This window comes from Tenebrio molitor, chromosome 1, assembly GCF_963966145.1.
Source record: "Tenebrio molitor chromosome 1, icTenMoli1.1, whole genome shotgun sequence".
NCBI classification, from domain to species: domain Eukaryota; kingdom Metazoa; phylum Arthropoda; class Insecta; order Coleoptera; family Tenebrionidae; genus Tenebrio; species Tenebrio molitor.
In genome coordinates this window covers 7,985,188-8,037,351 of record NC_091046.1, presented here as the reverse complement: position 1 = coordinate 8,037,351, position 52,164 = coordinate 7,985,188, and the positions used below count along the sequence as shown (strand labels likewise).

Genomic DNA, 52,164 nt, shown 5'->3' with positions numbered 1-52,164 from the left:
TAAATTGGACGGTCACTTCCACAAAAGAGGTTGACATGGGTTGTTTGTGGTACCCTCTAGGGATTTAAGAATTACTGGAAAAGTTCCCAACAGATATTTGTTGGCTGTTTACCAACAATGAGGTATTTATTTATGATACTGTAGTTGTAAATTTTTCGCTGTTAATGTTAAAATTGGAATAATTCAAAAACTAATAATTTTCTTTTGATGCGAATTTCATAAACTAATGTCTTTGTATTAATTGTAAATTATGACCATGTACAATTTTTTTTATCGATTTTTTTAATTTTATGGATCTGAATGAAGTGATAAGGGAAAATTGATTGCACACATTTAAAGCCTTATTTCAAGGGAATGTAACCCTAAAGTTTTGTAATTTTTGCTAATTTTTTAATAAGGTTTATCGTGCGAGCGGTAAAACGTGACTCACCCTGTAAAGAGATATATCTGACGAAGCGAAGCTTCAATCCGTGGATTCTCCTAGATTTTTTTTGTAAGAGTAGTTTTATAAAAGTCACAGTCAGTGAAAGCTGTTACGTACATACATATTGCGAATTCCATAGCACATACCTAGTTTAAATTTATTTTAGGTTCACTGATGTAAGTGTGAGATTTACCTGTTCGTTAGATTTTTGTACACTTTGTTGTGTCTCTATTAATTAATATGATTTTTTAACCTACGGTTGTTATCTCAAAAACTCTGGTGCAATATCGTAATTGTCCAACTCGACAACTTTCTGATAAACTCAGCGTGTATTAATGATACATGATGTGGATGCACAACAGCGCCGGGAAAGCAACAGCCTTAGATGGGTGGCAGAAGATAACAGCCGATGGTAAAACCTCCGCGATTTTACCGCCCACGCGAATCGTTAATGAAATTTGTTCGCACCTACATACTTTACAGCTACGATTTTTGTAACCCTCGTTAAATTTATCGACGCCCGCGTAATTTGATAAAATTCTATTTATTGGTTTTCCTTCAAATTATCTTCTATCTGCAGCGAAGGGTTTTAAATTTCAGGCCAAGGACACACCGTCAATAATCCACGAGATGCACCGGCTTTAAATCGTCCTTTTGCCATTACATAGCCGGAAATTTCTCACAAGGAAAGAATTTGAAGTATTTCATCTCGAATTCTTTAAAGAAAAACTTAACAAGTTTATTAAGCCAATATTTAGTTGAAAATGTTCAATTTCCACCAGCTTATGGTGCTTCCGTTTAGCGTAATTTGTACACACGCCATATACGAAGATTTTCGTGTGTTAGTGCCCTTGCATTTAACAGAATCTCGTTAAAAATTATCGGCGGATTTAAAATTCTTCGTTGTCGTAAACTCTCTGGAAATATTTGCAGCATCTCAGTTTGGGATCTTCATTTAATGAAGTCCAAAATAGGCAGCGAAATACAATATAACCCATTCGACGAAGCAATTTAACTGTCGACGTCCCGGCCAAGCTTCATCCCGATATCGATAAAGTATTCATAAAATGTGAATAAATAAAAAATTACTTGTGAATCCTGTAAGCTATAAACATAGGAATTGCATGAATTTGAAATGCCTCATCTTGCCACGGAACGAAATAACCTTTTTATTTGGTTTTATTACGTATCAAAAAAGACGTGTTAAAATATCATCGGATCGGAAGACTTTTCAATTAAAAGGAAAAAAAATCAGTCCTCAGAAGGAAAAGACGTTATTTATATTTATGTTCGGTAAGATTGATGTCTCTGCAAAGGGAATAGAAACCGGTCACGTACGACAAAATAATGAGGCAGACCAAAAATACTCTCAACGTTTTCCTTTAATGGTTGTTTAGTTATTGTAATATTCCGATAGTGAAGCTGCTAACAGACTGTGCTGTTACTATCGGCAAATCCTTGAACGGACAATTGCATGTAATTACATTTTCCTGGGGAGAAAAGAGCATAGACTAGCAAATAATTCCAAATTAGTTCCGGTTAAATGACAATGTAATTAAAATAATATTTGAACTAAGTTTTGAATAGTGAGTCTCCCATATCTAAACTTTTGGCACATAATAGATCAATAGATGAAACCAGTTGATTCATGCTCAAACTGAGCGAAGCAGTTTGACTAAGCTGTTTTTGATAGTTAACTATCATTGTCGATGTGCCTGTAAGAATTTCTGATAATTATTAAAAATAATCTACGTTGAGGTATTAATATCTTATGAATAATTGGAGTTCCTTAGCAAGGAATAATCAAAAACAAGCTTTAGACTGCTGTCAGTAGGTGCTGCATTAAAAAAACGTGATTTTAAAAATAGTTATTTATATATCAAGGTCAAAAAGTGGATCTTTTCCGTCCGAGTCTGTGTTTTCTGGCCGAGGCGTAGGCGAGGTTTGAAAACAGGCGAGAACAAAAGGCACATAAATTTTTTAGACGATCGCACGAACTACAAAGCTAAAGACATAATTAGAAAAATTACAAAATTATTTTATATCTACCTTTTTCAAATAGATAAATTTATTAATATCATAAAATATCATTTTATTAAAACTAAATGCAATGGTACTTATTATCTACAATATCTTTAATTATAGGATGTAGCTTTTCTTATTCTGGGCTAATAGACAGACAAAAATGTGCCAAATGGATTAAAAAAATGGATATGTAATATAATTTCCACAATAACATCAAGAAAGGGCATTAGGTACATTACTATAAGAAAAAATGTGCATTTTATAAACCTTTTAGGTTTTCACGAATATATCGTAAATATGTTTTGTTCTTTCCATCTAGTTCTTGTCAATTCAAAGAAAAATTATCATTATTCCATCCTGACTCGTTAGTTTAGTTGAAAAATTTTACGCTCTAACCTACATTTGATATATACTTATCGATTTCAGTAGCGTAGTGCGTTCGTATTGGCTTGAACAATTCTGTTTATTCCTTGGCAATATTTGCACTCAATTAACTATAGAATCTAGACCTGCACTATTCTTCAGGAGGTTAAGCCGATTTAATTCCCCATAAATAAGAATGAAATCAATGAGCCACGCAGAGCTCCCAGAGGGATCAGGTCTGTTCATAGAGATTTGTCTGAGCAGTTCAATATTTCGGTTCTAATCATTTTCTCTGAGCATCAAGCGTAGTTAATAGACTAAATTCGCACCAAGCGTATGTCACCTAGTATTAATTAGCGATTTTACACCTTAACAACTTGGTACCGGCCGTACTTTACAATCCCCTGTATACTTTCATTCCATAAATAGTCATAAACGTGAAGCTTGATTGGAACATTTCTCACGTTCAACTTGACCCATCAATGTACTTTATTAAAATGGAAATAAAGAAACTACTGCAAAATAACCAACGTCAAATTTATAACTCCCTATGACCTGGCTTTAATCTAAACTCACTGAGGCATATACAAACTCGCAGTAAATAAGGTCCAGTTAAAAGAAAATCTATATTGCAAATTCAATAGTGTTGCGAAAGGATACGAGGGTTGCTCGTCGTTTACTGCCCCCGAGGTAAAAGTTTTATCCAAAAAGTTTGACTTTTCTAAAAATAGAGAGACTTGAGGTGCGAAAAGAAATGAGATGTTTCCGTAAAAGGGACGTAAGAAACTCATAAAGATGTGAGGGAAGTATTTAAAGTTAGTGCCATTTGTTGTGACTGGATCGAGAAGCAAAGGAAAGAGATTTTGTAAGAACAGTAATGCACTTCCGTATTGTGACGATTCTTCAAAAATATTCAGGTGCAATAAATGACGAACCACCCCCGTATGTTGGGATTCATTTAATAAATTATAATTAATCGCGAATGTGTAGGAAGCTGTTATTATTTTCCACTTATCATGTGCAGCATACTTTTATGAGCTCTTGAATAAAATCAAATTACAAAGTTAAATTAAAATGAAAATTACAGGTTGGAGCTTTAAAAATTGTTAATTAAAGTACGAACACGGCGCAACATGTAACGTCCAATGGATTTTAAGTAAGATTGTTTTTTATTATCCGGCTACATAAAAGAGGTAATTGATTGCTCATTAGAAGAATGTGTAATTATGCCAAAATAAAATAATTAAGGACTGTGACCTAGTGCGAAAACTCCTACATTAAAATCAATGAAACGTTGTCCAGTTAAAAAAGTAAGTTGAGAGAAGAGCTAATGTCGCAAGAAATAAAATTTAAAATTAAAAAAAAAAACAAATATGTAGTAACATAACTTCTAGCTAAACTGGGACAAAAAGCTCTTGATGATAAAAAATTTGATGGTATCGAGTGTTCACTTACATTTCCGGTCAAAGTTGGCGTTGAAAAGTCGATTGTGAACGCACCACTCGTGTAAAAACGTAAGATTTAAACAGCTGATCCGTGATCCGTAATTCGTAGTGCGTTCACAATCGACTCTCAACGCCAACTTTGCCCGGAAATTTAAATGAACACCCGATATTTACGCAGTTCATTTTCTAATTATTTCCTAATTCAGTAAAATAAATAGGTCCATGAAATTGTTTGTTATTTAGCCTTCATGAACAGTATTATTTATATGGCATACATGTTTTGTTAATTGAAGGCGTTAATTAATTTACATTAAAACAGTGATTTGCTTTTGACAGCTTGACCCCTTTTTGATGAAATTTTTTTCGCTATAGTAATTTTAAAAATGCGTCTTTAGAATTTGGCGCTGTTTGCAACCTAAGCAAAATATAGAAATAGAATCAATATTGGCAATAATTTAATTCTACAGGGTGTTTTTTAAATGCTACTTCAAAAAAAGACTGGTAATAGGTGAGGATGAGTAGAACTCATATACATAAAAATTATCTAATAAAGGTCTTTTCGTTTTCGATATAAAAATAAATTAAATTTTGGTTAAAATTGTCAGTACGCTGCTGAATTAAAAGTAATTAAAAACGTAATTGGTTGTTGTATTTTTATTCATAACATTGTCGGGTTGCTATGGTTTAACTTATTGTTTACTATTGTTGTTTTAGATTTAAAAAAATGGTTTTCTGGACTCTTTGGAATCTCCATATGACCCAGTTTTTTTTTTGTACTAGCATTTAAAAAACACCCTGTATGTTTGAGATTATACAGAACCTAGATTTGAGAAGTTGTTTTATCGTGGTTCTCAGTAATCTGTACTTACTGTTCCATGTATCGTAAGTTGTCTTTTACTATTTCTTCATCAAAATACTCTCGACTCCTCTGTGACTCTACCACGACCCCAACGGAGGTCGTCCACTTTGAGAGACACTGCATTGAAGTAAGAAAATGATGGTAAAAATATAATTTAAAAATCAATAAACTACATACGGAGCACTCTGAAGGAAGAGCAACATGTGGAGAATGTAATAACGTATCGATTTTTGTAGGGAAGAATAATAAAATCGTGTACAATAAAGAATTAATAACGTCGACGACGCTAAATGGAAAAACGTAATCCGGAATATGAAAATGTCTTCATTATCCTTCCGAATGAGCCCTCGATAGCTAACAAAGCGTGAAATCTGTAATAAAAATGTATTTGATGTGGGGCGGATGATGACCTATATTCAATAACCAATTAAATACCGCTGGAACAAGAATTAGGTTGCCCGGAAATGTCTCTGGGAGAGGGAAACTGAAAGTGGATGGGGCACGCGCCCGTGACACGACGTTAACCTACTTTCAGGGCTGCAACAGGGATGTCTGTATTTCCATTTGCGCATTATTAGATACACAAGCCCCCATTTCATTGGATACTTTTGATCGCGCCCAACTCGATAACCCTCGACGATCGAAATGCACCGCTATTCATTCGTGGACCGCCGGCGGTCCAACAAATTCAAATGTCGCACCAGAGAAGTGTCGGTGGGGCGAAACACCCCACATTCCGACGGTCCATTAAGATTTCAATCGCTCACTTAACAATTCTTTGTGAAACGAGAAAAAGGAAACTCATTCCCATTTCGTTATTACAACTGGAACGACTGAAAGATGAGGGCAGGCAGTCGAAAAATTGGAAGCGATTAAAGCTAATGACAGTCGGGACGATCAAACGCGACACTTGCACGGCATTTGGCTCGACGTTTGTTTGGATTATGCACCTGTTGATGGCGTCGACAAAAAGACAAGGACCGAGGAGATAAATCTTTCCGGCTCATAACGCGCCTCGCTAAAAATGCTTCGTAATTTGGCGGATGGTTTGTTTAAACAATCGCGACGTGATTTATCCTGCGTGAGGTCGTCCCGGAAGGAGCGCCGGGTCAGCAGGAGAGATTAAGTGCGGAGTCGGGGCGAAAGGACTCCGGTAGGAAGGGACGCAGCACCAATTAGGAACTGGTAAAAATGACTATGAGGTAGACAAGCAGAAGGCGTCGTTTCGTACCCACGCACACCGTAACCATGGGCACAAATCCGATTAAAACAACAAGATCCGACTGAAGGATCCGACTCTTTAATCTGTTGTGAAAAGGAAATTAATTTTTTATTGATATTTTTGCATTATTTGTTCTCAGGTGCTAAGACGCTTGAACTTTTTCCATTTGAGATTTTAATTAAGCAGGAATCGGAATTTCCCCGACGGCTCGGAACTGTCGTGAAAATGCAATAAAGAACGCATCACCCTGGAAACTGTGGCTCTTGTTCTGTCGATAAGAATCTGATAATTGTCTCGTCTAGGTGGAGTAGTTGCGAGGAATTATTCAGGAAGACATTTCAGCTATCCGGTTTTCATTCTTCCAGTGAAAATGATTTCCTGATTTCCTATTAAGAAAATCCAACGGTTACAAAATGATGCATCTTGTGCGGATTAATTATATTTTGGTCGTTTTAGCAAAATTAATTCTGCTCGTAGTGACTCGATACCGGATCTGAATATCTAATAAGGAGTTTAAAAGCTTGCGGCGGTAAACATGTAAATAAGTCGTTGCAAAACACCTATTAATTTGTTTGTCGATGTAGCAATAGCGTAACGAGAAAAAGAAAGCGATGCCCAACTAGCAAATTACAAAACTTTTATTCATTAAACAGTGAAAATACAAATTGAAGTTTCTTTCGCTTTAATTCGTCCTCCGTCTTGGCAACGTGCTCATATTTTTTCAGCAACTAGTCTCGTTTCTCTGACGTCCTCTAACGTCATTATGTTTGTAAACTTTTAATTGCAACTGGGAATAACTAATTTTAGTAATTGACAATGTTGCCTGTTTAATAATCTCCTTACCTAAACAGGACTAATCCCTGTTTTCCTCAAACTAAAGCGTTTCCAGTCGTGAGAGTTTATTCTTGGAACAAACAAGTTTTTAGGAATCGTTAAGTGGGAAATGGGCAATTTTCGCCTTGTTTGGAGGTTAGAATTTTGCTAATTAAAGGAAATCATCGAGAATGTTATTAAATCTTTGTGAAATAATGTTTTGCGCTTTCATGAAAATCGACTAATTAAACGAAAGTAAATTAAATTAAGAAATTTAGCAAATAAAATTGGTTGCGGATTTTAGAAACTTGTGACTGCTTTAAAAAATAATCAATTTTGTCTTACAATGATTACCGGAAATAGTTATTTACGAAATGAGTGCGAGAAGACATTTTTATTATTATTTGAGGCACGAGCGACGAAGGAGCGAGTGCTTCATTTGCGTGAATGTGCCGAATACGTCTTCTCGCATCGAAGTTCGTACAATATTTCTTGAAACGAACATTACATCTGATTTGTCGTATACCCTTTGTGAATAAGATGGCGCTTGTCCATACGATTGCCAAAGTGTCAATCGAATTAATAGCGATTTATTTTCACTCTTTCGAAATTATTTTCAGAATGCTGAAAAAGCATTCGCACAAATGCGCGAACGTCGATTTCGCGCACTAGTGCTTCAAAATGGCCTGGAACCGCATAGTAGTGCGTGAATATCGATTTCGCGCACTACTATGCGGTCGCGAAATGTCATTTTAAAGGTATGTTCTGAGTTCTAAAAATATATCCCACAGAAGAGTTAAATTAAGCTGTGAAAATATTTTATCACTCTGGAACATTTAGAAAATAAAAATATAAAGATATTTGCTGCGATTAATAATTTATTCCGCTAACTAGTCATAAAATATAATAAGTAAAAAAGAAAATAATAATTAATCCGTCATTTACATTTTTATCGTTAGACACCCCCAATTTGCTCTAAAATCCAAGGTACTTGACTGGACACTTTGGTAAATACACCAGGATAGCCCTTCACAGTGCAAGGTTTCACAGACCAGGACACTATACCAACTTGAACTCCATTGACAACGAGAGGACCCCCAGAATCACCCTAGAACATTATAGAATGTCACAAATCGCACCACCAACCCGACAAGAATATTACATTGCACTGTCCTTTACCACCCTGTGGTACTCCAGCACACACGTGATACTTTCTACTTGTGGGGCCAGTTTGGGCGTGTATCCTTTCGCACTCATCATCCGAAAACACAGTGATGTTGACTATTTGAAGGTGAGTCATGACCGTACCTCCGCTCTACGGGTCCCAAATGAGAAATAAATTATCGTTCTGCTAAAGTAACTTACATAGGGTAGACCCCATCCTCCAAGTTCCGCTGGCGAGTTTTCGGGGGTCGAGTTGAAGGCAACTGGTAATTTAATGGGCCGTGCATTTGTGCCAAAAATTATCGGTGATTGAAGCTTTAATAACAATCGGGATTATTTAATTTCTTCGTTGATGTTCACTAAATACTCGTACCTTTAATACTGCCACATCGTTGATGTATCCGTTTCCAGGAGTGTAATCTTTGTTGTATATAACTGAGGACACTTTGAGCACGTTTGGAGCGTTGGAGTCGGAGCTGATTGTGGTAACGTCGTATTGAACACTCAGAAATGAGGCTGGACTAGAAAGACATTTATTGTTGGATGTTCGTGTGAAATTAATGTTCTTGTAACTTACTAGGAAACGACGCAGTGAGCTGCAGTTAAAATGTATCTTTCGTTCAAAATTGATCCACCACAATTATGACTGTTGAGAAATCTGACAGAAACCTGAAAGCGGAGCAAGCGTTAAATTAATATGTGCCAGTTTGTCTTATTGAGGATGTATTTCTTTGTACTTACGATCGAAGGAAAGTCTCCATCTTGAGCGTCTGTACCATTAACGATGCGTCCACCGATCGGTGATCCTGAATGCCGTGACAAATTCAAAAAAAATATTGCTTCAAATAAAAGAAAGAAATCTTTACCTAGAGCAGTTGCGGCAAGGAGCAGTATTGTCACTATTTGTGTGAACATCTTGGCTGAATTCTAAGTTGATACTGTGTCCAGGTTTTGAAAATGCTCCTTTATATAGGAGGGCATCGTTTTCAAAATAATAGTATGAATCGAAAGTATAAACAAATTATTTCCAAACACATTAAGAAGAGAAAAATAAGATAATAAGATTACATTTTTCTGATTTTTGAAATTGATTTTTATCAGTGACAAGATAGTAAAATTCATAGTGTTATCACAAGAGTGTACGCAGATGTTTTTTTATAAAAATTATATTTTTTTAATTATAAATTATTAGTAAAAAATAAATCTATTATATATAATTAATCAACTTAAGCACATAACATTTTTGGTTTACAATACAAAAATTTCTGATAATATTGCGGAATCTGGAAAAGTGCCCCGAATGCTTGCAGCGTTTCCACGTTGAATAGCAAGGGAAATGCTCTCGAAAAGGATTTTTTTCTAATTCAGTTACGAAGAATAACCATTGTGATATGTCATTTTAGTTGTCAAACGTGCTTCATTTAATAACTACTCAAAAAAGTGACATTATATCATCACTAGTGTTAAAAAGTGACATTATATTATCACTAGTGTTAAAAAGTAACATTATATTATCACTAGTATTAAAAAGTGACATTAGTATTATTATCCCGGAAAATTATTAGAAAAAATCTTGTATGAAACACGTAGCAAAATGGCTATTTTTTTGCACACGACATGTTAGACCACTCGTTGACACTCGTGGTCCAATTGTCATGTCTAGTGCAAAAAAGACGCTCATTTTGCAACTCGTTGCATAAATAGCTATTTATAAATTGTTATATTTTATTGCAACATTTTTTGCAATTTTTGTTATACTGGAAATATTTTTCTTTCCACCTAGAGTTGTCAAAAATATTTCCGGAAATATTTTATGTATCCGTGGTAATAACAACAAACGTAGCTTTCTCATTGGATAGTAGATTCATGAAACCGATTTCCAACAAAATATATTGTGTCTGAAGAGTTCTCTGCAATTTTTTCTAAACAAAAATGACTGAAATTCAACTCGAGCATCTAAGTCTAATAAAATTTCTTCCAATAAAGGGTATTGAGCCAAAAGTCATCAACTCATCAAAGATTGATCGTCGTGTATGGAAATGAAGCCCCATCTTGATTCCAAATTGAATTTTAGTTTGAACGTTTTCGTTGGTATCAGAAACAACTGTTTGGAATGTTTTATCTGGTCATGAAGAAAGTGTTGGATTCCAAGGCTTCTCACGCCAGAACAAAAACTTGTCAGGAAAGAAATTTCCCAAGAAAATTTGATATCTTTACAAGCTCCTGATAGCTTGTTTTCGCAAATTGTTACCGGGAGGTATCAGTGGGACCCTCCTACTAAACAAGAATCAATGCAGTGGGTTCACCGCTTCCCCAAAAAAGCAAAAACAGTCTTCGGCCGGAAAACACATGGCAACCATTTTTTGGGAGTAGGAAGGAACTCTGCTTATTGAATATATGGTCAAAGGTGCTACAATCAATGGAGAGGTTTATTTGAAGACAATTCAGGGTTTAAAAGAGCCATTGAAATCGAAACGGCCTTCATTGCGGCGCCAAAAGAATCTGCTTTCCCTGACAATTGCAAAGTTCATAAAGCATGCTTCAGGCTGTAATTCAGGCATGAGGTTTTATTGAACTGCGTCATCCATCTTACAGCCCCGACTTAGCACCCTGCGCCTTGTTTTTATTGCAGAAAATTTACCACCGATAAATGAGCTGAAGACAGCTGTTGATGCTTATTTTGCGGAGCTTCCGAAAGATTTTTTTCTTGAACGGATGAGGTAACTCGAGACAGTCACATTTGTAAAATCTCCTTGTTATTATAATTTTTTTTAGACTTCCTACAAAAAAACAACTTCTGTAATTTAATTTTAATTTTAACGTAACGTAAGTAACTCATTTGTCGTAGAGAACCACATCGTGAATTAGGTCAAAGTTTTCTAATGTCACACCAGTTCTAAGGTATTTGATGCTTAGTGCACATTCACAAGATCAGAATTACTAAAAAAAGTATGTGTTCCCATTTGAAAAAAAATATTTTGACAAATAGGCAACATCCATGTTTGTTGTAAAAACTTTTGCTCATAACCTAAATAAAGAGGAAGTGTCATGCTCATGATTAATCTTATTCGCCAAGCTTCTGGTATTTTGGGTTGCATATAACGATATTTTCATCGGAAGTCTCTTGTTACTAACCCTATATTTAATATACAGGATTATTCACGAGAGAATCCCGATGAAAATATCGTTATATGCAACCCAAAATACAAGAAACCCCTAGAACTTGATATTTTGTTTAATTCGAAATAAGTTGGCAATCTAAGTAGCTTGGCGAATAAGATTAATCATGACATTTTCTCTTAATTGAGGTTACGAGCAAAAGCAAAACTGACATTACAGATAATACTGATATAACAGACAATAAGGGTCAGTAATCGTTGATTTAAATATTACATTTTATAAATTTAGGAAGCTAGAAACTATTGGAAATTGTAGTTTCGGTTGCATACCTATAACGAAATTTCCATCGGAAGTCTCCTGTATTATTGAAGAAATATTTTCAATGTATAGAATATACCAATAGTAAATACCCTCTGGTGATTTAATGTCATTGATGTAGTTTTGTTCTTGGATTGAAATTCTCTGCTAACTACAGTACTGAACAGTACTTGAAAGAATTCAACAACTGCTAAAATTGTAAATTTCTTATCCTATTAAAAGCTGTGTAAGAGCTATGTTGGTTTTAGAAAACAGCATTGATCAAATTGTCAAAAATCTCAAAACACGAATCAAATCAACTGAAAATAATTCAACTGATGAACTGATGATTTTACAGTAATGAACTTAATTGAAAACGAAACAGATGTGCTACACCTTGCGTAGTAAACTTACAATTTATTTTTCATTTCATATCGTTCACGTTAATCATTCTGTAAACGAACGCAACAAAATTTCATTTTTTCAGGGTAAAAATATATTTTAAAATGTTTTGCCAAAGTTTTTATTTACATGTTTCTCTTTTGTAGGTGTACCGCCAACGAAATTCAACCCGAAAAGGTCAGTTCTGTGTATTTAAAAACCAAGCTTTGTTTTTTCTTTTTTCGTTTTATTATTAAATGTCACAAAAATACAAAAACATGATATTAATAAAACATGGTAAATAAATTCAAAGAGTAAACAACCGTCACTGTGCTATATTCTTCCAAATCCACTCTACATGCCTGGAAACTTTAGTAAATACACCTGGATACCCTTCCACAGTGCAAGGCTTCACAGACCACGAAACTATCCCAACTTGCACTCCATTTACCATCAAAGGACCACCAGAGTCACCCTGTCGGAAAATCTGTTCCGTTTAAAACATAATCACATTTTTTAAAATCTTACGCTGCATTGTCCTTTTCCACCTTCTGGTACTCCAGCACAGACATGGTACTTTCTGTCGGTAGGACCCGTTACCGCGTGAATCCTTTCGCAATCGTCATCAGAATATACTTCAATATAAACCTTTTGCAGGTCGTGCATAAGAATACCACCTGTCTAAAATCAAAAACATTTAGCACATTTCTGTAATTCAAAATAGAAACAGCTCACGTAATCAACTCCCCAACCTGAGAGTAGAGCAGGAGCGTGTTCAGGAGTGGCGTTAAATGCAGGTGGCAGTTTTGTTGGTTGTGCATCAGGTCCAAAAATAATTGGATCTTGAAGCTGAAAAATTCGCAATGAATCTATCACAAATTGATTCATTTTATTTAATTACTTCCAAAATAGCGACGTCATTTTTGTAACCGTTTCCAGGAACGTAGTCCTCGTGTGCTGTAATTTTCGATACTGCGATTACGTTTGGAGCATCATCAGTAAAAGTAATGTGAGTAAGACCATATTGCACCGTGAAGTAAGACAGATCACTGGAACAAAACAGAAATGAGTTTTTCGGATTGTGTTATGTCTTTTAACTGACTACTGAACGCAGTGAGCAGCTGTTAGGATATGTCTTTCATCCAGGATTGATCCTCCGCAGCTGTGACTGTTAGCCACTCTCACAGAAACCTAAAAAAAGCATTTTTTGTTTTAATAAATATATATTAATAATACAATCCTTTATACTAACAATGTAGGGTATTTCTCCTTCCTCAGCATTCGTACCGTTTACTATACGACCACCAATTGGTGTTCCTAATTGATAATGATAAGCATTTTAGTAACAATAGGGAAAAGGTAATATGCTTTACCTAGAGTGCTAGCAGCGAGGAAAATGATTGTAGTTACTTGTACGAACATCTTGGGAAATTAAAAATTGTATTGTACTGAGATTTTTTAAATGTTGGTTTATATACTCGTAGGTAGGTACATAAGGATAGTCAATGAACTTTACAAAATGCATCGTAAGATTGTTGATGTAAAAATCAAAACACTTTATTTCCAAATAAACGTCAGTCTCAAGATGATTATCGTATTAATCAATGTTTGTTTTTCATCTTAGTAAGAAGATGACGCTGGAAAATCAGATAATGAGATTAAAAATTCTTGTATCAGACAGTTTGATGAATCATAATGTTTATGTTCAACAATATTAAAGCAATTATTATTTACTTTATTATCATCCTGTAGCGGAAGGTGGTTAAGATATTATCTTTTAGGATCTAATCTGATATTAGTTAATTAGTAAAATTGCCATGAAGACTCACACAGGCACAAGTAATCTTCTAAAAACTGTAGTCGTGCTACTCGTAGTTCATTTTACAGTTGTTGGGAAATAACCTATTAAGATAGTAATTTACGCAACAAGTGCATAAATGGGAATAAATTGGAATGGGGAGTTTGGCCGCAGAAGCCGCAGACGAGTGTGGCAATTGCATGAGTGAAAGGACACTTTCCATGCAGTATTTTTTCTACAACTTGAAAAACATCAAAACATATTTAAAATTCATTGTTTCAATAAACAGATACTTTAATGAAGACAAATTCCCTCATGTTATGAAAACAGTTGATATTGACCAATAGTGTGCCGAATATCGCGAAAAAATCTAGTCATGGTCAGAAAATGCGTCTTCCGCCGACAAAAATCTCCCTTCCGGTGAAAAACAACGTTGACGTTGTTTTTGTTGGTAACACAAATTAATGAACAAAATGTCAGAAAATTATTTTGACGTTTTCCGAAATGGATTTAAAAAATCGTTTTGGAAACGACTCCAGCAGTGATATTGACTACAGTGTGAAAACAATTTGGAATACAACAGGTACAGTCGCGAGCAATAAATTCTGGTCGTCAAGGTCATTCTCTGACGCAATAAAAAAAATGCTCCATTGTAAAACAGTCGTAAATATCATAACCTATCACCATGTTGTATGACATTAATTGTCATTTTTTCTCAATTTTTTGACACTTTGTTGACGTGGGCATAATCAGGCAGGGAAATTTTTAAAATTTTTGACAATCTAACCAAATTTTGAAATGACATTGACGACCAAAATTTATTGCTCGCGACAGTAAATTGTTGCAGGAAAAGTGCCACGATGAATATAAACTAACCTTTAATCCGTTTTGTGATGTTGTTCCGAATGTTTGTTTGAATTGTTCATTCGGGAATTTGTCTAGACAAATATAACTCGACTTCCCATTTTTTTCGGAAAATTTTGATTTTAATAGACTCAAAGTTTGTTGCTTTAGGCAAAACCACTCGATCCTAACGGGTCGAAGCCTTGTAATATTGTTTCTGAATAAACGAAAATTAAGAAATCTAAAAGACGAAAAGATTTATACAAGATGTCCCAGAACTGCTTCTCCAGAGAAAAAAGGGTGTATTTGGGTAAATGTGACAATCTGAATTTTAAAGAAAAAATGTCCTATCTCAAGCGATAATCCAGAAAAAACCTCCTAAACTTGACCAATCAGAGTTGAGCACCGTCAAGGTAGGATGACCACAATTTTGCGTTGCCGGGATTTCGAAGTACAATGTCAACAAAATTTCGCATCAGAAAACGTCAAAATTCCAAGTAAACTTTTCACTGTGGATTGTTACGATATCAATAATTATTTTTACTGTCTAGCAACGTGTTCGATTTTTTAGTAATACTTGAGGACGTGTTTCTGGGATTGGTGAAACTGAGAACTTTATAAGCTACAGGAGCTACAGGAAAATTTATTTTAGTCATCTTGAAGTGTTTTGCTGTCGGCACATGCTTGTTTTCTATGGGGAGGCAGTTCCGGGATAGGCTGTATAAATGAAAACTGGTCAAGGGAGGAAGGAGAAATACAGAAAACAATAAGAACCGCAGCAGGGTAAGAACAAATGAAGGGAAAGACAGAAAACTGATCGTTGATAATAATTAATAAGGAATGGAAATGGGACCCCTGTAAAAATGTCTCTTCTTGCAGTCCCTTTTATTCTTCTTAGAAATCTAATTTTAGTAGGTACGATGTTACTTTTATTATATACTTGTAGATACAGTCGCGGACAAAAAAAGTAGGACAATGTTTTTTCGCTAATGTAAATTTGCTTGCCTTTTGTATGGTTACTATGAAAATATTTATTTATTTACTATAGTAACCCTGGTTTACTCAACTCAATTTACTATAGTAAATCTGGTTTACTCAACTCAATTTTGGCTAAATTTTTTTATAAGATTTGTCCTACTTTTTTTTGTCCGCGACTGTATATACATGTACTGGGTGACTTTTAATGATTTAAATCATTTTTGTTCAGTTGGCAACACATTTACGATTTTATGTTTGTACACTGAACTCTCAAATTGGCAGTTCAACGGTCAAAATAAATCAATTTGTCATTATTTATTTCTCGAATCCTAACCTAGAAAGCTAATCAATAGGCAACTCTTTGACAAATGACTACGCGTACCAATTATTCGGGTAGGCCAATCCACTAAATTTGTCTCAATGATTAAAAGTCACCTGGTATAGGGTATATTTGTGTTTTTATTTCCTTTAGTAACTGTTTTCTTTCTTCCTCAGCAACGTGCTTCTTAGAGAGTTCTATAGCCTACCAGGTTTTCCGATTTTTTGGTTTATTTCCTTATCCATTTTACCAAACTCTTCCTAAGTAACTGTAGTTTATAACCTGTTCTAATACTTCTCCTTGTATAGGAATTCCGTGTTTTCTTTCTTTCGTGGATATTATCATAATTTTGCTTTTTTCAACGTTTACTTTTATGTTTACTTTCCGCAGTTCTTATTGGTATACTTATAGGTTTTGATAAACACATGTTTACGATTTTTAGTAAAAGTGAAAAAGGCAAAGCTTTCGTTCACACGAATTGCGTGTTCGTCCACGAAGCGGAGCTGAGTACACGATGCAATTCAAGTGAACGAAAGTGGCCTTACTTTCGAGTGCTGTATTTGGTTTTGTTCGATATCTCCTTAGAAATTGAATCTGTAACTTTGTATTCAAAATTCTAAATAAAAATAAACCACATTTTTAGACGGATCTGTTGCTATGGAAAAAATAAAATACAAAATATACAAAGTTCTGTAACGTCGATAGAGTGGTTGTGTGCAAGTTGTGGAAGTGTGAATTATATGTTCCTGATAATGTCCTGAAAGAGGCAAATGCCGCGAGGTACCAAATGTTGCCTAAGAAATCAAAATTACGTTATCAGAAAGAATTGGAAAAAATTACGAGTGAATGAAAGACAGTGAGCGAAAATGAAATCTTCACCCACTGGTAACTATGGACTCACTTTCTAGGGAGGTAGGTATCGAACAAATGATTTTTTCATTTAAAATATGTAATAATAAAACATGTTTAGAGAAAAATATTTATTTTTTTTTAATTTCTTTGATAAGTAGGTACAAATAATTTTTTAATAAGTTTTCAAATGTTCTAAAATAAATAAAAAAAATCACTGTCGTAAAAATATTTCTTTAAATTAACGTGCCAATAAATAACCCTTTGGTCTTATGCAGCCACCTGGCGTTGGATCCATCCCAACTGAGTAGAAACTTTAGTAAACACCCCTGGAAAGCCCTGCACCGTGCAAGGTTTCACAGACCACGAAACAATCCCCACTTGAACCCCATCTACCACCAACGGACCACCAGAGTCACCCTGTCAAACAAACAATTTCAACTCACCGCTTTACACTTATTCAAAATTCTTACACTGCATTGCCCTTTGCCCCCTTCTGGTATTCCAGCACAGACGTGGTAATTGCTGTAGGTGGGTCCCGTACCTGCGTGAATCCTTTCACAATCCGCATCAGAAAATACGACAATATCGACAGTTTGCAGATCTTCCATGACAGCCCCTCCAGTCTAAAATTGACAACACCATTTTGCTCCTGTTTATAGAGTAATGCAGAGACTCACGTATGGGTATCCCCATCCCGAGAGAGTTGCTGGAGCATTTTCTGGAGTGGCAGCAGAGAGACTTGGTAGTTTTACCGGTTGCACGTGTACTCCAAAAGGAATGTCCGACTTGAGCTAGAACAATTCATGTTTACACCCTGAAAACTTATTTTGTTCTGAGTACTTCTACAACTGCAACGTCGTTAAGGTACCCATTTCCAGGAACGTAACCTTCATGAACTGTAATTTTGGAAACCTCGATCACATTTGGAGCATTAAGGGCGGAACTTATGCGTGTCACACCGTATTGGACGCTGTAGTAAATCACGTCACTGAAACAGTTTCAAAATGAGTTTTCCAAATAAATTACAATTTGTATTATTTCAACTGACTATTGGACGCAGTGAGCTGCAGTTAGAATGTGTCTGGAATCCAGAATAGATCCTCCGCAAGTGTGTCTGTCTTGCAATCGTAGAGAGACCTGCAACCGTTTATTGGAAATATAAATTGACTCAACTACAAAGCGTCCTTACAATGTATGGAATTTCTCCTTCTCGAGCATCTGTACCATTGACTATGCGTTCACTGATTGGGGAACCTGTCCAAATTGTCTAAATTAAATTATCAAATTGACCCAAAAACATCGTACCTGAGACACTGAGGACAAGGCACACTACGACGACCGCTTCGGTGAACATTTTCGCTTTATTTGATACATTTTTGAGGATTTGGACCAACTTTTATACAAAAATTGAGCAACGAATTTAATCCAAAAAGTTCTTACTATAAATAAGGATTTGTTTAGTCTGAGATAGTTATCGCGTGACAATCATTTTTTACGCTGACACGCACTTTTCATTCACAAAGAAAATATGATCAATAATAAGATTATTTTTGTTTATCACTAACCTACCGCACTTTATTGAATACATTAAAACTTCGTAATCTGTCAAAGTGCGTAATCGTGAACGCGAAAATATTCAAACGAGGCGAGAAAAACAATAATATTATTTTCCCCGTTTTTCTCAGCTACCCCATAACGTTTTTAATCGGACAAAAAATTGCTGGATCAGCTGTGTTTGTTATAATTTATTGTACCATAATTATTATTAACAAATAATCTCTGTTAACTCTATCATAAATTAAATATTTTTATGGTCTTAGATTTTCTAGTACGGATGCTGTGGTTTAATATGAACACGTGGCTAGCATCGAAAACAGAAGTGAAATTAAAATCTTTTGTTCTGGAGTATCATTTTAGAACCAGTACGAAATGAGATATGCGCATTTATTTTTTATTATTTTCACAGCAAAAATGATACTCCGTATTTACAATTACCTTGCTGCAAAACATCCACTTCCTTTGAGAGCTTCTATGTGTCTAAAAAAATTATAAGTGTGACAGGACAGAAAAGACATGACCATTTTTTTTTCTTTGATGAGAATTTTTTTAAACACTTGTTTTTTATTTTACGAACTATACAACGTCTGATAAGAATTGACTGATTCGTCGACCTCATCGAGTTCAATAAATATTTTTGACGTCATCCAACTGATGCAATCACAATACTTTTCCACAACATGATTATTTTTTCTAAATTCTTACCAAAAAAATCGCACAATAAAATGTAATGAACATTTATTCATTTATTGTTTCAGAAAGGGAACCGACGAGTAAAGATATATGTATTTTTTTTCAGCTAAGTATTTTATTTACTTATAATAAAGCAGTGACGACTGATTGTTCAGTATTATAAAATTATTTTCCCGTCGAATCCACAAAACAAATCTTGCTCGTGATATTCTTACAAAAGTTCAAATGGAATTATTCTGGTTTGTGCTTTTCAGCTTCATTTCATCCAGTTTTGCAACGAGTGACGTAAGAATCGTTAACGGTACGAGTGCTGAAATCGGCGAATTTCCTTTCGTGGTGAGCAAACATGTCCGGATCTATAACAGACGTCTTAGTGCGCTTTTGCAGGTGTCGTTAGAGAACAAGGGCAGACACTTTTGCGGAGGAACTGTATTGAACAAGAAATACATTTTAACAGCGGCTCATTGCGTATGCGACGTGAGGTAATGTTGTTTGCCAATTTGGCCGTGTCACCCTTGCAGTGAAATTGTGTTTTGCAGTTTGGTTGACTTAACGGTTCATTTAACCCACTACTTGGACAATCCCCAAGAGAAAATTCCGATAAAATCGATAATTTGTAACGAAAATTACAGCGACATGGAGCACATAAACGACGTAGCGATCCTGGAGGCAAGTTTCTTTCGGGCAATTATTGAATTTTGCGTCGCGAATTGCCTCGAGAAATCATAAATATTTATTAAGAAGGAGGTATCTCGTAAATAATGAAATGGGGAAGGGTTGGGGATTAAGTATCAGCGAGGAATCAGAAACGACAATTGGGGCCGTTGTAAATTCACCTGAAAGCAAGCTTTTTGCCGTTCTTAAATATTTATAAATATTCTGGAACGGCATCTGTTCCACTTTGTTGCTGATTAGCTAAATGTTACAGTGGACATCTCATCCTCCATTAATCTCCACTTCACAGTTTTTCTTTAATTATTTTAGATGGAAGGTCAAGTGCCTGATCATCTGTACCATCCCGTGAAGCTGGTTTCGCAAAATTTTGCTTGCGAGACTGACCTCAACGGTACTTTGGTGGGGTGGGGCTTGACGGTAAGTCAAAAATGTACCAACAAAATCAATTTTTTTTTTTTTAATTGATCGACAGGAAGACGGCTTCGTGCCAAACGTGTTGCGTAAAGTGGACGTCGTCGTGTACAGCGACTCCGATTGCAGCGTAAGCCACTTCGGCATGTACGATATGGAAAAGAACATGTGCGCTGGATGGCCTGAGAATGGCAAGGGATCGTGCCAAGTAAATTATTGAAAAATATACGACCGTTGGGGATATTCAAAAATAATCGTGCTGCGATTGTAGGGCGACTCTGGCGGGCCACTTCTAATTGAAGGATTTCAGGCGGGAATTATTTCATTTGGGATTAGTTCTAATTGTGGAATTTCAAGCAGGGAGCAACCCAAAGTTCTAGCCAGAATTTCCAAGTACGTCGACTGGATCCGAGACAATAGCGAATATGAAGAAGATGTGCAAACCGACGACGGGTCCGATGTCACGTTGCACGGTCTTTCTTTTTGTGTTTTGTTATTGGCGTGTTTTTGCTAATTCTGTGAAAAAATTTGAACAAATCGCGAACGGAAATTTGCGGATAATAAAGTAATTGTTGCGGAATTAAATGAATTAATGGATTTACACCTAATAATAAAATGTATCGTTGATTATTACAGTGTCACTTATATTGCACCAGATAAGAGATTAATTTTTATCAGTCAGCAATGGAGTTCGCAGACTTGTCTAGTTTAGCACCAGGTCATAACAAGAGAAAAGTCAGAATGGTATGTTCTGAGTGTTTTTGTTTGTTAGATGTTATTATAACTTTGTAAATAAAGTTGTTGCAATTGGACATCTTGTTACAGATACAGTGTGTTTTGTTATATACTAGACCAAAACGAGATGATAACAAATGGATTAAAAGAAACATACAATTTAATGCTCCAATTTTTCATAAAAAGCCAGAAATGCTTAAATATTGTGTCGACTTTCACTTGTTAAAAAAAATAAAAAATCACATTGTAGCTATTTATGTAATAAGTACCGTGCGATCGAAAATAAAAAAAATCTAGATGGCCATGATTAATACACTTTAGTTGGCAGCACGTAAAAATTTAATTCAAATGTCATCAGATGTTATTAATTACAATAGTAACTGTCATTCCGGACTTTCTAGGACTTCCCAACAACTTGATTATTTTGTTTTTCCATACCTGAAAAATAACGTGTTCAAAAACAGGCCTGGCACAATTCCCGAATTAATGCAAGTACATAATTCATTTGAAAACATCAAGCGAAGAGAGTAGGTAGCAGTATGTTTGGAAGCTGAAGGCAGACATTTCGAACATTTACTCTAGTTCGTAAATACGATTGGAGCTCCTCAGGATTCTTTTACAACCGACAGATCACACATAATTCACACCTTTATGAAAATCAAGATTTCAACGTTCTCAAAATCACTAACTTAACTTTTAAGACTGACATCTGATAATTGAAATTTTAACGAATTGCCAACTGAAATTTTTGGTCACAGCCAACTCTAATTTTTTTTTTCGATCTCATGGTATACAGGCTGATTCACGTAGCCCGTGCATTAGAAACTTTTTGATTTCCCAAAATCATATTAATATGAAAATTGGCAGTTGACTATAACCGACTACTCCAAGTTCAAATGAAATATTTTCAAAATGGCGGCACTTCCGGAAATACCGGAAATCGGTGCCATCTTTGTTTTTTTAAATAGAAAGGCCCCATTTTGACTTCACATTTCGATTCTACGTTAACTTTTGAGTTTAGTACGTCTTTTGGTCAATACTTATCTGTCATCGTTTTTGACCTATGTCATCTTTTTTGCAAAAAAGTGAGGTTGCAGGGCTTCATTAAAAAATTTATAATTTCTGAACCATCAGAAATAAATAATTTATTTTTACTTTACTGACTTGCCAAAGATTTGGCCGCTTTTTTGCGCTATCAACGACATTTTTTTAATGTTTCATACTCCAACTGCAATTTTTTAAAAGTGATAATCAAAAAATGTTGAAAACTACCAACTACCATTTCTGATACTAGATATAAATGTAAAATTAAATTTTAAATTAAATTTAATGCCACTTTTATTAACATTATGTATGCCTATTTGCAGCCGTTTAGGCGTAATTTCAATTTTTTGAATAAAATATTTTTTATAATCAATTGTTTTATTTGAATTTTTATTCAAAAATAGCATTGCAATAAATATTAGATAACAACAAAACAATAAAAAATAAGCAAATTAACAAAAAAATATTTTAATGTAAATGAATTCATTGAAAATATTTTTTTGTTAATTTGCTTATTTTTTATTATTTCGTTGTTATTTACTGTTTATTGCATGTGATTTTTGAATAAAAATTCAAATAAAACAATATTTTACTCAAAAAATCGAAATTACGCTAAAACGGCTGGGAATAGGCATACACAATGTTAATAAAAAGTAGGCTTAGAATTAAATTTTACATTTATATCTAGTGTCATAAATGGTGGTTGCCATTTAAAAAAATGCAGTTTTTGACATTTTTTTATTAGCAATTTTGAAAAATTTCAGTGGGCGTATAAAATATTTAAAAAAATTCACTAATGGCGGAAAAGATCGGCCAGGTCTTTAGCAATTCAACTAAAAAAAATCTATTATTTATTTCAGATGGTTCAAGAGTTATAAATTTGTTAATGAAGCCTTGCAACCTCGCTTTTTTGCAAAAAATATGACATAGGTCAAAAACGATGACAGATAAGTGTTGACAAAAAGACGCTTTAAACTCAAAATTTAACGTAGAATCGAAATGTGAAGTCAAAATGAGGGCGAAAGCCATTTAAGCGTCAATTTCCGGTATTTCTGGAAGTGCCACCATTTTGAAAATATTTCATTTGAACTTGGAGTAATCGATTATAGTCAACTACCAATTTTCATATTAATATGATTTGGGGAAATCAGAAAGTTTCTAATGAACGGGCTACGTGAATCAGCCTGTATAATGGCAATGCTTATGAAACGAGCTTGGTTTATATAACCGAGGACGCATAGCGTCCGAGGCGATAATGTACCGATCATAATATGTGGTCAGATGGACAAGATCAAAAAGAAGACATTGGAGAGATCGCGGAGAAAGGGAGATAAAAAATTAGCGAAGAAAGTTGAAACACAGAAACCAGACACAAAACGACTCCCAGGATGACCACATAGACGTTGGTAGAGGTGTTGGATTTGGTCTGTGACCTTGGAAATATCTGCGCGAAGGGGGAGCGATAAACCAGTGAAAAATATACATATATGTAAATGAAAACTAAAAGCATCGACTACTTTCAAATTCAAATATGTACATACAAATAGAAATAGACGAGAAAGAGACGAAACTGACGTAACGAATGACGATGTTTTCCGGTCGGTTTGTAGCGCCTACCGAGACCGATATTCATCGTTTGCGCAGATATGACTCATAGCCCATGAAAAAATGCAAGACCTCTACGATAGTTGGACGACATCATCGCAGGAAAACAGCCCATTGGACCGAGGCATTGGAACAAACAGGGCTAAGTCCTAACGTAGGTACGTGTGATTTACTCGTAACAAAAACGGACCAGAATTAGCTTTGCAATTTCCAAAAATTGATTGATGTGCATCTGTTAGTTTTTGAAACAAACGTGAAAATAATCACGTAATGCATACAAATGAACAAAAACTGTAGTTATAAGTTATAACCTAGAAAAGTTAACGTGCTATGAGAAATTCCACGGCCTGTACTTTCCCGTTTTTATTTAATCACACCGTCTTATATGCCCAGAGACTAAAGTGAGCCTTTTAATCCCGAGGGTGAAGTTTATTGCTCGAGACAAAGTCACCTGAGGGATTAAAAGACTCACTTTAATCTTGCGGTATACACCCTATTTTTTGTACTTCTCAATAATTTGATCGTCTAAAGTTTAGAATTTGCAAAAATTTCAGCGTGGCAATCCAGCTGTTCGTAGTTTCTGATGGTTACAAATATATTCAGTAACTTGGCAATTTATACATATACATATGGTGGCCATGTTTAAATAAAATAAGACAAGTTTTAAAATGTTTGCTCCTGGAAGATTTATTTTATTGTGTTATTGTGAGAAGGTAATGATATTTTTATGTAGATAGAAGTTGAAGACAAGATGTTAGCACTTTCTGGAAACTTATATGGCTCTTGCGGTCAACCTTCCTTACCGCTGCAATGAAATAACATACCGGAATATCAAAAATTATCTTGGTCAAAGGTGGTCATGGATTGGAAAATGTCAACCTATTTCGTGTGACGATTTCTTCGGTACGAACAATTGGCCTCAGCATAAAGTTAATTTTCTAGAATATCAAGCAAATTATACCAAAACTTGTCAAAAATTTACTTTGTTATAAAAAAAAAAATAAAATGAAAATTCTCATGGTTACAAAAAAAAATAGACTATAAGTCGTGCCAAAACCAAAACCACCCACATTGTATTCTACCCAGAAAATCAACCGGCAACGTTGTGTACTTAGATTTGATTGGTCTAGCACTCAGCATCCTAGTAATATCAAAATTGCCATTATACTTGGGCCAACCAACAGATATACTCGTAGTAATAAAAAAAAGGGGATGTGGCCTAGTTGCGTAGAACGATATACGCCGAAGCCTGTTTCACAATGAAGCAGGTTCTTTACCATTTGTCTTGAAACAAAACTATTTTGTAATACAAATCGAAAAATGCCAAGGAAAACAAACAAACAAACACGTGGTCAAACTCCCGAAGCGAGGTTAAAACGAATGAGATGCCGGATGCCGTCAAGTTATTTTTGTGGATGTACATCAGGCTTTCGAAAATCTGCGCACGTTTTGAGTAAGCCAATTGGAAGCTGCTATTTAAAATACGCGGGCACTAGGGGTTGGTTGGCCCAAGTATAGTACATTTAGTGTAATTTTGTTTTCACCAACTTAATTCAACAGGTTTTGGGATGGTCTGTAGTTAATCACAGAAAAGGACTCGTTTAGTAAACATTGGGGGGCAAAAAACTTTTGCGAATTTTACAAAATGTTATAGAGGAAAGTTTCATAAATTAGCGAGTTCTTCCACTGATTAAAATTAACACACGTATTTCAGATACACCTGTACTCTCGTGTCAAAAATGGATTACTCCCTAGGATTTAGGGATATTCGTTACTAGGTTGCCATAAATTTGGTTAGGTTGGAGGCTATGTGGTTTCTGGTGACAAACAAAAGACAAATCAAAAATGTAAGACAGCAAATTAATTGTAACAGTTGCAAATGAATAATTTCTCGCTAAGTGATAGATGATTTTTCGTTTCACAATCAATTTTGGTTACTGGCGGCATATTTATTTATTATTTGGATTTAATCTCTCAATTCAAAGTAACCAACCAACACACAACATGAAAAACGTTATTTCCCTAAAAGTTCGAATTCTAGGGAGTAATCCATTTTTGACACGAGAATATAATATTTTATAGTTGATTTTTTTTTTTTAGGGGAACTTTAGGTGACACTTTAGTACAGTTGCACTTAACCAAATTTGGCTTAATTTGCTCTAGAAATAAAGAAAATAGAAAATAAATTCTTTGTAAAATAATAATTGGGAATGTTTATCATCACTTTCACCGCTGGATTCGCGCATTTTATGCAAATAATTGTAAAAAAACTTTAAATGTGTACACTTCAACATAATAACAGCTTTTGACTTTTAGATATTCACCAAAATTACACAATGAGAGTAAAACTAATTCATATTCTGATGTTTCCTTAATTACACAGGTTTCCGAAATTAAATTAATGAAAAATTGTTTAAGTTTTGAAAAGTTATTTTGATTTGGATACCTACATAAATAAAGCGAAAACAAGAATCATCCTCACTATTTTTACACGTAGGATTACAACACTTGTTGCGCTCACGCGTGTAAACTTCCCGCTTAAAAAAAAAAGTAGTGCTTTATACACAAGTTACTAATTTTTTTCAAAATTCCCCGTTTTAACAAAAATGTAAAATCTTTTAATAATCTTGTAAATCTGTGTAAGAAGTCTTTTTGAATCCATCAGTTTGTACTAATTCTGTTGCTACAAGGTGTGTTGAAATATAGCAGGCCCGGCAACACCAACTATCCAAACTCCAAAGTTGTTTACTGCATTATTTTTTTCAGATCTTGCCTTGTTATACATACAACTTATTTTGTTCCCTGAATCGGCGTGGCCCCAAACACCTAACTTGCTAGTTTTTCATAGCTTTCGTAACAGATATTTCCTAGACATCTATGTTTTGAAAACATCACCTTACAGCCTTACTTCATCACTCAGTATCATATCTCCCGAGCGGGATTTTGAAACAACAGTCGCATTAACTGATCTCTTACGACACTTATTTGTTTATTTAAGATTTTTTTTAACAAATTCGTATTCTAGAACTATTATTTTTCAGACAAGGTATAACTTCTAACTTACAAAACTGGCTTAAGAAATTTCATTGCGTTGTGATTCAGTCAATTGAATTCCACTTCATAAAAATAAGTTTATTTCGGTAATAAAAATGTTAGGCTTTATTACACTTTCTCAGTACGCTGAAACCCTTGTATTGCGGAACCGAAGTCAGCAAACGTTTTGTGAATAATAGCAGAAATAACGTAAGGGAGTGTTCGTAGGTACAGCTGCGGAATTAAAATTTCGGGCACTATTTTTCTGTCACTTCAACAAAATCTCTGTAAAGCATCTTCTACTGTCATCATGACTGACATTCAAAAATTAAACCATTTAAACTTTTCTGTGTCAGTCACCCAATCGCTTTGATATGTTGCCTACCCGTTATTATGCCACAAATGACAATTTTTGAATGCCAAAAAGACAAAAACATGACAAGAGTAAAAAATAAGGTTATTAACGTAAAGGTTGTTTTAGAGTTTATATCATGACATTGACAATAGTGCCCGAAATTTTAATTCCGCAACTGTACCTACTAGTTTTTTCTTTTTAGAGGAAATAAAAATCCACACATTTTTTTCCAGTTTATTTCAGAATTTATAAATATACATAATATAGTTAATAAATATTTTGATACAAATCTATAATTTCGGTTAGTTTAGATGGACTACCGACTATTTTCAGCCAGATAAATTTCTAGATCGTTAACAATTTTGCAGCGATTACTATCGCCTTTGAACAGTCCAAAACTTTTCAAAGGTTTCGTGAAATGCAGGACCTCAAGATAATTCCCAAATCCAGCTTATTCTTCATTTCATCATTGTTTCTTGAACATCCAGCTTTTCTAGCGAATTTTTACACAAGTAGGTAAAAGATTCTCATCATCAGTAGGTAGAGTTGCCGACACGGAATTTTAGACGTCAAATTGATGTCACTTCAAAAAATGTCAATGTAAGCCACGCTTTATTGTCATTATGATTGACGTTTGAAACTATTTGACATTTGAAAGTTTATTTTTGGCATGTCAGTAGGTATGATACAAATTTCAAAAATCGAAAGTGAGGTTAGTTGCACATACATACATTTTTATGTCAATCGAATGACAAATCGTCCAAGATTCTGTGTCCGCAATAGTAGGCCTAACCTATTTGTCAAATACAAAATGATCAAAAATAAAACAAATCAGAAAAGGCGTTGCAAATTATATGTCATGTCGTAGCGGAATTCTATGCAAATAAGCGTTCAATGCATGGGCGTAGATAATTTGTGGTCTCAAGCGCTACTTTATAATAAATAATACCTCATGAATTTTAGACGTTCGAATTACAATTGTGCATTTTATTATTATTATCTGATAATGGAGAAAATGTATAAAATAAACAAGAGCAACATTTTACATTTGTAAGAATGGGTAATTTATCAGCTTTATTCCCCAACCCGACTCCACTGGTAAGCAGATTTTTCGTGGAAATGTCAAATAAACGTTAATTTCAAAGCAACGGTGTTGTTAACCTTGAAAAAAAGTTTTCGATTTCGGCAGTTTACGGATGTCTACTGTAATTGTAAGCAACAATTATCCCAGAATATGTGGTAAAATGGGTTTTACCCCCTCTACGGTTTTACCATTGAAGATAAAACGTTAATTATACAGGTGTCCCAAAAATGGCGTACAAACTGCTTACTACCTTATCGAGGATGTTTTAATATACATGAAAAAAATATGGAAAAAATGTTTCCGACAAAAAAATCAATCCCTCCGCCACCGGCGGCACGGCAATTTTGCCGGAGTGCATACACTATTACGGATATTACTATCAAGTAATAGTGCAGTGCTTATCAACTTAATTACCGGCGTCTCGCCTCCTCATTTTGACTTTGTTGTGTATTATGTTCTGTGTCAATGTTAAGGAATTTCCTCACGATATGACATGAGTATAATATAATATAATATATATGTATATATATATAGTATAATATAGCCTAAGGGAGTCCGTTTCGGTCGCGGGTTCAATTCCGACCCAGGGCGAAATTAAAAAAAAAAAAAAGGCTACAGTCGGAACGTTATAGATATGGATTGGGGACTTGTCGTTAAGTTGGCACTACCAGCAAAAGTAACTAGGCGCGTCAATAAGGTTACTGGAATTTATGACAGATCTCACTAATGTACAGTTCAATCATAAGTTTTAAGCGACCTTGAGTTTGACAATCCATATCCAAAACATTTCGAGTATGTAAACAAAGATATATTCGTACATCAATACCTTGAAATGTTACCGTAGTGGATTTAAAATAATTTTTTCGATTTCCAAAGCTTCTAAATTTTCTATTATGCAAGATTAGATATTGGTAGTGAGTGATCTTGTACTTTGTGATATACAGGGGGATTCATCTTTTACCGCCGGTGGCAAAATGACCCTTAAGAATTGAGAAAAATTTATAAAATTTACAGAGTTCATTTGTCGAAAAATTTACTTTGACCAGATATTTATAAAAAACGCTAAAATTAATTTAACATGGTAAAATTAACATAAATTAACATGTGAAAATACCTGAGTGTGCATATGCTACAAGGTTGAATAAATTAAACAATTAATACCTAATTGAGAAAATGGCAAAATTTGACGAAATTAACTTATAAATTTCATTTTTTGATATTATGTGCCTTATGGATAATAAATTCGGTCTGCAAAATATGAAAGTGAAATCATAATTTTTAAGGTCAATTTTGCCACCGGCGGTAAAAGATGAATCATCCTCTATATGTACGATGAGAGGTAGCTGCCATGACAATTTCATACATATATTTCAAAATAATTGACATGTTAAGTGCCACTTTCAAAGACCGCCAAATCAGCAAATAAGTCCAATAGAATTTTTTTAACATTTTTCTGACGTTTACGGTAATCTCTTCTACACCGTAGTGCACCGTTAGTACGCCATTTTTGGGATTTTTGTATATCAATTAATAGATTTTTTGAGAGGTAGGCAACCAATAAAACGACTATGCATAGCAAGTACACATTTGCGTATCAGGAATCTGACGAACTTTTCGATTAAACAAAAGATGAGGTAGCACTCTTGCTTTGTTTTCTTTTTGACCACTCACTACAAGACTTTTTTTTCTTTTACGTTTAATAAATTTACCCCAAAATTATTGTCACTTTACCACCAGCACCACCACCACCTCTTTCCACTTAAAAAACTTCCACTGTAATGTGCAGACACTGCGCTAATAAAAACAAAATGAAGATGACAAGAGTTTTACAAGTTTTGTATTTTCATTTCTTGTTTTTTGAATTTTGTCGTTCGGTAGAGCCCGAACTTTTCCTATTCTTTCTTCTATTACCCAGTATATCAAATACGAAATAAATTACATTATCTATTTGCATCTCATCCATCTTCAGAGAACAGTGCCGAAATACGTCATCTGTCATGGGAAATTCATCGTCTGTAGGTAATAACGTCCTATTGGTCCCACGTAGTCGTACAATTATTTGCCCTACCAAGCGAATCCAATTATTACTTATTAGCTTATGTTAACGGAACTTGCGAACTGTGTGTGGTAATGCCATCGTCTATAAATAAAGCCGTGTTTCGACGTAAATTCTGACACATCTATAAATAACAAATATTTATTTAAATAATTATTCGGCAGTTTTTAATAAGCAAATTGTGGCACGTTTGAAATAATTACATTATAAGTTTATACATTTGTCGGCCACCTACTCCAAATGGAAGTAGTTAATCCAATTTTTGTGCACGTTTGGATGCGCCCAACGCATTCATCAATCATCGGATTACAAAATAAAAGTAATGAAAACGTAACGCTACAATAAAAACGCTGAAAATTGTGAACACGGTAGAAATCCGTTCAATGCAGATTTAGTCTTATTTTACAGTATATTGCGCAGCACTCTGGGGAAAAAAGGCATTATATAAACACAACCGAATAATACACCATCCGCAGGTTACACAGAACTAAAAATTTGCATTAGATTCTGGGATTAAAACATTAAAATTACGTCTGGTCTGTCAGAGACTAATTATTGTTTATTGTAACAAAAATATATTACAAAATCCGTTAATTTCCCCAAGTTTCCCCTAATACATTCTCAAATTTTTAAATGGGTGACTGAAACAATCTCGGTTCATTTCTATTCTAACGTTATCATTTCCATAAAACAATTGTAACTAATATATGTGATTATAGGGGTCAAAAAAGCATTCGTTCACTAGTACAGCAGAGTAGAACAATTGAAAATAAAAAATTACAACAAAACTGTTTCCTGGATTGAATATTGCTCGTGATTCAGTTATTCTGAAAAGAACTGTACATTTATATTACAAAAACCTGTCTGTGTGCATTTTTGTTTTAGTTTCTCCAATAAATATAATACACAGAGATTTTCCAAATTCGTTATATAATTATAATTCATTACAGAAAAATGAACCGTCCAAAAACGTATATACATCGAATTATTTAAAGTAAAATGTACAGAAATTTTAAGGTCTTAAGTGTAGTTATTTTGGTCAGCTTCTACTTAAGCTGAAAAACGTGCATAGCACATACATTGCTTATGTCGTCAGTCAGTCTTTTACAAGAAAATGTTTATTCCAACCCTTAATAATTAATGATGTCAACTGAACGATTCGCTCTTGGGACTAATCTACTAAATGCTATAGTTCGATATGTTCCACAATCAACCCTCTTGCAGAAAATTATACAGTTAATAGTTTTGACTTTGGAGCTTTAGATCCGCTTCAAAACTATAGTCGCTTCCCATTTGCAACTGAGATGAGCACAGCACTCACATAATGACGTCATTGTTCACTTTGTAAAGGGCCGCGCATCCAATGCGTAAACAATGTGAGTAAACAAGTCTCACTAAAGCACACGGTCTGGAAGCGGTGCAGATGATGTGAGAAAACTCACTTAACTTAAAGGAACGCGTCATTAAATGAGTTATGACGTCACAACTGAAAATTTACTGAGTTTTTGTGTAAATGGGAAGCAACTTATATCTACAACTCACTTCCATTAAAAATATTACTGATTCAAATACTAGATATTTGATTTCGGGCTTACACTTGCTCAGAAAAGGAAAAACACGACCTCACACTCGTCCAGCGCTGTGAATTATAAACGCTGTGTCGAGCGTGGATTTCTCGATAAGAATCATTTTCGAATGAACGAATTTTTTAAATATTGAAATTCAACATACAACAAATATGAATTTTTATTTTATTAATCTTATGATGCATTATTTTCTTTATAATTTTTTACAACTATTTTTGCACAACTTTTAGCAGTGACACCCTTAGACAGTATATACCAAGAACATTGTTTAAAAATTTACGACGAAATATAAAAATACAATTTGCGTAAAACGTAAAAACACTTCATAATTAATAGTTTATCAAACTAGTAACTACCACCGCTGCGTGCTTACTTTACGGGAACGACCCTTGCCTCGATGTCAAACACAGCACGCGATCGAATAAATAACATAAATATAAGGCTTCACATTCGACACGAGATGTTTTAATAGATACAAAATATGCATTTATAACGAACGTGTACGGTTAATGCTATTCACTTCTCTGTAACAATGGTAGTTGCAACCTAGAATAGAAAAAATATACTTGTACAATCTGACATAAAATTAACGCTACGGGGGGAAACCCTCTGGCTGAACCTAAAACCTTAGTACCGAAAACACGTTAAATACGAACAAAATCTGTACAACGCCGATACTAAAGTTCAAAATTCGAGACTCGGTATAAGCCAACGACCTGTACAAAGGTGTTCGCTAATTACAGGTACCATAAACAAGACTTATACAGCTTCACAAAATACTGTGATTAAGAATATTCCATTTCCTCGACTTCGCTTTCAGGAACGGCCGCGTACATCTTGCGCAGTTTTTCGTAGTGTTTTTGATCCTGAAACGACAAAAATTAAAATACCGCGTACGTCACACGAGCGTGTGGAGTACCTTCTCAGGCACAGACGGTCTAATTTTTGCGATGGCTCTCTTGAAGTGTTCCATGTTGACTACCAACGCCTTCTGAGTGTCGCCACACAACATGAACTCCTTTAGGGCGACGATTCCCGCTTCTTTGACGAGAGCCGCCAAGTCCGCCCCTGTGTAGCCTTGGCACTGCTCCGACGTGGCGATGATGTCGAGATCGACGTCGGAGGCTAAGCGGGGCCTAGTTCCGTTCTGGAAAATCGAATTTTCTTTTCGTTTCCACGAGAACAAAACGGCGATTTTACCTTGGTGATCGCCCGCAGAATCTCAATCCTGTCGCTTGCTGTCGGCAGTCCGACGAATAAAATTTTGTCAAAACGTCCGGGTCTCAACACGGCCGGATCTATTATGTCAGGTCTGTTACTCGCTGCCAGAAGGTAGACGCCTTGTCTTTCCTGGACTCCGTCCATTTCGGTCAGCATCTGGTTGACCACGCGCATCGTGGCTCCACCCTGACACCAAACAAAATAACCTGACGTTGAAAAAGCAACAGTTTCTAGTAAAAACAGTTTCTAGTAAGAGCCATCATTATCCGCTCATTGAATGATATACTATTATCTCAAAAGGTGATTTTTAGAGTTGTGACTATTGCAGCTGTTGAACAAAAAAAAAAAAACTGCGTTGCGCTTATCTGAGATAAAACTGTATTTTTAACGCAAAATTATTATTCCAAACAAAATAACTAACAACCGGGTTCATCTGGTTTTTTCGATTGTGTAAATGAGATCAATAAATAAATAACTCCGAGGTGCAAATTTATTTAACAAACATAAGTGTATACCTCTCTACTGTCAGACCTCTTGGGGCACAGGGCGTCCAACTCGTCGAAAAATATGACACAAGGGGCAGAATTCCTCGCCCTTTCGAAACAAACACGAACAGCCCTTTCACTCTCGCCAACGTACTACAAATTGCAAAATTACAAATCAATCGAAAAATTGCAAGTACGTCGGTACCATATTCAGTAATTCTGGTCCTTTAACCGAAATAAAATTAATTCCAGCTTCGTTGGCCATAGCTTTGGCGATTAGGGTTTTGCCGCAACCTGGCGGGCCACAAAGAAGCACACCGGTCGGTGTCGTTAAACCTAACTCTTTGAAATGATGGATATGCCTTATTGGTGCCTACAAGAAGTCAACCGTCATCACAGATTTATCACGGAAAAATTGCATTTACCAATATGGCCATTTGTAATTCCTCTCTGACTGAAGTGAGCGACCCCACATCGTCCCAACTGACGTCAGGCACAGAGGCAAAACCTTCCCTCTTAGCTGAGGGTTGGACGCACTTTAAAGCCTGTTTGAAGTCATCCATTAAGATACACAACGACGACAGTTCTTCGCCTGTCAGAGGCGACCGATCGTGAAGCCACATCATCAAGTCTTTCAGCGGACTGCTTTGTTTTATTACGTCGACTGGCATAGGCTCCTCGCTGATTGGCTCAGAGTAAGTTTTCTCCTCCTTGGGTAAGTGCCCGTTGACGGCCCCTTCGCTAGCGGGAGCTTCAACAGGAGCTTTTATTTCTTCGTCGATAACAACTATTGGAGTCTCTTTGGGGGACACCCCCGTCACGTCAATTTTCTCATCGTCTACGATAATTTCCGGATCGCTTTTATTGACTTCAGCAGCTTCTTTGGCCTCTTCTTGTTTGCGTTTTTCCTCGAGCGCCTTTTGGGCCGCCACCAATTGTGCCAACTTGTGCTGCTCCTTGAGCTTATTCAACATTCTGCAAATTTTGCATAAAACATCATTTTTAAAACTTATTCCACCACGTTTACCTGTTCACGGCGGCCATTGCAGCTTCCCTCGTCAGCGACATCAAATCCGCCCCAACGAACCCTGGAGTGTGCTTCGCCAAAGTCTCGTAGTCAAATTCTTCGCTCAACTTTAACTTCGACGTCAAAACTTTCAAAATTTGAACTCTCGCTTCGACGTTGGGTATTCCAAGGCAAATTTCCCGATCAAATCGACCTGCCCTCCTCAAAGCTGGGTCGATGGCGTCGGGGCGATTCGTAGCACCAATAACTAACACCCTGTCACCACATTCGTTCTGGCTTAAATCTGCAAAATTTTATTTTGTAAAGAACAAAAGACGAGTAAATATCGACAGTACCATCAAGGCAACTGAGCAATTGAGCAACAATACGTCTCTCCATCTCTTTCTGTACGTTTTGTCTGTTTGGTGTGATGGCGTCGATTTCATCAATGAATAAAATACAAGGCGTGGAGCACACCGCCCTTTCGAACAACTCGCGGATCCTCTCCTCGCTCTCCCCCGAGACCCCGGCTACCAGTTCTGGCGCCGCCACTTTCAACAGAGGTACTCCAATTTCCTTCAATAAAAATTGTTAGTGACTGAGTCGTCCAAAAATACGACCCAATACCCCTGCGATAGCATTGGCGAGTAAAGTTTTTCCGCAACCGGGAGGACCGTGCAGAAGAAATCCCCTAGGTGGTGAAATACCAATCTGACGGTACACCTCCGGATGGCGCACGTGTATCAACAATTTACACACATCCTCGAGAATCTTATCCATACCTCCGATATCTTTGAACGACACCGACGGCTCCTGCAGCGTCGCCAGCGACTTCTTCTTCTTCGGCGTGCTCTGGTACGGGAGACCCGCGACGTCGCTTTTCCGTTTCTTACCGAAATACTGATAGCGGTCCTTGTTACTCTCAGCCACTTTTTTACTGGCGGTGCTATTCTGGTAAGTCGCGACGGGTTGAGGTTCTTTATTTTGAGACGTCGACGGTCCATTACTGGATTTGTCGTTGTTGTACGTTTGTACCGTCGCCTCTGAATCATCGCTGCTGATGTCAATCAGTTCATTTTCATCAATTTGTTTAGGTAATTGCGGTCTACTGTACAAATTTACCAATTGGTTGTTTAATGAATTGTTGTGCTAAAAGAAATTTACTTCAAGGCAGGCTGACTCCAATGGTCTACTTACAAAAGTGGCTCCCTCTTCAGGGACGCTCTCGTCGGTGTCTTCTTCGTCCTCGCTGGTGGTGTTGTCTTGTTCCTCCAAACCGTAGCTTTGCAACACGATGGAATACGCTTTCTTGACAGAAGCTCTGAAAGCGTTGCGCTTGAGACGGCCGTATTCGCGGTAACTCCTCTGGAGGTCATCTGACATTACATTGATGTCGACAAAAGTCTTGTCCACATTGGACTCCAAGTACTGCAATGCAACAACACATACCGCATTATTTTACAGTTTTGTCTTGGTTTGACAGATTTCGTGACAAATGACAATTTTGACAACTACAATGAAGTCTCAGCACACTTGATTGTTGCAAGTGTGTCGACCAAACGATGACTACTGCAAACAGCATTACCTTTTGTACCCGGGGCACAATCGTCGGGTCTGACATGTAGGGCAACCTGTCCATCTTCAGCCGCTGATCCACACTATTTGCACCCACACTAGTACGATTATTTCTGTAGTTTACCTCATTCAAGGGGATTATTTCAACTCCACTCTTATTGTTGATTTTTCCCATCATACACGCAAATGGTTCATTCCATTATAATTATGGAACTTGTGTGTTTGTTGTGCGCCACCAACACTATTAAATCGTCATCCTCTTCTCTATAGGAATATACACAACAAGAGGGGTTATTGATGGAATTCAAAGTGCAACACACGGCAGAGGAATATGTCTACTTATCATCACTTCCGTTATTGTCGTTTATAGGATGGGGGAATATTTATAAATAATTCTAGAATATTTTTTGCACCACGCGGTACGCTATCGTTCTACACACCATTAAATAGTACCACCACAAACCACATAAACAGTAAAATCATTGCTTTGGTCTTTTTGATTTTTATTTAGTTCGAACGTTGACCGCCGGTGGCGCTGTAAAATGGCGCGAATTATAATCTTGGCGCGTAAGAAGTTTTTCAAAGGAAAGTTCTGAAGTATTTGCTCTTCTTATCTTTTTGTGTTTACACAAACAACAGCATTCTTAATATTTATATTGATAATAAATATTAGAACAAATCAAAAGTTGCAAAATCATTGCGACACTAGAATATGTATTTAATTCAAAGTTAAACAAAAAATTAATTTCAAGAAAATAATATTTATTTCTTCGGATATTTATTTTTATGATCAGTACTTAAATTTGTACTTAATACTTATGCACTTGCACTTACAATTAAAAATAATCATCTTAGTATTCGGTGCGTTCAGTTTTTAATTTAAATTAAGGTTGCAATTATCTAAGAAATATTTCACCTACAACACAAGCGTTGTGTTAAGTGAATGGAAAGATCATTTCTTATAGCCTTATAGACAATCTATTTTTTACCATATTAGTTTGATTTTTTTCACATTTACCGATCTACAAGGAAAAAGATGTTTGGGTGTTTGACGATTCATTCGTAAGTTCATCTACAGCGTGTTATTGAAACGGTGATAGAACTCATCAAAACAAATTACTTTTCTATTTTCCATTTTTTCGAAAACTCAAATTTAAACTTACATTTATTTTCACCGTATTCCGTGTCATCAAGTCGTTTATAGATGGCACGGTGGAAAAACAGCGGCTTCGTACGAAAAAGGTTAACGCAAAAAAAGTAAATACGGCAAAAACCCAGGCGGATAGGTCTTGCAAAAACTTACTGACACAATTTAGTCACGTCCTTCACCTGCATGCGGCCGTGTTTACAATTTTTTGGAAAGTGAATTTCCCGTAATTATCGTCAAAAATGGTGCAGTACGCTAATCCGGAGTTAACAGACATGGTGCTGATCTACGGGGAAGCTTTATCGAATGCTGGTGCAGCCAAGCGTTTGTACATGGAGAGATTTCCCGGTCGCCAAGTTCCCTGTCCACGTTCCACGTACCTTTGTGAATGCTGTCCAGCATTTAAGGGATTATGGTACTTTTAGTCCTGTCAACCGAAATCGAGGCCGTTCAAGATCTCGGCGTGTCTTGGACTTGGAGCGTTGGAGCCTGAAATTCTGCAAGCTGTTGAGGAAGAATCGAATGTTAGTTGCCGACGACTTGCATTACGAATGGGTGTTTCCAGTTTCACAATTTGGAGAACGCTGCACGAACAAGGATTACGGATTACATCCTTATCATCTTCAACGCATCCAACACTTAAAACCAGAAGATCCACCACGTCGAATTGCATTTTGTCGATTAACGTGTGGGCAGGTATAATTGGGAATCGTTTGATCGGGCCACATGTCTTACCTCCACATTTAAATGGTGAAGGATATTTAAATTTTTTACAAAATGAGCTGAGTGACCTTTTGGATGACGTGCCGTTACAAGTTCGGAGGGATATGTGGTACTTACATGACAGAGCGCCCGCTCACAGTGCACGAGCTGGTAAAAATTGGTTGAACGCTAATTTAGAAAATCGGTGGATAGGTCGTAATGGACCAGTTTTATGGCCAGCTCGTTCACCGGACTTAAACCCTGGTGACTTTTTTTATGGGACCATTTAAAACAGATTGTGCATGAGACTCCAGTTGACACCGAGGCAATTCGATAAAATTCTGACATGTTGATGAGAACTCAAGCTATGGCTCGAAGGGCACAAGCGTGCATCGATAACGGGGGGCGTCATTTCGAACATTTAATTTGAAGGTTAGTGCCCTTGATCAAGTGTGGTGCGTAACTTGAATGTCACTCTCACTTACTAGGAATAAAGAATTAGTTTTTGCTTGACTATCTAAGTTTTTATCTTCTTTCGCTTTTAATGTACGCAGGGAGACATTGGCGGGTACTAGAATTTACGATCAAACTAATTAAAATTTTATCTGGGTTTAGAAAGATTTTTCGAAAAAATGGTAAATAGAAAAGTACCTACACAATTTGTTTTGATGAGTTCTGTCACCGTTTAAATTTTCTTAACGCATTTCAATAACATACTGTATGTACATGTATATTTAAAATTATCTTTGCGAATCTGAAGGTTTAGTAATGTTTTTTTTGTAAGTGATTATTTCACACATGCAACAAAAAAGACATGTTTAACGGCCGTCTAAACTCTAAAGCATGCCTATGTAAAGAAGAGAATAGTAGATCTTAGACTGAGTTTAAGCAATACAGCTTTGTTATTATTACAAAAACAAAAATTATGCCACAGCAATTGAAGATCTTCCAATCTCTCCTTTTATTTTTTTCTTTAATAATTAGCCTAAAAAATTAGTTATTCAAAACCAATCATTCTTTGCTTTAACAGTAAATTACCAATATTGTTGATATTAAAGTAATCATTATAAATTATTAACAATCTTAACCTTTCTACAGTCCAGCGGTCCTAATTGAAATAATTTATGAACTGAAATATGTAATATATTCTCACCTATTGCCACAAACACAAATATGAACTACATATTATAATTCCACCTGTTGGTTTTCTAAAAAAACGTGTTTCTTGATTTTCTCTTTGAAAAGACTCGCAATTTGGCCCATTTCTAGATAGGTCGTTCTTTGTTCTAATTCTTGCAGTTTCTGGTTTTATTTTTCCAGTTCATTTTTCATCAATAGGTTTTGTTTTTCCAGTTCATTCTTCATCAATATCAATTTCAGTTCTGTCTGGCTTAGTTTCTTCATTTTCCTGATGAATCGGAAAAAAATCCTCGGGATTGTTTCCTGTAACAAAGTAACGTGCAATCGAAAAAAAAAAAAACAAAATCGAGTTACCTGGATTGTGCTATTCTGATGTTTTGATTGGTTCAAACCACCATTTTCCCCTACTCTAATTTTTTTTTTTATTCGATCGCTCGGTAGTTATTTAATATTTACGCTATAAAGAAAAACTTTATGGAAGTGAATAAAAATAATGAAAACAAAAGCTAAAGGGCAAGCCTGATAATTCTGACCATAATTTTTATGCTCAAACAGGGTATGTTTTTTTGCTGTACATACTTGCTATGAAAAAAAAACTATCCCTCCGCCACCCGGCGGCACGGCAATTTTGCCGGAGTACATACACTATTACGGATATTACTATCAAGTAATAATGTAGTGCTTATTAACATAATTACCGGCGTCTCGCCTCCACATTTTGACTTTGTTGTGTTTTATTATGTTCTGTGTCAATGTTAAGGAACTTCCTCACGATGTGACATGAGTATAATAATATACCTTTTTGAATTTCAACTACCAATGTGTTATCTAAATCCAGAATTTTTAAATTTTTAAAAAGAGATTGGGGTACTATTCCCGTTGCTGAAATTACAAGTGGTAAAATCGAAATTTTTTCTAAACACCAAAGATTTCTCATAGCAACGGACAGCTCTAAATATTTATTAATTTTTGTGTTATATGTCTGTGTTATATTATGTGAATTTGGAACAGCTATATCTAAAAGATATGCTTGCTTTTGTTGTTTATTTAATTATTATTAGTATTGCATTAACTAAAGAAATTTTTTTATTTACAATAAATAAGAGACATGATTAATACTAGAAAAAACAGTTGTAGCTGAATATTATACACCATTAAAAATAAAACAACCATCTGAACTCCAACAATTTAAAAATAGTTACAAATCTTTTACTCAAGATAAAAAACTAAATATACCAAAAAATATCAGTGAAGTAACTCAAATGAGAAATCGTAATTTTGCCATTGAATATCTCAATTCGACGGTAAATAAAAAACTAACAAAAACAGATTTTTGCAAATCTAAAAGTATTTCCAGAAATTCCCTAAATATGGGACTAAATTCAGTTGGAATTAAGATTGCATGTAAAACGAGAACAAATGAGAACAAACGGGAACAATCCGGAACAAAAGAGAACAAATGGAACAATTGGGAACAAAAGAGAGAAAAAATAAAATAAAAAAAATATTCGATAATGTAGACAATATAATTCATGTATCACGTGATCATGAATGATCCAATGAAAACGCGTAAAATTCCTTAGTTGCATGGCTATCACAGCGATTATAAAAAACAAAAAAATTATTTTCTTATTTACTTTCGTCGTTACGATTTTTGATTGAAATAAATTTGTCAATTTGACACATAAATGAATAATTTTGTATTTCATTCATTATATTGTCTCATCGAATGTAACACGTGGTATGATTAATCATCGATGATATTAAATTCGTGAAATTGAAGCAGGACATTTCACTCGTCCTTCGGACTCGTGAAATCTCCAGCACAATTTCACTCATAATATCATCGATAATAATCATACCACTTTTGTTATATTATAGCTGAACATAAAGCAGTCATAAATGGACAAACTGGTTTCATACATTCCCAACGATGAGAAAGAAAAATGGAAAAAAGATTTAAAACCTATTATGAATTACTGAAATAGACAAATTAGAAGATGGAGCAAAAATAGTTGGTTTCAGACAAGAAGTTGTAGATAAATATATTGCAAGAAAAACAGCTAATTTATTCATTGAACAATTAATTATGACTGACTGTGAACCAGAGTCCGCTAATAATAAAATAGATGAATTGGAATATAAATTAGATAACTACAATAATTACGATCCTAAGAAACTGACAGAATTAAGAAACAAAACAGTAGTAATACCATCAAACATCGATGATGTAAAGAAAAGAACTGTGAAAATATTTGAAAGACATACTAAAAATATGAGAGCAATAAATGAAGACTCAAAAATTGTAAATTAAATGGAAAGTACGGTATCAAGAATTTAAAGATATTCAATGAAGAATATCCAAAATTTCGAAAAAACTTATTCAACAATGTCCATGAAGTAATGTGTCCAAATGTTAATGTATCTGTAGAATTGGGTAAAAGGTGTCGTTTATCATCTTTCCAACTTAGAGACTTTTTCTTTACTTCTTCAGTAAAAATATCATGTTTATGACTCCTGATCACTTTTTGTCTATGAAAGTATTCTTTTTGATTAAATAAGCAATTTTTGTAATCTTCAAAACTTATTTTTTATTTTTAAATACTGCTTTCTTAATACCTTTTAATTTTTTCGAAACGGAATTTTAGGTTCTGTAACTGCACATTTTTGATCTTAAACCTATGTACTCTAATATCTTAATACCATTCAATTCATCTTTGAATTTTCCTATTACTTTCTTATTTTTATCAGAATATAATGGATGATCTTTTGGATAATAATCATTAATCAGATGTATCAAAATAGTCGGGATTGTTTTTCATAAATTCATAGAAATCTGCCTTTTTAATCTCATATATGAAACTATCACCATAAAGAAGTTTTATGTTTTTATTAAATTCTTTTTTAATTAATTGTAATGGAAGTTATATATTAACAATTTCGATAAATCTAATACAGGTGTTTGCTAAATATAGTTCTGTGTTTAAAATTTGGTTTGTTTATCGCTTTTTGTAACTTTTCTTCATCACAATATAATTTAATATTTTGTTGATTTCTAACAGACTGCATTGACTTACCAAATGGGGCATTAACCATTAGTTTCCAGAAATCTTTTTCAAAATCATTTTTTGCCTTTTGTCTTTGTTCAGTATTAAATTTTACATATGGTGCTATGAAATTTGACTGAGTAAATTTTATACCTCTGTGAACCTTTGTTATTCTAATACCTAGGCTTTTGTAAAGTTTTAATGTTTTGTAATGAATTACATAATTCCTCTTATCATAGAAATGACAAAGTAGTTTTTCTACTTTTGCGCCCGGAGGAATTCAGTTTTCCGGAGCTAAAGGGAGATCATTGAATTTGTTATGAATAGCCAAGTCTACTGGAAATGCTAAATCGACTTCTAAAACATAACCAGTATCACTATCTGATAGCAATATACCGTCAACATTTTTAATTTTATCACAAGTCAACCAAAACTTATGGATAAAAAAATATTTTAAAACATTTAAAAAGCAGCTTTCAATGAGTCCTAAGTCTGTTTAAAATTTCAGAGTTCTAGCTTCAACCGTTTTAGCAGGACGGAGCCGGTTCCATACATAATCGCAACCCTGTATGTGAAAAATAAGAACCTTAGAAAATGCAGTAAACTAAGAACATTTGTCTGAATTTTTAATTATGTGCTAAAAAACGTCAGCAAATTACAATACTATGCAAATGCAAAAAGACCAAATATACAGGGTGACTGACGAAAAACCTTTGATGCTGTATCTTGCTTATTTTGTATCCGATTTGAATAAATGACACATCAAATGAAATAATTTTGAAAACACTTCAATACCAACTAAATAAAAAAAATATATTGCGTCCAGTTTTTGACAGATGAACATCAGCTTCTTTTTTTCAAATAGCACTGTACATTTTTTTTTATTGAGTATTGTAGAGATTTGTCTTCTGAATATAAAAATGCAAAAAACTATACCCATTCATGAAACAAAAATCAAGAAATTAAAGAGTAATTGTACAAAATTTAAAAATCAAGTGACCAAAATAAACAAAAAAGAAGTTTGTTCTAAATGCTCCAAATAACTAAGTAAGCTCTGAGTATTAATTTGTCGAAACAGTTTGATAATAAATAAATAAATATTTTTTTTTAAATTTGTCGAAACAGTTTGATAATAAATAAATAAATTTTTTCTTCCACAGCAACATTATAATATATAAAAATATAAAAATATATTTTTATATATTATAATGTTGCTGTGGAAGAAAATTTCCAAAGACGATTTAGTGTTAACCTGTGGTGTGGCATTTTTGGAGATTTGAATCTATTGGATTTCTTTATATATTCATTGGAAACTTTCGAGAGAATGTTTATTTAACCCCACCAGGTACCCAAAAAGAGTTAAGGAAAAAGATAGTGCGAGTATCTCAGGAAAAACCCCGAAATTTTTTACTGAATGCAAAGGTGGGCATTTCTAGAAGGTATCCATAGTGTCTGCAACAGCATTGAGGAAATTTTGAGCAACTAGAATAGATTTTGTATTGTTTACAAATTTGATTACTTGATTTTGGATTTTCAATTTTTTTCATTTAAAATATTTTTTTTGTTTTTTCTTTTAATGTAAGAATATTCAGAAGAAGATTCTTTATAAGAACGAATAAAAAAATATATAGAGTGTAATTTAAAAAAAAAAGTTGGCTATCGTCTATCAAAAAACAGATGTCGAAAAAAATATCGAATAGGATAATAATGAAGTGCTTTTCGAACTATTTCATTTGATGTGTCATTTATTCAAATCGGATAAAGAATAAGTAAGATACAGCATCAAAGGTTTTTCGTCAGTCACCCTGTATCTGCATTCACTCGCAAGTTAAAAAGACTAGTTTAAGGATGTGAATGTTTTTATTTATCTGCAATTGAACACATTTGTGCAGGTATTTACAGAATAAATATTGCTATTGTTTATTATTTATAATAATAATTAAATATTCATTTGATACCATAAAACAGTTCATATTCAATAGCAGTGTGATCTCTGTATCAAGGTTATTTATGGTATACAGTTATAGAATAAGTTTTTTGTTTTGTTGTTTGAAATAAGTAAAACGTTGTAAATATGCGTTATCTTTATTAAATTTAAATTTTTTTAGTTCATTCGTTTGCACAAACATTTAGAAACGGCATGTTTACTCTTTATCGTTTTTTAATGAGGAAATAAGGAAGAAAAGATTTTAATTTTGGATTAGATTACTTCGAAGATTACTTAAATATGAAAATTTAAAACATACATACATATAAATGTCAACGTAGGAATAAAATTTAATTTTTTCGTACAAAGTTAATTTTTATTTTACAATTTATGTAAATACAACTTCCAACGTAAAAGCTTAAAGCAATAACCACTTATCAAAAAATTAACGTAAACAGATCTGTACTGGTCTAATACCCTTGTAATCTTTAGGAGCTTAATATATCGTCAACATTTTGGTTTATCTAATAAAAAGGAACAGCCAAAAATACATTATAAACAACTGATAGGTACTGATTAAAAATTGTCCTGTCATTAACCTTAACATGGACATTTTTAGTAAAACTAAAGTAGTATTACATGTATCTAATAGTGATTGTTATCTCTACACGCGTGTACATTTTTTTTTATAAAAATTTTTCAACATCACAAATATTTTTTTCTTTTCTGGCTAAATGGTTTCTAGAAAATTTTTTATCCTGACAGAACAATGAAAGTGTTTTGTATTATTTTTGTTTAAATCTATCTAGAATACTATGACATCACTTGAGTGTACTGTTACATTTGAAAACTTTCCCGCCTTCACCATCCTGCGGAAGACACTCGCGCCTTCCGGAGCGAGGTTTTTTGGAGGGCACGACCGTCGCAGAAGGAGACAGAGGAGTCAGTGGTGGACGGTGGACGGGCTGTTCCAGTGTGAAGGTGTGAAGACGTGATGGGGTCCCAGAAGTAGGCCAGTGTCCTGTGTGGACCGACGCCTAGCGCCGAGGGCGGATTAGGGGGCCCCTCAATGTAAAAGGGACACAGTGGTTGTCGCCGTCGTCGAGTTGCGGATCGCTGGGAGGAAGCGCCTCCACAACCCCGCACCGAAGGGAGGATCTTCGGCTCCGGCTTTCCAGTGGGATAAGGAAGACATTCATTTGTTCATTCATTCTGTTGTTCGTCCCGATGATACCGTGACCTCGTCAGGAATCGAATCGTTATCGGACAACTTTTTGTGTCCTCCTTATCTTGCTTCGCCTCTCCTGTTTTCGTTGTTTTTGTAACAGGGCGGTGCCGGCGAGGGTCGGAGCCGGAAGAAGATCTCCCGGAGTAGTCCGGTTGGATCCTCCGCGGATCGCGGCCGCGGTCAAAGTCAGAGCCAGCGGGTCAGGGTGCAGGATCCAGCTCGGCAGGTGGTGCAGTGGTGGTCCCCCTTTCCGGGACTACTTCGAAGACGCGGACAAGGGGTGACCAGTGGAGAGATGTATGTAGTGTAAATGTGTAAATGTAGTGTAAATGTAACCCGGAGGTTAATAAAGAATTTTATTAACGTAACAGTACCTACTATTCGTCCCCATAAACTCTTTGACTCTACAATAGGGAACAGTAGGGTTTGTGGTCGTGATATAATCCTATTCAATGAGGAATACTATACGTTATTATAGTCTTTAGAATACTCAGAATATACAATTGATTAACCATTTTTATAACATTTTCTAAATTTTCATGAAAGACGCAAATAATTGAAAATTTTTAATTTTGATTTTCTTGGACTTTTTTAGCGTTTTAATTATTTTTCAGAAAATACCAGTTTGTAATCACGATTTAAGCTAGGGCTAAGGTTTAACTAGTTTAACCAGCTAAAGCTAAAAACTTTGTTTTGTCACCCATGAACTTTTTCATCAGCGAATGTATTTGAGTTGTGTTGGAAATACTATTCAAATTCACTGTTGGGCTGGTACTTATTTATAGATTTATGTATGTGAACAAATCCTAATCGCTGTTCTGACTGAGTGCTAACTCGAAACTACTCTCTTGACCCACCCCCTGGCTCAGGTAAAAAGTACGCGCACCTCCCTCCTGGTCCGGGTTGGGCAAATCATCTCTTTTATAATCTCACTTTGGTTGTAGCTTGTAAAATTTTATGGTACACGCCCTGCTTCTCAATCTTTTCAAACCATTGTCCTCCTTAATCGCTCATAATGATCCAATAAAATTTTACAAGCTACAACCAAAGTGAGAAGTCTGTACTACGTACCCCTTAATTCTATAAGACTGTCTAATTGTCTGAATATAAAGAACTGCACTTCTTGGCACCACTCATTCCAAGAAAAGTGCAATACCGTTAAACCGTGTTGGAACGCTTTGATCCCATCCTAATTTTTATGACCACAATTTCTGGATCAGCATTTTTGCCTTCACTGTTATAAAATTATAAATAAAATAGAATTGTTGCTCACGCGATACTTGGACCTCCAATAATAATCCACCTGAATACTGGGCGGCAGCGGAGTTCCTCCCGGCGGTCAGAAATTTTCAGGTCTTGTAGCAGGTAGTGAACGGTAAGGGATTAGCACTAGTGATAAGAATGATCCGGTAATTAGGAATTACATTGCCTTTCCTAAAATATTAAATTAAATATTTCTTTATAAGAAGACATACTTCTTGCGACCAATGATTAAAACCATCTCTTTTTTGGTGGGATGCAGGGGTAAATCTCACTTATAAATAGGCCCATTTCAAAGTAAAATTTTTAGTTTAATTATATCTTTAAAAGCATCACCATGGAAACTGAGCGAAAAAGGCAAACTTGTAGTGAATGGTGCAAAATTTCGTCAAGCCAGAAAGTTATGTAATAAGTGATAACCGTATACGTTGGAGATGCCAGTCTTAAAAAAACTCACTGTATACTCATATCATGTACATAAATAGAGTACAATTTGTAAATGCCGTATGTCATTTTAATTTACCCTTGTAAATAAAATTGTTTCTCCCTCTCATCAGTGTATTTATTGCCAATTTCAAGCAAAATACTCGTCATTATAATCTAGTCCGGCTACCACCCCTCGACTACCTATTGCAGTAATCCCTGATAACCTCGGGAGGAACTCGTCCGTTAAAAAGGGTTATGCAGGTAAAGAAGTGACCACCGGGAGGAACTCGGATACGCCGGAATACTGTTTTCTGAAAAATCCAAATTGTCCAAAATATTTCTGCGTCTATCAAAAGCTCGATGGGTCTCGAAACATTAAAATCCTTATCGGCTAAACGAATATTGTTTGGAATGCGAAAGTCAACAAATGTATTTCCACGTTCACAGAATGTTTGACGGTAGAATAGAATGTTAACAACCCGCAAGGAACAAGTTGACTGAATTCGTCATAATACCTAGAGATTTACAGGTGGATCCTAAAAGGCTATGGCTGTGTTAAGTATTGTCAAACTTAAATGTTTTTGATTTTGGGGGTGGAAATTTGAATTTGATTTTGGCGACCGTTTTTAGTGTGGGGTTTGTTTAGGGCGGCGCCGGCGTCATAAACCAAATTGGACTGGCCGCTCCAACAGTATTCTTAAGAGAGTATGTACATTGTCAAAGGATATTGAGCTAGAACGCCCATTGCTATACTATTTTTTTTAGTACTGTAAACCGGCGGCGGCGTCTAGATCTAGAAGATCACGACACGGGCATTCCGTGTAATGTCCCGAGAACGGTTTTATAATTAAAGTAAGCTATTAAATGCGCCTCGATTGTTAACATCACCCGTAATCTGTGATCTGTTTGTCACTGGGATAGAATGATTCGTATAGAACCGAATAAAGATCTTGAAAGGTTTGCCTGTTGTTGTTTTCGTGCTCTAATTCCGTGGCTTCATCATCGACTGCCTCTATCTCAGTTTGCACAATGTCAAATTGTACTTTGATATTAACAAAATCGCGAAGGTTTACTTGTATTGCGGAAATACTATGAGCGTTCAAATATAAACCGGAATTTGGCTGTAATTTTTTATTTAATTGCAATAAGTATATTATTTTTACACCATTTCTTCACATATTCACCCTCTAAGTCTATGCACTGTTGTCATCGTGTTTTTGGTTGGTGTTTTTGGTTGGGCGCGAAGCCACTCATGCACAAACTCGGCAACACCATCATCGTCTTGAAGTTGTGAGTCACCCAATGCCTCTTTCAACGGTTCAAAGAGATAAAAATCACATGGTGATAAATCCGGACTATACGGTGGATGCGGAAGAACCTCCCAATGCATTTTTTCGAGGACATTTGTAGTCAATTGGGCAGTATGAGATCAGACGTTATCGTGCAACAGAATGACACGGTCAAGAGAAAGAGAACACCGTAACTGTCTCAAAAGACGGTGGCCATTACTTTACCGGCTGAACGCTCAACCTTCGCTTTTCTCGGTTTTGGCGCCACTCTAGAATTCTTAAACTTGTTACACCATTAAAAAATCCTGGGCGGATTCTCCATAGTGTGCTTGAAGTCTTTGCAAAATATCACTTGGCTTGGCACCTTCGTTCACAAGAAATTTAATTATTATGCGTTGCGCAACGAAAACATGAAACGCCTGCTTTGTTATTTTGACAATTACTCAATAAAAACAATTGAAGTAACTATGAGATTATCCACGTCTTCTAGATACCCCATTGCAAGAATGTTAAGAAGGAATTGCCGCTAGTATTGGTATTGAGAATAAAATTCCGGGTCATATTTGAACCCTCTTCGTAGTAGCATCGTCATTTTTCTCAAACCAAGACAGAAACGTGATTAAATGTGAATTCACTATAGGTAGAGTTATCCTGGCTCTCAAGTCTCAACATCGTCAAGATGAGGGTTCTCGGGGTTTGCCAACGCATGATGATATTATTAAAAAATATTCGAATCGACACAAAGAAGTTGAGGTCGATGCAGAGGAATCAATGGAAGTAACTTTTAATTCAATTCAATTGGTTAATCGCAAACATCAGTGTGGTTCAAGCAGCGGCAGTTACAAATAACTTGCAATTCGAAAGCGCATATGTATGTATAATGAAGACAAGACTGAGGAATTTTGAAAATCTAGCGCAACAATTCACCAAGGAAAAAAACAAGACCCAATTTTTTTATCGGATAAATTTTTCAATTTTACGAAAACTTTTTGCTTTGAATATTACGAGTTGAATTTGGGCATTTTTATTCTTTATCTTTAGCTCGAGGGTTTAACCTTTGAATAAAAATGCCCAAGTATCAACGAGTTAAATTGTCTAAAGCAAAAATGTTTAAGTGAAAATTGGAAGATTTATCAGATATTAAAAATTAGGTCGTGTTATTTTTGGCAATATTAATTCCAGAATACAAAGTTTAACGTTAGGTAATTATTTATTTATAATACAGTTATTAAAAACAATTTGAGAATCTGACAGGAGTAACATGCAATTTTAATCACTTTTGACAGATGACGTTTTTATCGCGATAAACATTTTTGATTGGATGAAAGCAAGCGCTCTGATTGGCTGAACACGCAGGTTTGATGTATTGCTGTATCGGGTGTTTTTTTAAATGTCACCTCATAGTAGGTGTTGAAGAGTCGATTGTGAACGCACTATACAGGCAGTCCCGGTCCGAAGCTAGTTTTAGGATGGAGCGAGATCTAAATATGGCGCCCCTTGTCCCTAATATACAGGGTGATTTATAATAGGTGTCAAAAACTTTGAAATTATGTTGAGGAAGTTATTTTAAGAAAAAAATGATATTTAAATATAGGTCCAATTTTGCTTATTTACAGAACTATGTACCTACATCAGATTTAAATTTTATTGAAATAATTGTTAAAAATCCAAGAGGTTTAAGTCAGGAGATCTTGAGGGCCAAGCAATAAAACATCTTCGGCGATACTCTCCAGACGCCTGAAGACACACAATACCCACACAGATAAACAATATCTGCACGTTCAGCTACACTAAACTAATTGATTTTGACAACTATTAACTAGTTATAATTGTTTCACAAATTATGTTGTTTATTTCCATAGCTATTACACTAGATTTTAAAGTTGTACTTTCATAATTATTTCAATAAAATTAAAATCTGATGTAGTTCTGTAAATAAACAAAACATGACCTATAGTTGACTTAAGTTGCAAAAAACCACTTGTGATTTGCAACAGCATTTTTTTAAATATTTTTGAACCAAATAAAGGCACAGGGACCAGAAAATCATAATTTGGATTGAATATTTTCCATGTAAGTACAGTTTTAAAGTAATTTCAAATGACTAATGCCCTAAAAGTGCTGTTGCAAATGCAACTTTACTTGAACAACTAAAATCGATCCGTGAGAACGCGCCTTTAGCGACAGAAGCGACGGCGCGAGCGGGGCGCCGGGCTTGATGGTGGCACCCCGCGCGCTATTCGACAGAGCGCTCGCAAACAAAATATCCAAATGTGAAAATTTTCAAAATGAAGATTATTTTCTTTAATTTCTGACTACAGAGGCGCCCCCTAAAGGTTCGGCGCCTGGAGCGGCCGCTCCGTTCGCCCTATGGTAGGGCCGGCCCTGTATACAGGTTACGGATCACGGATCAGCTATTTAAATCTTACGTTTTACACAAGTGATGCGTTCACAATCGACTCTTCAACGCCTACTACGAGGTGAAATTTTAAAAAACACCCGATATTTTAAAGTAGATCTATGCTTTACCCAATAAAAACTAAAATATGTTAATAACTTAATCTTTTCGACGTACAGAAATAATCCACTTTTTTCACCTTTCCACTTCCTACGCGCGACTTGAAAACATGTAAAATTTCAATTCCCGATTCTTTTTTCGGAATTTTTACCACCTGAAACACGCCGCGGGCCGCCGCTTGGAGGCGCGTCAATCGATACAAGGATGTAGGGAAGTAAAAAGTTGAGCTCACTTACATAGTTACTTGCCTGAATGTGGTGTGATGTGCTTTACTTCTTGAAGACGGTCAGTTCTTTGAAGATTGACTGCGTGGAGTCACTGCTGCGTGCTGTTGCCCGTAAATTCTGAACGCGACCACCTTTTTATTTGATTAATCTTGATGGATCCGGCTCGAAGGACCAATTTGTGCCACCGAGGAGCTTTTTCATCAGCGAATGTATTTGACTAGGTAGGGTTGAAAATGTTATTCAAACTCGCTGTTGCTCTGGTTCTTATTTATTGAAATTTCGATGTATGCGAACTAGTGTCTGTTTTGACTGAGTGCTAAACTCGTAGTTATTCCCTGGACTCACCTGGCTCAGGTAAGGTATCTACGCCTACCTCCCTCCTGGTCCGGATTGGGCGAGTCACCGCTTTTACTTGGCTAATTAGCTGACAGTTAAATCGGTTAAGAAGCGAAGCCAGCTAAAGAGTCAAACCAATAAAAGAAATTAATTAATCGATTAATCCATTGAATAGGATATTTCAAAAATCACAGAGTTTAACAAATATTTTTATTGAACTTAACTGACCAATACCTAATTAAGCGAGTTAACTATTATAAGACAGCTGGCTTAACCATCCGCTATTTAACTAGATTAAACTCTTTAACCAGTTAACGGCCGTATTCACCAACGCCAGTTAAAGTTAACTGTAGGTTAAATTATACGAAAGCATTGTTACAACAATAGGTATCTAAGTAACGAAGCATTTTAACCTACAGTTAACTTTAAATGGCGTTGGTGAATATGGGCCTAAGCCCGTTAATTTTTTCGACAGCTTCTTCATCAGGTTTAAATCTGCTAATTAACCAAGTTTAATGAACCTCTTTAACTGGTTAAACCAGTTAACCCATACCCTAACCTAAACACATTTTGCTAAAGCAAGACAAAAAAGTGTTTTTTGGTTTTGATTGTAGTGAAAATATTAGCACAAAATGCAAAAATAAACAAACGGGACAGTTTAAAATGTTCAATCTTGCATAATTTTAAATCGAAGGCCTTTGAACTGGTCGCTGACAAGAAAATAGTTGTCTTTTAATTAAACATTTCATCACGTTTGCGTGTTGATCACATAGTGCTCAAAGAAATTTGAAGCATTTCCTCACGATGTGACGAACGAGACAGGCAATAACTACAAATGGTAAATACAAATCGCCAAGTGGGAAAATTAAATTTTAAATGCTCAATGTGTCTGA

The 52,164-nt window shown here is 35.3% G+C and overlaps 5 protein-coding genes across 5 annotated transcripts; 1 reads left to right on the top strand and 4 right to left on the bottom strand.

Annotated features, from left to right (window-relative positions):
* Positions 1 to 8,011: 8,011 nt before the first annotated feature.
* On the bottom strand, positions 8,012 to 9,337 carry LOC138133404 (chymotrypsin-2-like). Its single transcript, XM_069051312.1, has 7 exons — positions 9,182 to 9,337; positions 9,057 to 9,121; positions 8,893 to 8,984; positions 8,689 to 8,836; positions 8,517 to 8,630; positions 8,314 to 8,466; positions 8,012 to 8,259 (listed from the first exon to the last, which is right to left on the bottom strand). The coding sequence occupies exons 1-7, from the start codon at positions 9,228 to 9,230 to the stop codon at positions 8,107 to 8,109; spliced, it is 774 nt and encodes a 257-aa protein (XP_068907413.1). The 5' UTR covers positions 9,231 to 9,337; the 3' UTR covers positions 8,012 to 8,106.
* Positions 9,338 to 12,339: 3,002 nt separating this feature from the next.
* Positions 12,340 to 13,560, bottom strand: LOC138141397 (chymotrypsin-1-like). Its single transcript, XM_069062110.1, has 7 exons — positions 13,487 to 13,560; positions 13,366 to 13,430; positions 13,216 to 13,304; positions 13,015 to 13,162; positions 12,849 to 12,962; positions 12,642 to 12,794; positions 12,340 to 12,588 (listed from the first exon to the last, which is right to left on the bottom strand). The coding sequence occupies exons 1-7, from the start codon at positions 13,533 to 13,535 to the stop codon at positions 12,439 to 12,441; spliced, it is 768 nt and encodes a 255-aa protein (XP_068918211.1). The 5' UTR covers positions 13,536 to 13,560; the 3' UTR covers positions 12,340 to 12,438.
* Positions 13,561 to 17,016: 3,456 nt separating this feature from the next.
* Positions 17,017 to 18,356, bottom strand: LOC138139619 (chymotrypsin-1-like). Its single transcript, XM_069059966.1, has 7 exons — positions 18,209 to 18,356; positions 18,093 to 18,157; positions 17,952 to 18,040; positions 17,744 to 17,891; positions 17,581 to 17,694; positions 17,374 to 17,526; positions 17,017 to 17,320 (listed from the first exon to the last, which is right to left on the bottom strand). The coding sequence occupies exons 1-7, from the start codon at positions 18,255 to 18,257 to the stop codon at positions 17,171 to 17,173; spliced, it is 768 nt and encodes a 255-aa protein (XP_068916067.1). The 5' UTR covers positions 18,258 to 18,356; the 3' UTR covers positions 17,017 to 17,170.
* Positions 18,357 to 19,212: 856 nt separating this feature from the next.
* LOC138139614 (chymotrypsin-2-like) lies at positions 19,213 to 21,065 on the top strand. Its single transcript, XM_069059951.1, has 6 exons — positions 19,213 to 19,489; positions 19,541 to 19,635; positions 19,693 to 19,822; positions 20,138 to 20,245; positions 20,301 to 20,447; positions 20,511 to 21,065. Exons 1-6 carry the CDS (start codon positions 19,379 to 19,381, stop codon positions 20,751 to 20,753), a joined length of 834 nt encoding a protein of 277 aa, XP_068916052.1. The 5' UTR covers positions 19,213 to 19,378; the 3' UTR covers positions 20,754 to 21,065.
* Positions 21,066 to 31,879: 10,814 nt separating this feature from the next.
* smid (nuclear valosin-containing protein-like smid) lies at positions 31,880 to 36,539 on the bottom strand. Its single transcript, XM_069041857.1, has 11 exons — positions 36,035 to 36,539; positions 35,647 to 35,877; positions 35,077 to 35,598; positions 34,806 to 35,025; positions 34,471 to 34,753; positions 33,869 to 34,418; positions 33,649 to 33,816; positions 33,474 to 33,596; positions 32,938 to 33,144; positions 32,657 to 32,884; positions 31,880 to 32,603 (listed from the first exon to the last, which is right to left on the bottom strand). The coding sequence occupies exons 1-11, from the start codon at positions 36,200 to 36,202 to the stop codon at positions 32,523 to 32,525; spliced, it is 2,781 nt and encodes a 926-aa protein (XP_068897958.1). The 5' UTR covers positions 36,203 to 36,539; the 3' UTR covers positions 31,880 to 32,522.
* Between the last annotated feature and the right edge of the window lie 15,625 nt (positions 36,540 to 52,164).

Excerpts from the sequence above, each read along its gene's own strand:
- LOC138133404 (XM_069051312.1), bottom strand. The coding sequence starts at position 9,230 with ATGTTCACACAAATAGTGACAATACTGCTCCTTGCCGCAACTGCTCTA. Across the intron at positions 9,122-9,181 it reads CCTTGCCGCAACTGCTCTAG|GATCACCGATCGGTGGACGC; the intron begins GTAAAGATTTCT and ends CACGGCATTCAG. Across the intron at positions 8,837-8,892 it reads GCTCACTGCGTCGTTTCCTA|TCCAGCCTCATTTCTGAGTG; the intron begins GTAAGTTACAAG and ends ATGTCTTTCTAG.
- LOC138139614 (XM_069059951.1), top strand. The coding sequence starts at position 19,379 with ATGGAATTATTCTGGTTTGTGCTTTTCAGCTTCATTTCATCCAGTTTT. Across the intron at positions 20,246-20,300 it reads TGGTGGGGTGGGGCTTGACG|GAAGACGGCTTCGTGCCAAA; the intron begins GTAAGTCAAAAA and ends ATTGATCGACAG. Across the intron at positions 20,448-20,510 it reads ATGGCAAGGGATCGTGCCAA|GGCGACTCTGGCGGGCCACT; the intron begins GTAAATTATTGA and ends CTGCGATTGTAG.
- LOC138141397 (XM_069062110.1), bottom strand. The coding sequence starts at position 13,535 with ATGTTCGTACAAGTAACTACAATCATTTTCCTCGCTGCTAGCACTCTA. Across the intron at positions 13,305-13,365 it reads AAGGAGAAATACCCTACATT|GTTTCTGTGAGAGTGGCTAA; the intron begins GTTAGTATAAAG and ends TGCTTTTTTTAG. Across the intron at positions 12,963-13,014 it reads ATGACGTCGCTATTTTGGAA|CTTCAAGATCCAATTATTTT; the intron begins GTAATTAAATAA and ends CGAATTTTTCAG.
- smid (XM_069041857.1), bottom strand. The coding sequence starts at position 36,202 with ATGATGGGAAAAATCAACAATAAGAGTGGAGTTGAAATAATCCCCTTG. Across the intron at positions 34,419-34,470 it reads GCAATGGCCGCCGTGAACAG|AATGTTGAATAAGCTCAAGG; the intron begins GTAAACGTGGTG and ends CAAAATTTGCAG. Across the intron at positions 32,604-32,656 it reads GACCGTCTGTGCCTGAGAAG|GATCAAAAACACTACGAAAA; the intron begins GTACTCCACACG and ends TTGTCGTTTCAG.
- LOC138139619 (XM_069059966.1), bottom strand. The coding sequence starts at position 18,257 with ATGTTCACCGAAGCGGTCGTCGTAGTGTGCCTTGTCCTCAGTGTCTCA. Across the intron at positions 17,892-17,951 it reads GCAGCTCACTGCGTCCAATA|TGACGTGATTTACTACAGCG; the intron begins GTCAGTTGAAAT and ends AAACTGTTTCAG. Across the intron at positions 17,321-17,373 it reads GGGGCAAAGGGCAATGCAGT|GGTGACTCTGGTGGTCCGTT; the intron begins GTAAGAATTTTG and ends TTTGTTTGACAG.